The sequence below is a fragment of the Wyeomyia smithii genome, chromosome 3 (genome assembly GCF_029784165.1).
Source record: "Wyeomyia smithii strain HCP4-BCI-WySm-NY-G18 chromosome 3, ASM2978416v1, whole genome shotgun sequence".
Lineage (NCBI taxonomy): Eukaryota > Metazoa > Arthropoda > Insecta > Diptera > Culicidae > Wyeomyia > Wyeomyia smithii.
In genome coordinates this window covers 227062920-227116678 of record NC_073696.1, presented here as the reverse complement: position 1 = coordinate 227116678, position 53759 = coordinate 227062920, and the positions used below count along the sequence as shown (strand labels likewise).

The 53759-nt window shown below is 39.0% G+C and overlaps 2 protein-coding genes across 4 annotated transcripts; both read right to left on the bottom strand.

Moving 5' to 3' along the window:
* Nucleotides 1–21142: 21142 nt before the first annotated feature.
* On the bottom strand, nt 21143–23219 carry LOC129730276 (uncharacterized). Its single transcript, XM_055689476.1, has 3 exons — nt 22881–23219; nt 22651–22809; nt 21143–22594 (listed from the first exon to the last, which is right to left on the bottom strand). The coding sequence occupies exons 1-3, from the start codon at nt 22993–22995 to the stop codon at nt 22185–22187; spliced, it is 684 nt and encodes a 227-aa protein (XP_055545451.1). The 5' UTR covers nt 22996–23219; the 3' UTR covers nt 21143–22184.
* Nucleotides 23220–23714: 495 nt separating this feature from the next.
* LOC129730805 (MFS-type transporter SLC18B1-like) lies at nt 23715–53360 on the bottom strand. Of its 3 annotated transcripts, XM_055690384.1 has the most exons (9): nt 52599–53359; nt 52386–52535; nt 35405–35722; nt 35010–35340; nt 34780–34945; nt 34623–34718; nt 25248–25568; nt 24739–24867; nt 23715–24679 (listed from the first exon to the last, which is right to left on the bottom strand). In XM_055690384.1, the coding sequence occupies exons 2-9, from the start codon at nt 52494–52496 to the stop codon at nt 24595–24597; spliced, it is 1557 nt and encodes a 518-aa protein (XP_055546359.1). In that variant the 5' UTR covers nt 52497–52535; nt 52599–53359; the 3' UTR covers nt 23715–24594. The 3 variants fall into 3 exon arrangements, with proteins under 3 accessions (XP_055546359.1, XP_055546360.1, XP_055546361.1); XM_055690385.1 differs by lacking the exons at nt 23715–24679; nt 24739–24867 and adding an exon at nt 24905–25151 and having other exon boundaries at nt 25223–25568; nt 52386–53360; XM_055690386.1 differs by lacking the exons at nt 23715–24679; nt 24739–24867 and adding an exon at nt 24905–25151 and having other exon boundaries at nt 52386–53360.
* Between the last annotated feature and the right edge of the window lie 399 nt (nt 53361–53759).

Sequence of the window (53759 nt, the reverse complement as noted above, 5' to 3'; positions counted from 1 at the left end):
TATTTTATAGTGAACATCTACAGCAGATGTTTTGGAATAACCCCTTTCTTAGTTAGTCTCACCCACTTAACTGAAATGCTTTTTAAGGCTATCGTAGGAGTCAAACACGTTTTTCACCCCAGGTTTTCTGATTAACCGCTCCAAATTTGTACAGTTAATAAAACCAGAAAAAAATGGTTCAGATCTGAGAAGCTTGGTGATCTTTTATTTTTTTTTCAGAAAATCCATCAAATTGTTCCTACATCGGCCTTAAACCAAGTTCATAAAATGCGCTGGTGCACCATCTGAATGGAACACATAGTAATCATCTCCGAAAAGTTTCGACGCCTTTGTCGATGAAAACCAGTGGAAGCTCACCTCGCTTGCAAACTCCTTATCTTATCTTTTGATATTGAGAGTAACATATTTTAAATTAGGGGCAGTCCGTATTCCATGTGGGAATAAAATTGTCATTTTGGACCCTCCGTCCCTATTCGTGGATAGCAGGAGAAACTCGAGAAAAACACAAAAAAAAAACGTCTAGAAAATTGATCGCAAACTAGTATCTAAGAACTAAAGAGAGCAACTTTTAACCAGAAAAAATACCAAACTCAAGAAAAAACTATATCATATTTAATTTAGAATGCATAAAAACTCTGTAAGGTAGCGAACGGCTTCGGCAGTGGTTTTCTTCGTCAGGTTTCTGCATGAGATTGCTGCAGAAAACCACTACGGAAGCCGTTCGCTATCCTAGCTTGAAACATCTGAAAACACTTTGAAAGACTTGAAAGAATAAAAAAGAATGAATTCCGAATTCAGCTCAAAATGGTTACGAAACGTTTCGTTTAGACAATTGCTTTATTAATGTTTAGTGTAGTAGTCTAGTGACCATTTGGACAATATACGTCTGTTGGTTGGAAGCAAATAAATACATAAAAAAATAAATAAAACGTCTCTGGAGGCTAGAAAAAGCCAACAATAGAAAGTCCAAATTAGACAGAAAAGGCGAAATAATAAATAAATGATCAAAACTTGCACAGGAAGGGCTAAAAACTACTTCTTAGGTACAAAAAAAAAACAGAAGAAAATAAAAATTCGTCCAAAAATATATACGAAATTTATTATTATTATTAGTTTATTAGGTGCTCAGCACAGTTACTTAGGCTATTTGCACCGAGAATTATTATTTTTTACAAAGATGCATCACAGTAATCATAAAAAAAATTTGTTATTACAATCTTTTCTAATCCTATGTTACAGTCTTAAATTTCAGAGAAAATATTGATTTCCTTTAGGTATTTGAACAATTTTTTAAATTCGGGTAATGACTTATTTCCGATACTAGGGGAAAGTAGGTAAAGTCGGACACCCTAAGGTTTAATCTAAATAATTACTTAGGTATTGCTATTTGGATCGCAGTAGTCATACAAATTGTAACTTAAGGTCATTTGTTTCCATAATCATTTTTGGTATTAGTGAACTTCCTCCAAGTTTTATGTATGTTTGGGTCTTCAAAAATGAGACTACAAATTGCTGTTTTTTGACATGGTTGGGAAAGACGGACACTTGTGGTGGGTAAGATGGACACTACGAAGGTAAAGGTGGACACTCACAAAAAAGATGTAGTACGTTAAATATTCTTTTGATTTATGTGTTAAGTGATGGCCATACATTACTCTACGTTATTAGAGTCCATCTATACATCACGTGAACAGTTTGAGAGGATGGGTTTCGATGAAGGCGAAAATTCTCCGCCTATATGGCCTGTTCTAACTGCTAAGTGACTAATATCTGCTGGTTTCTCTCGCGGGTGTACTTTGTGAACATCTGTAGTGCACAACAGATGCTACATGTGAAAATTCTTGGAAAACCCGTGTGTCCATCTCTCCCTACCTTAGTGTGTCCGTCTTGCCCGACCTGGTTGTAAATTTTTCAAACGATGTAGCTCTTCATCGGAACATCGAAATCTGCTGGATTTTCACTAGAAAACCGAAGAAAGACTAATTAATAGCTTTACTGTTGTGAACAAATGAAAACACGTAATTTTCACGAGTTTGTCACTATTTTCCGTGGAATAAAAATTACATCAAATAGCGCGTTCACGAAGATATTCTTTGTTTTACTTACAAATTTGACAGTTTGCTTGCTGAAAACGGATAATGCTAGTTTGTGAAATATTAAAAGTGTCCATCTTACCCGCAGTGTCCGTCTTTACCAACTTTCCCCTATGGATATATATGTTATATTTGCTTCTGAGACTATCGTATTTGGTACAATGTGACAGTAAATGTACAACAGTGAGCTGTGTGTTACAGGTATCGCATTGTGGGGGGTTTTCTTTTTTGATGGATGATATTGATGGGTATTGTGTGAAGAAAAAAAAAAAATATTGATGGGTAATTCTGGTGTGCCCGATTCTAAGTCTTGTCAACACTATTGACTCTCTTCTTGACAACTGGCCTGGTAGTTTCCATTCAGAAACGCAGTTTTTAATTGCCCTGAGTTTGTTGTCTGTTTGATTTGTCCACCATTCTAGCCACTTTTGTTCACCAGCCTGGTTTATAACGCTGAAGTAGTCATATTTAGTAATTGGGAGGAAATCATTTAAAGAAAGTTGGTTCTGGCTTGCAGTTTTAGCTAAGGCATCGGCCTTCTCGTTGCCTAATATTCCCGAATGGCTCGGAATCTAGAAAAACACTACTTCACTGGAAGAATTGTTGATGGATTCGTAGATTTCTTGGATAAAAGGGTTGGTTTCAAAGGGATTTTGAAGACATTTTAAGGTGCTTAACGAATCTGTGAGGATTAAATATTTCCCAAACAAGTTAGAGTTGGTGGCTATATTAACAGCATTACGCATTGCCATGAGTTCGGCTGTAAAAACAGATGTGCTTGACGGTAACCATTGAGAGATTTTCCAATTTTCACTTAAAGTAGCGCAACCGACTCTGTCTTCAGTTTTAGATCCATCCGTAGAAATTTGTATGTAGTCATGATAATTTGATAACTTGGCAAAAAACTCTTTTCGATAGTTGAGTGAATGTGTATGCGTTTTTTAAGGTGAGTTAACGATAAGTCCACTCGGATCGGGCGCAATAACCAGGGTGGGGTATTGGGCACATTTTCCCTGTGTATTTCTTTAAGTGTTAAATTATATTTTTCAAAGCAATCAATACTCTTTCTTGAAAAGTGAGAAAGATTTTTTGCTTGAGGCTCTTTATACAATGGGTGTTTAGGGTTTGGACTGAACTTTAATCATGTATTTCATTGTGAAAAGGTCGCGTCGGTATTCTAATGGAGGCATTCCTGTCTCAACGGAAATGCTAGAAACTGGACTTGTGCGAAAAGCGCCATTACTTAGTCGAAACCCTGTATTATCTATTATGTCAAGAGATTTTAAGCATGCTTTTGACCCAGAACGGTAGATAGTACAACCGTAATCGATTCTTGAGAGGACCATCGTTTTGTAAATTGTAAGTAGAGTATTTCGATCTGCTCCCCAATTTGTGCTGGATAGAGTTTTCACAATTTTTAGAGATGATTTTGCTTTTGTTTTCAAGTGTTTCCAGTCCAGATTCCAGTTGAGACGACTATCGAAAATCATTCCCAGAAATTTATGAGTTTTAACCACTTCGATTTGTTCTCCGTTAAGATAGAGATTTGGGTCAGATGAGCATCTAACTTTCCTGCAAAAATGTACTACTTTCGTTTTGGGCGTTGAAAATTTAAATCCAGTTAGCAAACTCCACTTTTCAAGGTTTCTAAGAAGGTTTTGTAGTTTTTCTCTAATTATTTCAAGCGATTTTCCTTTGGCAAAAGCCATAAGGTCGTCTGCTAGATTGCACCCGTATACTGTGTTTGGAAAAACATTCTTTAAACCGTTGATTGCGACCGAGAATAAAGTTGTACTAATCACAGATCCTTGGGGAATTCCATTTTCCTGAGTAAAACTTGATGACAAAATGTTTCCTATACTGACCCTGAAGGTGCGATCCTGCAAAAAGTTTTCTATAAAATAAAGCATGTTGCCTTTAATGCCATAAGATCTTAGTGCATTGATAATGCATCTTCTCCATGTAGTTTCGTAAGCTTTTTCCAAATCGAAAAATATGCAAACCAGATGTTCTTCTTTCTTGAATGCTTCTTGGATCGAAGACTCTAGATATGAGAGATTATCTAAAGTGCTTCTACCTTTTTTGAATCCTGATTGGTTCGGGTCTAATATATTGTTTGATTCCAAATACCAACAGAGCCTTCGATTCACCATTTTTTCAAACAGCTTACACGAGCAGCATGTCAGTTGTATTGGTCTGTAATTTGTAGGAAGTAGAGGGTTTTTGTTTGTTTTGGGAATAGGAATGGTAATAGATTCGCGCCATCCAGTTGGGAACGATCGATCTGCCCATAACTTATTGTACGCTTCTAGTAGGAAAAACTTGCCGTCAATCGGTAATTGTTTCAGCATATCGTAGTGGATAGCGTCTGGGCCAGCTGATGATCCTCTGCAACTGCTAAGAGCGATTTGAAGCTCGAGCATTGAGAATGGCTTGTTTATTTCGCTAGTTCGTGGTTCGTCTTTGTCGAAAACTATGGACTCGGAAAGGTTCTTGTAATTAAGAAAGGTTTCTGTATAAGTTTCGGAAGAGGAAGAGGATGCAAAGGATTGACCAATAGTTTCAGCAATCTCATGAGGCTCTGTTATTAACCGGGATTCGAGTTTTAGAGACGGTAAATTTGGTTTCATTTTCCCAATAATTCTTTGGATTTTTTGCCATACTGTTCTAGGGCATGTTGATAAATTTACTGTTGGAACGAATGCCTGCCAATCGGCTCGACGTTTAGAGCGAATAATTCTCCTAGCTTTTGCTTTTGCGATTTTGTATTCTTTTTCATTTTCGGTAGTTAGTTCGCGTTTGAATTTTCTAAGTGACTTGCATCTTTTTTGATCTTTTTTATCAGACCAGAAGACTTGGGAATCGATTGTTTTGCGGCGTAAAGCACTACTGTGTTAAACTTTTCCATCATGGATGGAGCATCACTATACTGAGTGTCCTCGAGGTTGATGGAGACATAATGTTGGAACTTCGGCCAGTCGGCACAATCTGTCTTCCAACGGGGGCGTCGTGTCACATTAACATTACGAGTAAACGGTAACAGTATGATCGGAAAGTGATCACTCGAACAGAGATCGTCGTGTACTTTCCATTCGAAAAGTGGATATCAATTCGGGGAAGCAAAAGTGAGATCGATAGCAGAGAATGAGCTGTTTGCTAACGAAAAATGTGTAAACGTGCCGTCGTTGAGTATGTTCAGGTTTCGTTTATTAATTAAACTATCCATCATTTTACCTCTCATGCAGTCTGGGGTAGAGCCCCATGTTGAATGACGGGCGTTACAATCTGATGTTACCATGAATGGTGATGGAAGCTGTTCAAGAAGGTTATCTAGTTCGTTTTTACTGAATGTTTGGTTTGGTGGAAGATACAGGCTACAAATTGTGAATTCGATTGGAAAAAATGCAGTAACTGCTACTGCTTGCAGGTTAGAATTTAGTTCAATTTCGTTGGCGTGGAAATCGGAACGAACACACAATGCGACACCACCCGATGCTTGGGAGTGATCTAAATCGTTACAATAGGAGATGTTAAAATTTTTCAAAGATGGCGTCTTTAGGTTACTTAAATGTGATTCTTGAATACTTATAATGTATGGGTTCAATTCGTCAATCAATATTTTGAGCTCTTCGAGATGCTTGTAAAATCCGTTGAAGTTCCATTGGATAATGCAAGGATCCACTTTAAACTGTAAAATTTTTGTAATCAAGAATCTAGGTAACAATCTGTCGATCCTTTACAAATTAGATTGCCTAAACATTGAAGCTTTCAAAGCTTCCGATATCACATTTGAATCATTTGATTCAGCTGCCCTAGCAGAATTTGATATGTTATTACAATTTTTAATACTTATCTTAGGTGGAAACTCGGTTGCATTCGTACGTATGTGAAAAGTTCATCTCGTCCTCTTTGTCAATAATATCGGCCCATGGTGGCGATCGGTTATCGCCTAGCGTAGTGTGACTAATCTGTTGGCTGTTCTCGATTGCTTGCTCTTGGTTTCGTTGAGGCTCGTTTGCTCGTTGTCTCTGCTTCTCCTGATGATTGTTATTGTGACTCTCTCGTTGAACTTGTTGGTTAACAGTTGACTGGCTATGCTCTCCTTGCTGGCTGTTGTGCGAAGGTTCTCCTTGCTGGCTGTTGTGCGAAGGTTCTCGGTCTCATTGTGCTTCGTTTTCGCGTTGTCTAATTTTCTCGTGATAGTGGTTATCGTTACTCTCTCGTGGGATTTGCTGGTAGGCCTCTGATTGACTGTGCTCTGCTCGCTGATGCTGCTGATTTACAACAGTTGTTGGCTTAAATTGATGAACGTCATCCGTTGAAGTTGCGGTTCCGTTTTCTTTTCCTCTTAAGGCTGCTGCGTATCCTGTCAATGCTGGAAGTGTCGGGCGTCGGGGACTCGTAGTCGTCGTTTCTGCTTCGCTTCCTTGAGTGAAACTCGTTCCTCTACACGAATTCGCTGGATCTCGAATTCGTCCATATAAACGGGACATTGCTTCGATAGCGCCGAATGATCACCTCTACAATTCACACACGTTAATTTAGTTTGGCATGGGAGATTATCGTGGAATAAACCAGCACACTTTGCACATATCTGGTTACCTCTACACCTATCTTTCTTGTGCCCGAAGCTTAGACAATTCATACAACGGATTGGATTTGGTATAAAGTGTCGGACTTTACATTTGTAAAAGCCAGCATCAACTGTGTCTGGCAAGTATGTCAAGTTGAAAGACAGTATGAACGATTCGCCATCGACAAATTTTCCTTCTCTATTCCTCATTTGCATTCGTTTGACCTCAGCCACGTGGAACTCACGCATCTCGTTCAGAATGGCGTCGTCAGACATTTTCTTTAGATCTGGACAATAGATAGTACCTTTGCAAATGTTCAATGTGGGGTGATCAATGACCTTGATTCCGATATTCGCTCCTAAACTTGTTTGCTTTAACATTTTATCTGCTTGTAGTTTGTCCGTCGTTTTCAGCAGCAGCGTGCCTTCTTTGTACCGTTCTATTTTGATACTTGATGAAATAGCGTCGATTGATTTTTTTATGAGGAAGGGGTTCAGATCGTCCATTGTTTTTCCTGGATCCGTTCTAGATACGATTAAATTCCAGCCAGCGTTGTTTCGACCGTCGATGCGAAGTTGTTTCATGAACTCAAGCTCTTTTTCCGTTTCCCGAGCTGCAGTACGTTTTTGTGTTTTCGTCTTTGTCCATTCACTTCCGATGTGTCCTAGTTCCGATGTGTCCCAGTAGGCTAAACCGCGTTCCAAATAAACCAGGTGGCGTTCCGCCACCGGGATCAGTCGCCATGTTTGTCTCTGGCACTATGAAACGATTGTAGTGGTGCTTGCTCACAAGTATAGATGAAAAGTCGTGTATGAGAGCTATCAGAATAACGTGTGCTCGATCTGAAGGTTGAAACCGAACTGACGAAATTTATCTGGAAAAAGCGGATAAAGCAAACTAGGTATTAATTCTGATTTAACTAAAAATGGATGAGAATGCTTCTGAAACCCAGAAAAAAAAATGAAAATGATCTTGAGGTTGGTTCAAATTAAGTAAGTAATTCTAAAGCAAAGCTTTTGTGCTACATTCCGATTCGGAACTTGACCTTCTGTTTATTTATACACAGACTTCGCAGCCGACTGTTTTAGTGTACAGGACAATTGCGGGGCTAGCGTTACGATCCTACTGACACTAACAGTCTCTCCCGAGCCGAGACTCGAACCTACAACGACTGGCTTGTTAGGCCAGCATCGTACCTCGAGATCATCTGGGAGATGAAGTAATTCTAACAAGAGGAAAAAACAAAAAAAAAGCTGAAAAAAAAATTTTTTTCAAGTAAAAATTTATTCCAAATTTAACTAAGAGTGGATGAAACTGATTCTAAATTTAGTTCACAGCTTGGTCGAAAGTGCCATAACGAATTACAACAAAGCTTATGATGATAAATGATTTTATACTATCTTAAAAATGTACTAACGAGCTTAAACCAAAAAAAAGACAATATCCTAGGTTATCTGAAATTCTTGAGAGGTTCTCAATATGTCTGGAAAACCTTTCCAGAAAAAGAAAAATTTGAGAAATGTGTTTGAAAAATATTGTGTCCACGTGGACATTATCATTACCCTCTTCCCTCTCCCTTGAACAAGCATTGGCTGTTGCGTAGTATCACCATAGACAAACAGACGTACGACGAAATTTATTTTCGTGGATCAAAATAACGGTCAATTCAAATAAGTTTCAGTTATGTGCTTTTTCCCTTTGAACTCAGTTGACAGTTGTCGCGCGCCATATTGCCAAAACGAGCAGAAAGGCTGAAAGTTTATCTTTTATATGTTCAGTAGGTGTCGCAAAAGTTAGTCGAAACCACAATTTTCTTAGAATTTTGTATGGTGTGGTACGTCTGTTTGTCTGTGGTATAGCCTACTGGGAAACGGGTTGAATGTTCTAACATTCTTTTGACACCGCCTTACCGAAAATAATGTATTAGAATATGAAACATGATGATCATATTGTAAACGAAAAAAAACTTCACCAAATCGAATGTTTTTTCTTATTTATAGCAGGAAATATGGGATCATTAGTGACTTAACCCTCTAGTTCCTAGCCCCGCCTACCGATGCACTCTACTAGTAAAATCACTATAAATCTTTATCAAACATTTTATTTTTACCTAAACTTCAACATTTTATTCTTATCCCTTCAGTATAGCTCAGTAAATGAGACGAGTTTGACCATTTAATTGCCTACTAGAGACAAAAAACCGTGAAAACCAGAACAAAAATAGTAGGAGGGTGGTATTCAAGACACGACCGCATGACGTTGACTACCGTATTCTTATATTCCAATAAAACAAATAGTAGAGGGAACTGCAACGCTTCTTTTACAAAACTTCGAGGCACCAAAAGGTGCCAGTTGCCGATTATTCTTGTTTAGTCCGTCCAGAATTTTAGCCATTTTAGTATTTTGCAGTAGCAATGTACTACTAACAGCTACCAGCATTACGGGTGAAACCGGTGCTATTTTGGTTTTCCTCCTTTCAGCTGCTAACACCTAGCTTCCGTATGTAACCGGTACGGTTTAGTAATGAAACTGATGGGATGAAATGCACGAACGGTACTTTTTATACCAAGGCTTCGTCAGTTAGTTAGAAAGAAGGCTAAGGCTAAGTAGAAAATGGATTGATAAGGAACGCAAATAAACATCGGAAACAGAAGGTGACAACAACAATAAAAACAAAGTCAGATCGATTGTATCCGTTAGTGTCGACTGTGCTTGGGAAGAGAGGTAGTGATTGGCTGCGCGGTATGATTTAAACAATCGATATTAATTACCAATTTTTTAATAGTGTATCTCAAACAATAAATTGTTTTTGTTACATAAATTTAACCGTAAAGAAATTCCTGATCGATTGATGCCAAAACCTCGAAACCCTGATTGAATTACTAGATTTTCAAATTCAGGTGCCTAACTTCGATATAGACATTAGTCAACGTCAAAATTATTTTGCTGTGTACATTGTAATAGAAACCACTACTATTCTTTTATCAATTGGTAAAAACAAATAAATTACTTATAGGTAGATGAAATATTGTTTTAAGTATAAAAGTTGATTTATAATAGAAGTTGAAGAGACTAATAAATATTTACCGAATAACGTAACCCGTCGAAAGGCTGATGGAATTAGGCATTAACGTCAAGTTTGTTTGGCTGGAAAAGAGTGTTTTTAAAGGGACGACGCCTGACATAAGGGGCCATCCACATACCACGTGGACAGATTTTGAACGATTGTGAACCCCCCCCCCCCCTCTCATATGAATTCTAAAAATTTTCTATGGACCGTGGACATTACACATACCCCCTTCCCCCCAAAGCTGTCCACGTGATATGTGGATGGCACCTAAAAAGTATCGCAGACATTTAGACTACTGTATATAATTTTGTTTCATTTCTATTGCTATCGTTGACGTGCTATCGTTGAGTCTAGACATGCATGTAATGTAGGTAGGTACGAGGGAATTACAGCTTTGAAAACTAAAGGTTTCAAAAATATTTGTCCCAAAGGTGAAATCAACTATGCTGAATTGCATCATGTATTTGAAGAAGCTTATTTATATTTGAAGAGCTTCAGGACTGTTCACAAATTTCATATTTGAAAAAAAAAATCGAAATTCAGAATCTGCAGAAACTTACTTTCTTAAAATTGAAGGAAAAATCAACAATCTACAAGTTAATTTGAGAAAAATTCTCGAAAGATTTGCATTAACAATGATGCAAAATGCTAAACAATAATAAAAATATTACTCCTAAACCTCTAATGTGCCTTTTCCTAAGCTATTGCCTATGAGGTGAACCAGCCGCCGGCTGAAAGCCTCAAAAATATAGATAAAAAAAAAGCTATTACTTCACGATGAACATTGTACTAAGAAATAGAATTTCAATAAAAATCATGATTCCGCAACTTTTTTCGCCCATCTGTCCAACCCCGCCTTTTGACGGGCTCCACATTTTCACAAATAAACATCCCAAGTAACACACGTTGGTATTGAATAGTTGACGTTACCTATTCCATGACATCAATATCACCAGAAAAGCGCAAAACATGAAGGCTAGTAGAACAAGTACCGATAACTGCATGAAAGCAAGCCAACTTGATATAATTAAGTGGCAAAATACATCTCGAGTACTAATACGACAATGCGCAAATCTGTTGCTATGACAACCGTTAACCAGCGCATGCGCAAATGTGTTATGTCTGCGCAGTGCAACTAGATCGGCAATTTCTTTTTTCAGTGGCAGTTTTAATTGATTATAAAATGATGACAAGAAATAATATTCAACCATTCAAAAAGAGTTGTTTCTTTCGCTTGAATATTGAAATTGTTTTCGCATAGTTTCAACGTTATCTGAATATAAAATCTAACAAAACTAGAAAACGTTGTTAAATATACAATAACAAAAATCTAAAGTGATATTGGTTACACTGCAAGGGTTTTGTTTATCTTTTGATGGCGCGTCAAAACCGCTCCGAATGAATATAGAAATCGTTCATATAATTTCAATAATAATTTGATCAAGTAATTTTAAGTTGGGTGTTAAATGCTACGACTACTGTACTAAGGAAAAGCATTTTACAGGTACGTAGTGTTGTTATTAGATTGTGTAATGTCTTACGAAAAGACCAAGTGATAGTGATTGTCATTCTTGAACTCATGTTATTAAAAACATCTCCAGAACCAGAAAAAACGAGCTTGTTTTCGAAATGCGGTTGTATTACTGATGAAAAACAACTTCAAACACAATATAATAACACAAGTTTTCAATTGCGCTTGTAGTACACTTATATGACTACTTTTGTTGTTACTTATTTTCTAACATGTTTTGTGTGTTACTTGGGATACTATTCAAGGACTCTTTGAATTGAATGATTTTTCTCATGAATCTTACCACAAAATGAGCATTTTAGAGTTTTTCAATAGGATTAAAAACTTGGGCACTAGAGAGTTAAATGTTTTTTTTTTTTACGTAGACCTATATTTTACGGCAACATATATTGGGGTACATATTGAAAAACCGAAAACATCGAGAGCGTCACGAAAATTATCCACTTTCAAATGTTTCAAACTTAATCAGTTTCCAACCGATTTCCTTTAAAATCCAAATTCCAAATGCAGAAGATTGTAGTTTGTACAAACTATTGTACTATTGAAAATTGTCAAGCCTTGTTGAAACGCCGATGTCGACCTCTGATTGGCAGCTTAATTCATGCTCAAGAAAAAAGAGCAAAGTTTGGATTTTTTTAAGCGTGTAGCACCGTTTCTATTGCTTAAAAGTAGTAATTATCTGAAAGTTCAGTTGTTCAACAACAACAAAACACGTTTCTTAAGAAATACCAATTGCTGGCGTTAATGGCCGTTTCTCCGAAACGCTTTTTTTGCAGAGGTTAGCATGTTTACGATAGCGACGCCGCAGATCAACTGAAATAAAAAAACTCATATTATTTCATTAGTTCAGAAGTGTGCGGGGCATCTAAACCATCGTTTTCCTATGTTTTGCAGTGCAAAGGTTTTTCCCGAAAAAAAAAAAACATTTTTTCAGCGCTGAAAATTGCATTAAATTTTTTTTCTCGGCAAAGTTAAGCTTCGTGTATCAAAAATCGATCGTTCAACGACCGGGGAATTTAATAACGAACATTTAAAAAAAAGATGAAGAAAATCGGTTCAGTAGTTTCTCCCCTGGACTTTCATGTAAAGCCGTACATGCTGGCCATGCCGAGTGAACACAAAATGAGCACTATTCGTGCCGTGTGAGTTTTTTTTTTTTTGAAGAACGTCCCGAGCTCTCCATACAGTACAAAGGTGGTGTGCTTTTTTTTTAAGGGGGGATTTGTTAGTAGCTTAAGTATTTATGATAAATATTAGTAAATAATGAGTATGTGTGTCCAATCACAAATGGTGACTTCTCAACACTGTTAGAAATTTGTAATTTTAATTGTTAGGATTTGTTTGCTTTCGCAATTAGGACTTATCATTCGTAGGGATTTAAACCTACTTGTCAGAAAAGGGGAAGTAAACTTACAACTAACTTAATTGCTAACTTATTGGCTATAAAGAGAGCTTATCGTAGCAATTGAGGATTGCAACGATTTTTGTCGAAAATTGTTAATAATTTTATTTGACATAGCTTCTAATGGTTCAACACCAGTAAGTCTATGTAATTCGAGTGTACCAAACCAAGGAGGACGCTTCAAAATCATTTTCAGAATTTTATTCTGAATCCTTTGGAGCGTTTTCTTCCTTGTTGAACAGCAACTTGACCAGATCGGTACAGCATAAAGCATTGCTGGTCTAAAAATTTGTTTGTAAATCAAAAGTTTGTTCTTTAAACAAAGTTTAGAATTCCTGTTAATGAGAGGATATAAACATCTCGTATATTTGATGCACTTGGCTTGTATACTCTCAATGTGCTCTTTGGAAATAAGTTTTTTATCATAAATTAGTCCCAAGTACTTAACCTTGTCAGACCAACTTAAAATAACCCCATTCATCTTGACAACGTGATTATTGTTTGGCTTGAGGATAGAAGCCCTAGGCTTATGCGGAAAAATTATCATTTGAGTTTTAGAAGCATTGGGAGAGATTTTCCACTTTTGCAAGTAGGAAGAAAAAATATCTAAACTTTTCTGCAATCAACTGCATATGACACGAAGACTTTTTCCTTTTACGGAAATGCTTGTGTCATCGCAGAACAATGACTTTGTGCATCCTGGAGGCAAATCAGGAAGATCTGAAGTGAATATGTTGTACAGGACTGGACCCAAGACTGAACCTTGATGTACACCTGCTCTGACAGGAAATCTATCAGATTTTGTATTCTGATAGACAACCTGCAGAGTTCGATCAGTAAGATAATTTTTTAAAATTTTGATTAGGAAAATTGGAAAATTAAAAGTTTGCAATTTCGCAATCAAACCTTTATGTCAAACACTGTCGAATGCTTTTTCTATGTCTAAAAGAGCAGCTCCAGTGGAATAACCTTCAGATTTGTTAGCTCGTATCATATTAGTAACTCTGAGCAATTGATGAGTTGTGGAATGCCCATGGCGAAATCCAAACTGTTCATTTGCAAAAATTGAATTTTCGTTGATGTGTGACATCATTCTGTTAAGAATAATTCTCTCAAACAGTTTACTTATTGAAGAAAGCAAACTGATTGGTCGATAACTTGAAACTTCAGCTGGGTTCTTATCCGGTTTTAAAATGGGAGTAATTTTTGCATTTTTCCATAATTTGGGAAAATATGTAATTTTGAAGCAGCAAATGAAAATTTTCACTAAAAATTCCATTGTGCTCTCAGGGAGATGTTTGATTAGTATATTAAAGATTCCATCGTCACCAGGTGCTTTCATATTTTTGAAATTTTTAATAATTGATTTAATCTCATTCAAGTTAGTTTCAATTATTGCTGCAGATAAAAAATTCTGGGAAGAAATTAAATCAAATTGACGTGTGACTTCATTTTCAATTGGACTCACAAAATTCAAATTTGAGTTATGAACACTCTCAAACTGCTGAGCAAGTCTTTGAGCCTTTTGTTCATTGGATACAAGAAAACGTTCACCATCTTTTAAAACTGGAAAAGGCTTTGAAGGTTTCTTAAGAATCTTTGACAGCTTCCAAAATGGTTTTGAATATGGTTTCAATTTTTCAACTTTAGTCTCAAAATTTTGATTTCTCAGAAGAGTAAATCTATGTTTAATCTCTTTCTGTAAATCTTTATAAATAGTTTTAAAAACAGGGTCACGAGAACGTTGATATTGACGTCTGCGGACATTTTTCAAACGAATTAGAAGTTGAAGATTTTCGTCAATTATTGATGAATCAAATTTCACTTGAGCCTTTGGAACAGAATAATTCCTGGCATCAACAATTGCACATTTTAATGCTTCCAAAGCGGAATCAATATTCACTTCGTTTTGCAAATCAAGCTCATTATTGAAATTTCTCTCAATATGAGTTTTGTATCTTTCCCAATTAGCCTTGTTATAATTAAAAACAGAGCTCATAGGGTTTAAAACTGATTCATGTGATAAAGAAAAAGTTATTGGAAGATGGTCAGAATCAAAGTCAGCATGTGTGATCAAATCACTACATACATGACTTTGATCTGTCAGCACCAAATCAATTGTTGAAAGGTTTCTTACAGAAGAAAAGCATGTAGGACTATTCGGAGACAAAATAGAATAGTATCCTGAAGAACAATCATTGAATAAAATTTTGCCATTGGAATTACTTTGAGAATTATTCCATGAACGATGTTTAGCGTTAAAATTGCCGATTATGAAAAATTTCGAACGATTTCTGGTGAGTTTTTGTAAATCACTTTTAAAATAATTTTTGAGCTCGCGTGTGCATTGAAATGGTAAATATGCTGCGGCAATAAATAAAATCCCAAGTTCAGTTTGAACTTCAATTCCCAAAGTTTCAATAACTTTCTTCTCAAGATGGGGAAGAGCACGATGTTTGATTCGGCGATGAATAACAATTGCAACTCCACCGCCGGAACCCTGAATCCTATCATATCTATGAACCACGTAATTGGGATCATATTTTAATTTTATGTTAGGTTTCAAAAATGTTTCAGTAATAATTGCAATATGCACATTATTTACTGTTAAAAAATTAATAAGCTCATTCTCATTGGCCTTCAATGAGCGAGCGTTCCAATTTAATATTTTAATTGTTTTATTTAAAATCATTGCTAAATTTTAAATTAGACACAATTTTAATAGTAAAATTTGTGCCTATTTGAATGGATTCAAACATTGATTTTACCTGCAACATGGCGTTCATAAGATCGAACATTGCCTGTTGCAAAAAAGAAAGTTTACCTGCCGTAATAGGCCTCAGGCAGTTGACAATAGAAAAAATATTTTCGGCAGCAATATTAGCTGGTGTACAATTATTTTCCAGCGTGTTTTGCTTACCCATATTAACGGTCATTTTCGAACTACCAACACTAGGCGGTATAATGTTCCAACTACCTGTAACCTGTGCATAAGTTAAACGGGTATGCAAAGGAGTAGGTAAACTATGCGTCACTGGTACGCTTGGAGAATTTTGTTTTGAAGTTGGTTTTGATTGAGAAATTGAATTTTGTTTACCTTGCCTTAACAATTGCTAAACGGACTGGGCATTGATAAAAATTTGACATATGGTTGCCGTTACAATTCGCACAGCGAAAATTTTTACTCTCTTTCACAGGGCATGTGTCCTTTTTGTGAGAAGAGTCTCCACAATTAAGACATTTTTGGTCCATGTTACAGAATTTGGAACCATGGCCATAACGTTGGCAAGTACGGCATTGGGTGATATGCTTTTCACCTCCGCCATACTTCCTATAAATATCCCACTTTACACGCACATTATACAAAGCATGTGCTTTTTCAAAAAAATTTAAGTTGTTAACCTCATTGCGGTTAAAATGAATTAAATAATTAACAAGGGAAATTCCAGTTCTCTGACTGTTTTCGCCTCGTGATTTTTGTTCCATTAGAATTACTTGGGTAGGGGCTATGCCAGATAATTCTGTTAAAGTAAGTTTGATCTCATCAACGGTTTGATCGTTGGTGAGACCTTTCAAGACAACCTTGAACGGCTTGGTGTTCTTGGTGTCATATGTAAAAAATTTGTACATCTTGTCAGTTAAATACTGAACAAGACGATCACGACCCTTTACTGAGTCGGCTAATAAGCGGCATTCACCTCTACGGCCAATTTGATAGGTAACTTTAACGTCAGAAACAAACGTTGAAAGTTCCTTTTTGAATATATTAAATTCAGAAGAAATAGTTACCACAATAGGTGGAACTTTCTCCTTTTTTAAAGATTTTATATTTTGTATAGTTTCATTATTGGTAACTTCCATTTCACCAGCTTCTTGCTCAGACAAAGGTGGTGTGCTTCTAGCTAATATGCTGTTAAGGTTTTCAATAAACACTGTTTCAATAACAGTTTATTCAGGAAAGAATATCTAGTATTTTCATTGTTTTACACATTTTTAAAGTGTATTCGAGCTTTTTGAAGGCTCATCAGTTAACCGGGAATACACTATTTGCGCCACATGAGTGCCTGCTTCTGCACAAACCAATCAATTTACTAATGGATGGCCACCATAGCAGCAGCGGTATATGGTATAAAGAGGATGGTTTACTGGAAATTGAACCGGCCAGCAGCAGGCGGCGTTTTCGAATATCTCGCTGCCTCCAATAGCAGACGGACCAACAGAGTAAACAGCACCTTCTTCAGTTATTCCTTTTCTCTATTTCTTTTTTTACTCCTTGAAAAGTAGATTTAATAGTTATCCTACAATTACATTAACTTAACTGTGAAAGCTAATAACATTCAATAATATAAAAAAGCGTACAAATATGTATATAATAGTGTTGAAATGTCGCCATTTGTGGCAGAACACACAATATTAATTCTGACAAACAATATCGCACGCTTAGCCTTGGGGGCTAACTAGATTAGTTGAGAGAATTCGTTATCGATATTGTTTTTGGCACATTTTGTATGTGTAAGATAAGTACAACGATACACCGTGCCCAAGTGCTGAGTCGAGAAAATTTCCAGCTCGAAAAGATCCTCGACTCGATCGGGAATCGAACCCGATATCACAACCGTGTGGGAGAGCTAGCCGACCGACATCGCTAACCACAGAGCCACGGGGACCACTATATTAATTCTGAACTCCCCCCTTATTAAAAAGTAGGAGATTGTATCCAAGACACGACCGCATAACTGACGTAGAACTACGCACACTATTAACAAATGCATTGTTGTAGGTGTTTCATTAATGAGTCATAAAGTCTACTAATGCTTGCTTTGTGCTGCCTCAACAGTGGGGTAATAAAGACACTGAAAACACGAGCTGTAAAAGCTGTTCCACATTCTGTAAATTAGACGGCTGCTACAGATTTGAATTGCTTCTATCCAGCACAGATTGCTCGCTTGAGTTGTCAAAAAATTATTAACCTTCAAATATTTGTTTATTTACCTTGAGAATAGCATTTTGCTGCTCAAAATTGGATTTGCTGAAGGCAACCTTTATGCTGCCTCAGTAGTGGGGCAATAAGGGCAGTCTGATGACACACGCTGAGAAGCGAGAAGAACCGCGCTGCTCCTGAGATATGGTGACCAACCACCGGGCATGTTATTTGTTCAGTTTTATTGATTTTTGTACACAGCGAATAAACACCGATGGTGCTCTCACACACGCAACTGTTTTAACCCGTATCGTGTTGCGGTTTGTAACCATCAAGCGATTTCGTTGTAACCATCAAGATACACGGACAACATGCAATGTGGAAGCTATTCCACATTTAGTAAATTATACGGCCGCGACAGATTTGAATTGCTAGGATCCAGCACAGAACGCTTGTTTGCGTTGTAAAAATTATTAACTTTCAATGACTTGTTTATTTGCCTTGAAAAAGGCATTTTTATTTCCAAAATTGGATTTCCTGATGGCAATCTTCATGTTGCCCTAACAGTGGGGGAATAATGGCAGTCTGGCGACACACACTGAGAAGAACCGCGCTGCTTCTGAGACGTGGTGACCAACCACAGGGCAAGTGTTTAATTTGAAGCAGGGTTGATATTTGTTAACACTCTTGAGTGAAAGTGAAAAAAAGCATCCATAAACGTTATTTTTTTACAATCCTTTCAGAGTTCTCCCTTCCTGCTTTTTGCATGGAAGTGAACTGTCAAAACACCTCATTATATTTCATGCGATGAAAGCAAGACAACAAAATCAGTTTATCAGTTAACGAAGATTGTCAAGGCATCGGTCAGTGTCAGTGAAAAAGTGTTTCGGTGAGGTTCATTTTGGTTAAGTGGACTGTTTGTTTTTCTTTTTCGCTTTGAAGTGAAGATCATTTGGTTGGATTTGTCGTCAAATTTTATTCCGTAACCGTGAACGATGAGCGCGATCTATTTCATCTGAGTATAACAGCACGTCACTAGGACGAAAATCTAGTGTATCTGAAAGAGTGCTGCGATCATTGGAAGTGAAAATTGAAAATGATTGGCTGTAATTTTCGAAGAATTTTGCTGGGGAAAATGACTTTTATCAGCACTGATTTGAAGGCAGCCACAGGCGCGACCCGCTGCTATGATCTGTTACTGCTGAGTGCCGATATCTGCTGCTACTGCTGTCAACGTTGTGGACGGTCCATCTAGTTCACCTTCCGACTAATGAATGTAGCTAGTTTTCCCAGAAACACTCTTTTATAGCAGTTTCACCATTTCCTAATGTTCTTTAGACGAATTATTCCACAATTCGAATTTGATTTTTGTATCCAGCGAATAAACACCGATGGTGCTTTCACACACGCAACGGTTTTAACCCGTATCTTATTGCGGTTTGTAACATCAAGCGATTTCGTTTGCTCACTGTTGCGTGTTGCATCATGTTGCAACTTGGCAGCTGGGAGACGACGATATTCTGTTATTGCTGATTGATTGAATCGACTTTATATTAGCTCTGCATAGTCGAACTAACTGTCTTTGTGAATGCGGTCTAACAGGGCAGTTTGTTGCTTAAAATCGGTTATGCTGATCGCAGCCTCTGCTGCCCCAACAGTGGTGAGGGTTAGGTAAATAAAGTGATTTTTTTACCGCGACAGAATTTGATTGCTAGAATCCAGCACAGCATGATTGTGTTATTGTCAAAAATTATTAACCTTCAATTACTTGATTGAGAAAGGCATTTCGCTGTTCAAACTCTGTAAATGCTGTTTCCGCATTCAGTAAATAAGACGGCCGCGACAGATTGTGATTTCTTGGATTCAGCACAGAATGTGCTGTTGCCAAGATAAAGCAAAACTATTTTGCGGGCAGAAGGCCTAAGCCCTTAACTGGCAAATCGGAACGTTTGGTGCTACCTCGCTGCTGCTGTGTACTGTGATTTGTGTACTGGCGCAACCCGCTACTGCAGCTAACTAGTTATACTATTCTGTCGGTTGAAAACAAACCGATTTATAAGCATTTAAAAAGGGACATATTTCGTCCCCTTTTCGTAAATAGTTTTCCTATTTACATCCCTATGTGGTAGGCTCAAGAAAAACGTGGTTCTACGTCAAAAAGCACCTTCTTCAATGCTAGATTTTGGATTTCCTTCCTGTGCGGAAAGCACTGTTGATTGTGAGTCATTTTAGAATCCAATTCTATATTAAGCATTAGGTTACCCAAAAACCGCCAAATCCCAGAAGGTTGATTTTCGGCCAAAAATTTTTGTTTCGAGATATCATGTTGTCTGCATATTAAAGTCATTTGGCGTTGCCAAAAAAAAAAAATTTGATTTTCCTGATTTCATATACTCCTCCCTTAGGGCATCTTCAGCGGTGGTCCAAATCGTTGTTTTGTTCTATTTTTTTTGGAACAAACTCAAATTCACTGCTGCACCGGTGGTGTAAATTTTGTATTATACCAAATCTAAATTGGAAAAATTTGAAACTGGTATACGTTTTGGTCTATTTTTGTCACTTTTTGGAACAAGAAATAGATCGTTCTAAAACCCTTTGTACACTACCAATCGGTGAGTAAAATGTCATATTTTAATTGAATACCTCATTTTTAGCTATCTCCATATAGGCGTTTTGCGAGTGTTGGGAGATAAACAAAACAAAGATTTTTCATGATAATTCACAATTCGTTTTTGTGGCTTTTCTGAAGAAGAAAATGAACAGGTTTTGTCGTTTTTGGCTTCAAGGAAACCGACCAGCAAAAGGGGGAGTTGGAGACCATAACCGTAGTTTTAACTACTTGCTTTGCAACCATCAGCCACCAGGATGACAAATATGTTGGCTATTCGTTATTCGCCTTAATTGTAGTGGGACTAGAGAAGACCTCAAGAGGTCAGAAAAATGTTACTCGAAGACACTGCACTGAAAACGTTCAAAATGCAGGCTTGTTTCAATATTCTCAAAACCAAACCCAAGTTTGAAGAGCTGCAAGATTTTGAGAGATTGATGAGACGAAAACGGAAGATGAACATTTACGCGATCAAATATTTTGCGCTATCCTCCGAAGCCCTACTTGTAGCAGAAATTTTTCGATCATACCAATCCACCCTGAGAAATGTCACTGACGCTTGGGTCAAACCGTCAAACATATAAAGTCTTGAGGATATAAAGTGTCTTGCCAAAGTAATCGTTTAATGTGCGTAAAAATTATCGAATTTCCGTTTGTTAAATATTTTCAATTCAAGTCTCATGAACTGATAACATGGGGTATTGAATTGTTGGCAGTGTGACAGATGTCAGCGGTTTAAATCAACAAAATATACAACACCGGTGCGGAGAACGAAAAGTTGGTCTATATTAGCTGGTTCTATTCAGGTTTCGCTGGTGTAAATCTAGTATAAAGTTGTTTCAAAAAAAGACCACCGCTGAAGATGCCCTTAGGAGATTTTCGATGGTCAAAAAATCATAATTTTAAGCGCTTTGAGGAACCCCTAAATCAAATTCAATGAAAGTGAAGTTTTGTTCAGGTCGTTTATTTGGGCCAATAAACAAAATGTACAGTTTGGATCTTTGAATTTGATAATGATTTTGTTTCCATACATTTATATACATATATTGTAAATGTGGAACAAATTGTGCCAAAAGCTGACTATCCGTCCGAATTCACTAACTGTGAAAACACTTTAAGCAGTCTTGGGGAAACTATCTAAAACTACAGAATTATCATAATCATTTAATGGTATCTTTAATACTGATAACAAATATTTTTCTATATTTGGTACCAATTTTGTTTCTAAACTCAATAATCACACGAGAGAATATTTTATAGAATAATAAAAAATAATTTTTTACATCTTTCACGAACGATTCACAGTTTACTTCACTACTTGAAACAAGCTCGTATTATAATTCTTATTGTTAGCTATGAATGCATCATTAAACATTTAGAGTACTAAAAATATTCGAGAATTTTAGACTTCACGTTATGCGGGCATTTTCACAGAACTAATTTTTTACTTGTAAATCTTTGTCATCCGTATGTTATTGAAAAGAATAAGTTGGTTTTTTTTCCTGAAAAACTATGCTATTTTTTTACTTTGTAGATACGCACTCTCATAAAATATATTCAACAGAAACTCAGACCTTGCAAAGTCGGTGTTTCAAAATTATTTATAAAGTACCCGTTTTACTGGTATAGCTCAGTATTTCCACACAAAATATTACAAATCCTTGGCCTTTTGTAAAGAATAAACTTTGTTTATGGCAGACAAATGCTTGAAAATCCGCAGCATTATCATAATATTACTCTTAACATGCCTTTCTGGATTCACAATACCTGCTACTTTTATCTACTTCGCCAAATTACCAACCAGTATTCTATCCGGATGTTCAGGAGTTTATCAGTTCACGTTCAACCAACCTTGGTTGAAATAGTCGCGGTACGCGAGTACAGGGGCTGTCCCAGTAATCGCATCTGCCACAGTACTGATAAGATGATCTCAGTCTAAGTCTCTCCAGTTCAAAACCAAACCGCATTTCTTTCCATCCTCTTGGTCAACTGTCATCACTCGGTAGAATGTGTTTGTCCAGTAGAATAGCACCGAGCCAATTTTCCAAACCATCCTCCTCACTGTCGGACGATTGTCGAAAACGATTGTTCGTGTGCCGAACGTTCGCCACGTAGTGCCAACTGACGATACCAGAAGCTATGGAAAAGTTTGAGATGCATAAAAACGGTCCTGGCCAAACAAAACACGTCCTTTGTGGCTGCTTGCCTTTCAACAATTCGAGCACCGGAACAGGGGTCACTTTTTCGCGGTCATTTTTCAACACTTTTTTTACTTTCACTGCAAATGTGTAATTTAATTCCTCGGCCTCCCCAAGATCTTGTTCTCTAATTTTATCTGGTAAGTAGCATTCCAAATTGAACACGTACGTGCCTGGTGTTAAACTTATCGCTGCCTCTAGAAATCACATAATTCTTATTAATCCAATTCAATCCATCTCTACTCGTACTCACCATTTTCATTGAGAAGGTAAAAATCCGTTTCATACTTGCTAATACCGGTGGTTTGTTTTCTGGTGTTCCCAGTATCAGAATCCTGATCATCGATGTAGTGACTGTAGTCGAAGGATTCGATATACTCCGCGTTCGGACAGGAAACGTTCAACGCCAAACCTGCGGTACGAAATTATTTCACAACATTATAGCAGTACGTGCCCACACACTAACTGGCAGCAATTACTCACCACGAATTAACGCCGTTCGCCGGCATTTGAGTTCGATGGAAAGCAGCAGCTTCTCGCCGCAATAGAATTCTTCCGCCCAGTTGTGGGGAAAACGGATGTCACAGGTAAATCCCATTGTCCAATTTGTTTTCGCTTTCCTGTTATAACGCGCGTATAGGTACAACCTTTCACTGCCGAATGCGTGGTGACTAAATTCTATTTCTGTGTGCTAAAGGGGGCTTATATTTACAGGTGCTCGGAGAGAGCACAGAGCATTACAGAGTGTTTGCGATAAGCGCACAGCGTGAGAGAATACTTCCGTTTATGAAAGCTTATTGCATGCAAGTTGGCAGGCAAGTTTTGTCTATTTCATGCCTGTTTAAAGCTGAATGATTTAAATAAAACGTAAGCTTTTAAAACAATCTTCCAGTTCAAAAAACCGCTATTAAATTTTTTTACCATATTCCCGCAGAAAGAGAGATATAATTGAAATTGATTGAAAACATTGGAACACTAATAATCTGTAAAGTTTTGAAATTATTTTTTTCTAACTAACCCCATAAAAAAATGAGTTTCTGGTTTTTTATCCTAGACTTCGTTTCAAAAGTTGCGTTACAACCTCAAGTTTTTTGTTTTAAACAAAAAAAAACTAAAATAAAAGTTCAACTCTTTTTTCGTATGTTAAATTTGGTGTTAATTTTCAAATTTTTTTATTGAAAACAATTTTTTTTATTTGTGTTGTCCATCGGACGGCCAATGTTGGTCCATCTCGCCAAACAAAAAATTTTTTTCGTTGTATACATTATTTATGAGGTAATATTAGCTCTCTTCCACTCATTCTTATATAGTTTTTCTATAAAACCAGCGGTTTCTGAGTTACAATTAAATTTGAATTAAATTCACGCCAAATATATATGCCCATTTAAAAATTACTCTCGAGTCTAAAAAATTTCTTCATCTGTGAAAAATACTCAGTTTGCTAAGTCAAATACGTGTGCAAAGCTTCGTTCCAATGAAAAATGGTCGAATAATATTTTCATATATCCAGGTCATTTGGTGCGCTAAAGATCTTTACTTATTCAGCACAAAAAAATCTACAGCTGATCCGCTGGCTGCCCTTAAGGTCTCGAAGATTTCGTTGAATGAAACATGAAACGAGTTACTTTCATTATAAATAACGAACTTTATTATGCCTTTTTGCTATCAGCCCATTGTGTGGCGCGTTATCTGTTCCTGTTTTTTGTTTGCTGCACCGAGAATGCTATCATATCGGGGTGCTTTGCTGTATTTTTTTCGTTTTTCTTGACTTAATCTCGTAATTACAAATATGGCGGGCGCTTGCCTGTCATGAGGACTGCTTCGCGTACACTAAATAGAGAACACTCGTATTTGTTTCGTTCAATTATTCTCGTATGCGGTGATGAAAATGGTGGAATCGTTTGTGGGAGCAGCGAGGGTGTAGGTAGCTTTACGGTTTCGACAACGAAGTAATCTAAGATGATGCTGCGTTCTGTGCCCGAAAAAGATCGCACGTATTTTCGACAGCGGTCACGTGTTCACTAACTGCTCGGTATTCCAATAAATTGGGGCAGTGTTTACGTTGGACCGGAAACTTTTGTTTCTTTGTTTTTAATATTTTCCTCAAGAATCCGTTGCAAAAATTACACGAACTCTTAGAGCAATTAGTTTACATATATGTACATCTATAGTTGAGCGAACAACGGGGGTGGGTTTCCTACGCCATTGTATCCTGATATGCAGGTCGGGCATCGAAACTGCCATAACGAGGGCCATAGTGAGCTGCGTTATTGGATTCAAGTCTGAAACGAACGATTATTATTGCTTTTGAACAGCAACAACACTTGATGGTAATACTTACTCTGTAACAGAACGCGCCCACCGACCTTGTTTGCTACTGTAACTGTTGCTGAGGATCAAACTGTTGGCAGACATTCGCCATGACTCGATGCTGATCGAATGCTGACTACCCAGGAAACCTGCTTTAGATCTGGAAACGAGAGACACAGACAATTAGTACAGTTCCTGCAGCTGAATGGGGTCACCGTAACAATTTTACTTGTTACTTGTTTTAAGAAGATGTACAAAAGCATCTGACATTTATTGTAAACAATATGATAACAAAATAACAATGTACTCAGTAGGATGATAACACATATCATTTGAATATTAAGATGAGTTGTTAGTGCCGGCTACACTTGAGGTGCTATGATTCTTACTAACTATAAATGATATCACTTTCTACATTGAACTATAACTAGGCGTGTGAAGTTTCTGAAAAAGAGATTAAAATGAACTTAAGCATGCGATGAACCTTTCGCTGAATGATTGAGGAAAATATGTACCGCCCAACGACCAACGAATACGCACCCTCGGGCATTGATGTCCAGGCTGCTGCTGCGGCTCGCCATAGCATTGTCCGGTGGCTGGCCGTCCTGGATTTTGATGAGCGATTCCACCGAGAGATTCTTGTACGGCCGTGGCGTACGATCGCACATGATGAACAGCAGAATGATGCTGCCCACGATCAGCTGAAGTCCAACGATGAACACGGTCGAACCACGGAATCCTATGGCGTCGAATAGCAGTCCGCTTACCGACGGGCCGACAAAGGCCCCAAAGGCGAACGTCGATGTCCATAGGCCAGAAATGAGACCGTACGTTTCTATGCTGTCTGGTAGGCCGTTGGCACTGCGGGAGATAAGTTTTCATAAAATAATGAATAACCAAGATTTACATTTTAGGGTCATTTATGTAATTTGAAATACACAGTGTTATCAACTTTAAAACTGATCAAATAATAAAAAGTAGGCGTAAAATCCATGGCATCTCAGTGGTTATTATATCTAGTCAGTTTCAATTTCAGATATTTTTTGAAATACTTTCAAAGACAAATGACAGAATAACCAGATCGATCTCTAATTTGGTTTTATTTTGCACTCGCTTTTTATATAAAAGATTTAGTTGGTTCACGGTTTGAAGAATTATTTCACAAACTTTTAAACACGATTGCATTTATAATGAATTATTATAAATTTCAATTAAAGAATTTAAATCCAAAAAACATTAAACAAGGAATTATTTGTTTGCGACATTTATTCAAGAATGAGTAGTCGACAATTTGGTCAAGTTTCTGTTGATGAGAAAATAATGTTTGACGTAGGAATAGGTATGACGTTCGAGCATCAATGTTTTGATCGATTGTTGGTATGTTCCGCAAACTTATGACATGATGATTGACATGTCTAATCATCAGTAGACTGGCGAAAAGTTGAGATGAAATGCAGCAAAAGTTGAGAATAATTTAACCACCTCGTTTACTTTAACTCGATGTTGGCCGCCTGCTGACTCACTGTATAAAGTTTTGCAATGTTTTTTATCCATGTTGTTCCTTCCTTTTTCAAAGAATCTGTTCTCATAATCTCCGTGGCGTTAGTAACGTAACAGCATTTAATGTGCTGCACACTTAGGTTTTTTCGTTTGGGATTTTCGAATTGATGCGGTGTTTGAAAATGACCAAATACCATTCAATACGAATGTTTCCGGAACCAGAATGACGCCCAGAGGTCAGAAATTGATTTCAAAGGCCATTTTGAAGTCCAAGATGGCGACTTTCGGTTTCTAGGAAACAGCCGAAAATGGCCGAATACTACTCAATATGGATGTTTCCGTAGTCGAGATGATGCATAGAAGCCAATTATTAACCCTGGACACCATTTTGAATTCAAAGATGACAACTTTCAGTTTCTGGAGAACGACCAAAATAACTGAATACCATCCAATATGGGTATTTCCGGAATCAGATTTAATCAGAATTTCAAAATAGAGGTGATGTAAAAAAGCAAAGCAAAACCTTGGTGCTACATTCCGATTCGGAACTTGACCTTCTGTTTATTTATACACAGACTTCGCAGCCGACTGTTTCAATGTACAGGACAATTGCGGGGCTAGCGCTACGATCCTACTGACATAAACAGTATCTCCCGAGTCGAGACTCGAACCTACGACGACTGGCTTGTTAGGCCAGCATCGTACCTCGAGACCATCTGGAAGATAGAGGTTATGTATAGAAGCCAAAAGTCGAGGATGTTGTCATTCCGATAAAACCAATCTATTCGAATGATTTGTCTTATGACTTTGATTATATTCTATGGCCGATTTGTCGTGCATTTGCAGACTATAAACAAATCGCAAGGAATCAATGAATTTGGAATGTTTAAAATTATTCAATTAAACACAAATTCAGTAGCAATTTAGAATAAACATGAATAGGAGAAATTAACCTAAAATTCTCTCGACTACTCAGACATTGCTTAAATTTTTTCTGGATTGTACACCCCGCGACTGTTGAAACCATTTTAACCAGTTAATTGAATTACTTGAATAGTTTCGTTAGAGTGGTTTCGTTTATTATACCTAACATTGCGAGTAATGCATATCAGATGCGCTATACAAGTTTCAAGTTATCGACCAATCAGTTTGCTTTCTTCAATAAGTAAACTGTTTGAGAGAATTATTCTTAACAGAATGATGTCACACATCAACGAAAATTCAATTTTTGCAAATGAACAGTTTGGATTTCGCCATGGGCATTCCACAATTCATCAATTGCTCAGAGTTACTAATATGATACGAGCTAACAAATCTGAAGGTTATTCCACTGGAGCTGCTCTTTTAGACATAGTAAAAGCATTCGACAGTGTTTGGCATAAAGGTTTGATTGCGAAATTGCAAACTTTCAATTTTTTTATTTTCCTAATCAAAATTTTAAAAAATTATCTTACTGATCGAACTCTGCAGGTTGTCTATCAGAATTCAAAATCTGATAGATTTCCTGTCAGAGCAGGTGTACCTCAAGGTTCAGTCTTGGGCCCAGTCCTGTACAACATATTCACTTCAGATCTTCCTGATTTGCCTCCAGGATGCACAAAGTCATTGTTCTGCGATGACACAAGCATTTCCGCAAAAGGAAAAAGTCTTCGTGTCATATGCAGTCGATTGCAGAAAAGTTTAGATATTTTTTCTTCCTACTTGCAAAAGTGGAAAATCTCTCCCAATGCTTCTAAAACTCAAATGATAATTTTTCCGCATAAGCCTAGGGCTTCTTTCCTCAAGCCAAACAATAATCACGTTGTCAAGATGAATGGGGTTATTTTAAGTTGGTCTGAGGTAAGGTTAGTAGTAGTAAGGTTAGTAAGGTTAAGTACTTGGGACTAATTTATGATAAAAAACTTATTTTCAAAGAGCACATTGAGAGTATACAAGCCAAGTGCATCAAATATACGAGATGTTTATATCCTCTCATTAACAGGAATTTAAACTTTGTTTAAAGAACAAACTTTTGATTTACAAACAAATTTTTAGACCAGCAATGCTTTATGCTGTACCGATCTGGTCAAGTTCAACAAGGAAGAAAACGCTCCGAAGGATTCAGAATAAAATTCTGAAAATGATGTTGAAGCGTCCTCCTTGGTTTGGTACACTCGAATTATATAGACTTACTGGTGTTGAACCATTAGAAGCTATGTCAAATAAAATTATTAACAATTTTCGACAAAAATCGTTGCAATCCTCAATTGCTACGATAAGCTCTCTTTATAGCCAATAAGTTAGCAATTAAGTTAGTTGTAAGTTTACTTCCCCTTTTCTGACAAGTAGGTTTAAATCCCAACGAATGATAAGTCCTAATTGCGAAAGCAAACAAATCCTAACAATTAAAATTACAAATTTCTAACAGTGTTGAGAAGTCGCCATTTGTGATTGGACACACATACTCATTATTTACTAATATTTATCATAAATACTTAAGCTACTAACAAATCCCCCCTTTTTTTAAAAAAAAAAAGATGCGCTATACACAGCCCTGCTTGCGACATTAGGTACATACAATTCAAAAAAAAAAACTATTGTCGTTAGTCAAGATATTCGGTTTCCAACTCGGGCAACAATGAAATTTATTAAAGAAACGTACATAAAAACGTTGCACGTATGCGGGTGGTACTGTACGGTTATCATATGAAAAGACACTCTCGCTATACCAGTACCGGAGAGAACAAACAATTCTCTCGACGAAAGAGCTGCGAGAGCTCGCACATTCTTTTTGCTTTTTGGTTTTGTATGAGAATAAGGGAGACCGAAAAAAATCTTCACTACGAGCAGGTGTGAATGGTATAAGTGTAATAAAATTTTGAGTGTAAAATGCGTTCTCTCCACCGCTAGATGTCGATACTTAAAATAAAGAGATTTTGTCTCTTTTTTGGTTCTTCAGTTAAACAGATATGGTACTAGTTGGCATAAAATAGATCTCAGTGTGGTTCAAGGCATAATGCCATATCCCTACATCCACGTGGTACCGAATGGAATACGAGCAACCAAGGGAAGATCGGTGAACCGGTAGGAACTTGGTCGTATGCTGACAAGGAAGGGGTAGTTGTTCTTTTTGGAGAGCAGCTGGTCTGAGCGTCTGTTCCTCAGGATAGGGGCGGCTCAAACAGCGACTGATCCGTAGGGGACGGTTGAGCTATGAAATGCGGAGTCTCACCAGCTACACCCAAGACGACAGCCCCGTCGCGAGACTAGACATCGCAGTCCTAGTAAAGCAGCAGGCTAAAATAAATATACTATCAAGAATTTAAAACAAACCGGAACAATCGACAATGACCTAGCCCACGAAATAAGGACGACGATTAGAAGCTCGGTACATGTAACAGTAGATCGTTGAACGCCGCGGGTGCTGACCGGATTCTGCTGGATCAGCCAGAAACCCACCATTTCGACAATGTTACGCTTCAGGAGCTTTGCCGGAAAGGGGAGAAGGTCCTCAATGTGCACTGCTTTCACGAAAGACGACCTGATATAGAGAAAGTAACGTTCTACGCATAGATGGAGAAACTGTACGCTAGCTGTTCGCGAAGAGTCATCAAGATCGTTATCAGGGACATGAATGCTCAGATAGGTAGGGAAGAGAGGAATATATAAGCCGGTGATCGACTCGCACAACCTACGAACGAACGACAACGGCCAGCAATGCGTCAACTTTGCAGCTTTCCGCAGACTGGGCATCCGAACTGCCTTCCTTCCCCAAAAAGACATTCACAAAACCACCTGGAGATCACCTGACCAACGCAGCGTGCACGATGGAAAAGACTTGCAGGTGATGAGACGTCTGGGGAACTGGCGGAACACAGCCCAAAACCGAGCAGCATGGCAACAACTTCTTGATACAGCACGGGCCACTACGACTCTCGTCTGATTGGTAAGGTTGGTAAGAGAGCTAGGTTTGAGAATCTAGTTCTCAGCCAATAAATGATGATATCTCAATTTGTGTTGATTTTGATGCTCTGATAAGAAGTATGGAATGTATTTAAATTGAATACAATCATTCTTTGGGATATTCTAGGAGGGGCTTAAGACTTTCCAAAGGGGCGGGGGGAGGGGGGGGGGGTTGAATATCTCCCAGCTAGCTGGCATCTTTATTCTATTTGCTTTGCTCCGTTAGGAGCTAACATCACTGCGGATCCGCAATTTGCGGGCCCCATTGACAGATGCTATGTTATGCGTATGAAAAGTGGCGGTGATATGCTATCTCGTTTATACACACGCTGAGATGTTAGTCCTCGAAACATGGCGGGATGCCAGCTAGCTGATATCTCCATATTATATACTTTCGGCTAAGCGATCTTGCAATTTTGGAACAACTTTTTCAATTTTGTCCAACGTTTCGACATTGGTTTGTATCTTCCACAGGGTAACTATATCTTTCAGTAAGTTAGATATTTTTACACACTGTCACTTACAAACTCTAGAATGGTGAGTTTTCTTTTTGGGGATTGCTGCCTAGGCTATTGATGCTTTAGTTGTAACTGTTTGAGCTATTTTCAGAGGGATAAGGGTTATTGTTGATTATACGAGTCAAACAACAGGCATAGTGTTTAGACCAGCAATGTCTGTTCTTATGAAAAACGTCTATGTCACTGTTAAAAAAATAGGCCGTTGTATCTGAGACGGCTCAAACCATCTCCGTATCTGTTTACATTCCATTGATTCTACTCCGGTCTACAATGGTGGTTGTGTCTAAATGAAACCTGTGTCAAGACACTATACAGTGTTGTATTAGTGCTGTTTTTTCTCTCATTTCTTCTATTGTTGTTGTTATATGAATGCTACCGAATATTTCATCTGAACGTTTCATATTGGATTTGTGATGCACTTGTATTAAGTTTGTTGTTTGTTGTTCCTTTTTGATAAAGAGGTCATTTGAGATATCAGTACACTCATGACTGCTGTTTTGAAAGTGTCTGTCCAAAAATGTCCAGCCAGTAGCAACCGTACAACATGCCCTGCCCAGCATCAGCAGAATTGAGATCATCTACACGGTGACAAAAAAGTCCGGTCACACTCTTTGGGGTCGCCTGTAGCCTACACGTTGCATCTCTCTGGTGCCATTTATGGGTCAAACTGAAGGGTTTAACTTTGCTGTCCAAAGTGGCAGAGTTTCGTTTCTGTGCAGTTTGTTTACATTGAGTTGTGAGCCATGGCAGAGTTAAAAGCAGCTGTTATCGCTTAATATGTGAAAGGGTACAAACCCGGACACATATTCAAACATCTAATACCGCTCGGAATCAACTGGAAATTCGTGTACCGTGTACCATAAATCGACACCTAGAGACCGGAGGCACCGAGGACAAGGTACGATCTGGACGACCAAGGTCTGTGAGAACTCCAAGGCTGAAAAAGATTATACGAGACCGGATTCGCCGGAATCCCGCCTAATCTGCACGGAAGCTGGCCAGGAACCTTAAAATGAACCGAGAATTAATCCGCCTGCTTCTGCGCAAGGATTTAAAACTTACACCGTACAAAAAAAAACAGGTGGTTCATGGGGTTACCAAAGCTACAAAGGACAAGAGGTACCAACGGTCGCGGAAGTTGCTCGGTTGACGCGCAAATGACGAGATCATTTTTTCGGACGAGAAGCTGTTCGTTTTGAAGCAAACAGTCAATCGCCAAAATGATCGAGTTTGGAGTGTGAGCCTCCAGCAAGCTCCTGCGGACAAGCTGAACGTTTCCCGGTTCCAAAATAAGACGTCAGTGATGGTTTGGGGAGACATTTGCAAGAGAGGTAAACTGCCTGTTATTTTTATCAATAAAAAGGTCAAAATGAACGCAGCGTACTACCTGGACACGGTTTTGAATAAAAATGTTCTGCCTCAAGCTGAACTATTATTTGAAGACGATTACTACTGCTTCCAGCAAGATGGCGCCCCATCCCACACCGCAAAGGTTGTTCAGGCGTGGTGTGAGGAAAACTTGACCGATTTCATTTCGAAGAATGAATGGCCTCCGTCGTCTCCGGATCTGAATCCACTGGATTATTTCGTGTGGGGATACATGATGTCGAAGCTGAATGGCTATAAAATAACAAATTTGGAGCAATTCAAGCGAGCTCTGGGTTCTGGGCAATCTGGGACGAGATGCCGATGAAGCACGTGCGCGCCGCTTGCGACGACTTTCCGAGACGTCTGAAGCTGGTTCGATCAGAGAAAGGTGGTGTAATTCCGAGATATCGTCTGTGAAGTATCTTTATGAGTTACTGAATAAAGCTATGAAAGCCAGATTCAGATTTTCTTCTTATTCTTTGAAATATTGAGATTTTCCTGTGTGACCGGACTTTTTTGTCACCCTGTAAGTGTTCTGTCGTATCGGGGCAAACATTTTCGGCTTTTTCAGGTTATTTTTGATGGAAATTCTACTGACGTCGATACATTGGTAGTGTTGGCAAAAAATGATTTTCAGCATTCAATTCGACATCCTATCAAATCCCCAAATTACTGCAAATCCGTAGTACCGTGGAATGGGGTGAAATTGATCAGTGGGGTGAAATTGATCACCTGAAAATTCGTGATAAAAAATACTAATCAAAAGATATTGCTCTTACAACACTAGGCAATGTTAACGTGTCCTTAAACGCCACTTTTGCATGATTCACATACTAGTCAAAGTTAACCCTTGCGTGCCCGGTGCAATTTTTCATATTTTTAAGCTCAAAAAATGTAATTTTCAACAATGATCATTCCATACCATCAAAGAAATACTGATGAATTCGCAGGAAACCACAAAGACTTTAAATCCAGAGCTACTTTCTAAGCTTTCGAACAAACCGAATTGAAATCGGTCTAACGACGATCAAATAAGAACAAATTTAGCAATAAACAAATTTTAACCTGAAATATCGTTATTTTCGTTTCCGAACTAGCTGTAAATGATATTTTTCAGTACAGAGATCATCGTTTGTCTTTAGCATATCGAAAAAAAAGCACATTGCCAAAATAATGTATGAATTTCAATGGTGATCAATTTCACCCCAATTTACCTCATAGTACCTTATGGAATAGCCAAAGAAGTTTACTGGAGCACATACCAGTACTTGTTTTAAAATTATACTATTTCGGGAAAAATGTACATGAAGCTAGTTAATTGAAAATTGTTATAAAAATTGACCAATTTCACCCCGTTCCATGGTTCTGTTGGAAGTGTTACTCAGTCGGTGGCTTTCTATTGAATTAGTTCCACATCATCAATCTCCTAACAAATATCTTCAAGCCACGGTAAATAAAGGCATGGTTAGCCTATATTTACCGTGGCTTTAGGATATTTGTTATGTAACTGTTAGACCTATTCCAGCTTAGTTTGGTTCAAATGTTGCTCCCAAACGCAAACGCAATCTAAATGGAAGTGATAAGTGACTGCAATCTACGAAATATACCGTGACCAAGCTACGCTTACTGTTTTTCTTCGTTCCTTGTCCTTTTTTACCTTATCTTTTGTCCAGGGAAGGATGAATACCTTATTTTAATATTTAATTGAAATTATTTTCAATTCAATACCATGAAATATCCACCATAACCATATTTTTTACTATTTTCAAATACTGTTGTGTTTGTGTTGGAATCTAAAATGGACTTATTGAAAAAAAAAAAAAAAAACTTATGAAGGTTACATGTTCATGCATTTTTAAGTCTTTAATGACAATATTTCTCATTGAGAACGAATCAATTGTTCTCAATTTTTCTTGATGTTGAACTCCAGAATCCGGCCACAGATGCCATTTTTGAAATGCAGAATGCCTACTTTCAGTGTCTCGCACGCAGCCTAAAAGTGGCCAAATACCAAATAATGGATTTAAATTATTTGGCATTTGGCATTCGGTTACTGGAAAACAACCTAAAATGATAAAATATCATCCAATGTAAGATATTCTGGAATCGGGATGATGTTCAGAAACCGGAAATAAACATCAGATGCAATTTTGAAATACAAAATAGTGACTGCGGTTTCTGGAAAAGAGCCCAAAATTATCAAATCATATCCTATATTAGTATTTTCGAAATCCGGATGATGCTTAGATACCAGACACTGACTCAAGACACTATTTTGAAATTTCGGTTTTTGTGTTGGATATCGGGTATCAAACAATGTTCAATATAGGTATTTCCGGAACATGAAGAGGTCGAATAACGACTTTCGGCTTCTGAAAAATAATCTAAAACTGTCAAATACAATCCAATATGGGTATTTCTGCTCAGTGCGTTTTAAGAATATTTTTGTTGTTGTTTGAATAATTTCGAGCAACGTCGGGAGCGATCAACTAGTAATTGATGTCTTAGTAGTAGGTATAACACATAACACAAGATACGCATCTGAAACAATTCGTTAAATTTAAACACTTTTCAAAGCAGTACTTACATTGCCGTCCTCAGGGAGTCAGTGAATCCTGACACCAGCACAGACGCTATTCCTAGTCCATGCAGTACAAGTCCAGAAATAACGAGCGTCAGCGACCTGTGAACAAAAGACCATTCAAGTAATTATTAGACGATATAATATACATTTCTATACTGACGTTTCCGAAGGAATGAACGAAGCTGGCCCTATTGTCATAAAGGCCCCTACCACCAGGAAACATCCCGCTGCGGAACATATTTTAGGATTCAGGAACTTATCAACCATCCATCCGAAGGCTGGTGCCGTCAGGGCATAAATGCCTCCGTTAATTACAAACACAACTCCTGATGAAGTGAAAAACATTGCATGATATGCTTTAACAGTTTCACAGTTAGCAACATCACATACCCAATAGGATAGGACTTAAATCAAATTGTCGTAAGTGAGGTTCCAGCGTTGCGCTGAGGAACCCAATCGATGCACTAGTGGCGCATATCGCTAACGAGCTGACCAACACACCGGGGATTTTGAGTACACTCCACATGGAAGCGTTCTTTCCACTGTCCTGGTAGGGTTCGTTCGTGTGTTTGGGAAGAATGCACAGCGTAAGAATCGCTGTAACGAACAGGGCCGAACCGAGGACTACAAACGGTAAGTAGTAGCCACCCACAGAGTACAGGGCACCTCCTACCATTGGACCGACTATCAGTCCTAGTCCGAAGCATGTCTCCAGTGACGCCTAATAAAAGAGTTATCAATTAATTAAATTCATTCTAACGATCGTGTCCTGCAAATCTACTTACGAAGGTCGTTGCCACATTGTTCGGGAACTCCTTGGCGATGATGGCGAAGGAAGCCGTAAGGAAGGCCGCATTGCCCAGGGCTTCCACGATACGGATCACGAAAGCTAGTGTGATGAACGGGATGTGACTCGGAATTCGGTCCAAAAGACCGAACAGAATGGCTGACGTGCCGGTGGTGAAAATTCCACTGTTGAATAATACTTTCGGTCCAATCCGGTTGATATACTGGCCGTAAATTGGGGAGATGATGAACACAACTAACTCGAAAACGCCAAATACGAGCCCGTATTCGGTGGCTGTGGCACCCTTTTTCTCTGCCTGCAAGAGTAAAAAAAAAATCCTCTGTTTAAAAGAGTGTTTGAATATTTACTGCAACTGTACTGCATTTTGCAGTACAGTTTCATCGATATAGAGTTAAATAACGATTTGATTTGAACGACATCATCCGTGACAAATAACAGGCAGCGTTGCTCACCGTACTTTCAACTTTCAGCGGAATAATTTGCATCCAATGCATGCTATCAATCGCATCACCGTGCGCGTGTAAGCGTCAGAAGCGCCAGGATCATGTTTCAAAACTTTGCGTTGGGACTGAGCCTTACAGCGTTCCCGCCATCGACAACAACAACGGCGTCGGTTAGCTCAAGGTTAGTAGCAATTGTTGGTTTGCTTTGGATTCTATATTTCTCAATCAAATTGCTTTGATTTTATGTTACCAGCTAAACTTTTTCGTTCAGGATCCGCTATCTTGTATCCTTGTAATAGATTTTTGTCCTAGCAACCGTGCTCAAGGTGGTGCCGGGTTTTCTCAATGAACCTACCATAAAACGTGACCGTTGTGCAAGGGTTTACGAGCAGTACAAACAGAAACAATTTTTGAAAATATTCAATAAGATTAGAACTTTACTTCAGTGTCAAGTGTGACTTCTGGAATACAACCGTTTTTTTTTTCATGGGTTGTAAGCAATGATGATGCGTTCCTAGACGCCGCACAAGGTCAGTCTGATTTGATAGGCACTGCGTTATTTTAGTGAGATAAGGCTAGACTGGGGTTTTCGATTAGTGTCAACACTGACGACGCCGGAACTTTATGACGATTGGGTTCGTGAATTGTCTACATCACTAATTAATTTTGATTGGTTCCGGCACATTGTTAACCTTCGAACGGTCACTGCTTCCGAAATTGACCACATTTAAATTGATTTTAGATCGGAATGTAATTTTAATTTTTAATTAGAAAAACTTTGATAACCAAAAACTAAGAAAACTTTTAAAACCAAAAAATGTTCTAATTTTTGGTCATTGTGCAATTCCAGAAAATAAAACAGGCAACAAATTTAACCGACCATTTTTTAATAGGTTGAAACTTTGCAAAGACGTTTTTTATGGGCAAAAGATGCCATTTTGTGCTACTGGTTTTATTTTTTGAAACACATGACATTTTTGAGAAGCTATTTAAAAATACTATGTTGGGAAGGTATTGATGATTACAAATATTTTAAAGCCAAAACGATTTGTTTGATCGGTGTGAAGTAGTGTATGCAGAACTGTGGGTTAGTCGCTTTCACGTTGGCTTATGGTAAAACTACTGCAGTCTCTGAATAAATTATCTTCACTAGAGACACCATAATTCACAGGAATGGTTAAACAGTTATAATCTTTAATTTTTCCAGTTTTAGTTTTTTGTTGCTACTGGCTACATGACATAAAGCATTATCTCGCTGAATAATAACATTTTAATCCATAACATGAAAAAAATCAAAGCTCTCTTCGGCAATTCGCAGTACTTCCCGGAGTTCTCCAGCGTCACTTATACCCGCCCAAACCATTACGGTACAGGTGTTTTTTGTTTTTTTTTTTTTGTCTTGCCAACGGTCTTCTGAACCATTAGGACTGTCGACTTGTTTTTATCACTGACAATCACTTTAGACTATTTCTCAGAAGCTTGAATTTGAGCTTGACCGATCGCACATTTCATAGTTGCTCCTCCGTGATGCATCTGAGCTTGTGATGTTGCACAAAGAACCATCGTAATGGCAAATTTGGGATCAAATCACTAACTTCATTGTATAACAATTCTATAGTCTCCGTTTTATAAAGATCGATACTGGTGCTCGCCGGTTACGTCCTTATGGTCGGGTAGGGAAAGAAAAAAGGAAAGTGTTATAATCGTTGTTGGCAGAGACCGAGTTTACCTCTGCACTCTTAACAACTATAAAAGAAAAGAAGGTACTTTCGTCACCGTGGTTAATGACGCAACTGACGACAGCACACATGCAACTCCATACGGGCTGTTAGTTTTCATCTCTTTATGTCTGTTGGTTATTCCAAGCTGTCGTAAATGACAGCCTATAATCTACCGATATCCTTCAGCACGAATCCGAGCGGGATGTCAGGTGATTATGATACACGACAGTAAGGCCGATGAAAGAATGAAAGAATGAAAGAAAGAAAAATATCAACAATGGAAACGGTTTTCTTTGTATTCAATATGCCAACGGCCTGTGAAAAAGGAGAAACGAAAAAATGCGAGTCGATCAGCAGACTGTCACACTGTGCAAACTAGGCTGTCATGTCCGAAAGAACAAAATACATGCGCAAGAATCAGCTGTCGTACGCAACACAAGACAGTTTCTTTGCCTTGTGTAAGCTGTAGCTGTATGTGAGCTCTCATGAACAGCTCATGAGGCTGTTAGAGTGAAAAGAGAGAAAAGTCGTCAGTATAGTGTCGCTCTCCAGTCATTCTCTCAAGCTTTGTCATCACTATTTGTTATCATGAACTTAAACAAACAGCATCATTTCTTCAAAAAAATTGCACTTGATAGCATAGCATAGCATAGCATATTTGATCGCCCGTGTGTTGCCCGCGATTGACCAGAATCAGCTGAAATTGCACAAAGAACCGTCAAAATGGTGCCTAGGAGTAGCAAGCCATTCTCAGTGTACAACTCCTGGTGATCTTTTTTTTTTCACTGATCAATAACGTAGCTGGCCACGCCCAATGCAGATCAATAGAGGAAGGGATATCGGGAGTGTTAGTTTAATACTTGTTGCTACTAGAGACCGAGGAATCCTCTGCATCGTCCACAAGTTTCAAAGGAAGGAATAAGTGTTAGTGGAAAGGAATTGATCTGGATCCATCGAGGTTAATGGTGCGATCTTTTCTACACAAGTTCGCGCACGATATGGTTACCTTTCGGTCTCTGGGCAACCGGCCACCAGGAGACGATATAAATAGAACCGCGCCATGAACGCTGTATCGGCATACAGGAGAATCGAAGTTTCGTTAACAGTCTGTATCATAGCAAACTTCGCGTTTCATCCCGTGAACTTTTTTATTTTACCTAGAAACGAATGGATTTTGTAAAACGCAAAACCGCACGCCGAACGCTAACAACGCAAACTACTGGTACCAGTGGAAAATATCATACCGCGTTGATTTGTGACATGATGGAAAAATGGATAATGCGCTCAAATAACCGATAGAACAAGTAAGGAGAAAAAAAACCCTTCGCGAGCAAAGTCTCTGACCAGAAAGCTACCACGAGGCACACCCGAGCATAGTACGATGTAATGGTCATTGATGCGTAGTCATTGAACTTCGAAACCGTCGTATTAAGATAGTCACACTGAGAGCAGTCAAAATACCGCGTGCGAAACTGAACTGCCCTCTTCGAAAGCAAACAAGAGCGTGCCGACCACTGGTATGACGGAAAAGCCAAAACACACGCTTTGTTTAAAAAAATAATAATAATAATGATAATAATAATAAAAAAATAGATTACAAGGGAACTGGCGAAATTCCATGCAACCAAAGCTCAAAACATCAAACATCAAATATAAAACCCGAAAAAAATGGTCGCAGCCGTCCGAACAGGATTAATCATGGTGAATGAAGCGATCTTTCTGATGAAATCTATCTCTCGTCGTGAATTTCCTATTGAGTAGACAAAACTGGCAAAGTTCCATGCATTCAAAGCCATAAGAATTAAGAAAATGCAGATACACATGTTCGCCAAAACAATATGCATAAATGTAGGTATTAAAACCAAACAGAATTCTAAGTTTATTTGAAAAATGCCAAACCAATCACAATCAAAGTAAGTTTGGAAATTATTGCTTGGAAAACATATACAGAAATATCTATTCAAAAGCTAGGAAAATCATAAAATGAAATCAAGTTTCACCCGTGGAATCAAAACTGGCGCAAATAAAATTCGTTTGGTCATCGCCGTTCGAATCGATCGACAAAAAAGGCGTGTGGTGTTATATAATTGCAGAGAGAAAGAGAAACAAAAGCAGAAGAAATAAAACACTCACAACAGCCCAGCACGCACTGTGCCGAGGTCATAAAGGAAACGATGCGGCACGAACATCGTCTTTCCTCACTCGAAGGAATTATCTTGAACTTGAAACTGACGCGCTTCCGAACACATCCCGAACTGTTTCGGCGCTACTGCGTCGCATCACCCTCGGCCCAAGCCTCGAGGGCAAGAAACCCGATCGAAAGCAAAGTGAACAAAGCTGCTCACCCTCGACTTATTCATTCTGCCATTCAATTAGAAAAAAATACAAGCAAAATATCCTCATTACTAGTCTAGTATATATCTTTTGCTGTGTCTCTTCTCTGATCCCTGGTGTTAGTGCGTGAAACGTCGCATGGGTGACGCTCTTCTTGCACACAACCTTATTGCTACCTAAGTTCACTTTACGCACACTAACACAAACTCATGGCAAGCGCTTGCGGGAAACGCGCTCCGCCACCGAAAAGAGGATTTTAGCATTGGCAACACTTTCACCTGCTCAACGAAACTGCCTTATTTCGTAGAACCTTTTTCTCCAACCTTATTAAAACTTATTAAACTTTTTAAAATTGTGACCGCACCACAGGAACACTAAGGGAAATGCGGTTATGGCACTTTTCACTATTTTGCTGGGCGCTGTACAGCAATCAAGGACTTAATTAATCGGCGCGGAGCATTCGGAAAAACGAACCGCACTAGTCGAGCGCTCGCATCAAAAACTCTCAAAAAACACTTTTAAATTTAATAAATAAACTCACTTTGCGATAACATCTATAACTAAATTAAACCATTTTTCTTCGGATCTCAAAAAAAAATTGCACTTGATAGAATAAAAAATGCGAAAAATTAAAAATAAGCTGATGCATTCGTTTGGGCGCACCTCAAGTCAACATAGTAAAAGTGACATTAAATTCCGACAAATCGTACCAGTAGTAATTGTAACAGGCCATTTATCGTCAGGAAAAAATTAACCTCGATGGCCCTGACAGTTACAGTCACTACTGGCACGATTTGGCGGAATTTAATGTTACTCGATCTAAACGAAATTTTGGTGGAGGAACGGTTATGGTATGGGGAAGATTTTCTTATGACGAAAAGCTTTCTATCAGCTGGATCACCACCAAAATGAATTCCAGCAATTACTGTGAGCTTCTGGAAGACGTTTTGGCTCCATACTTGGAGGATTATATGGATGAACCTGTTGTATGTCAGAAAGACAACGCTACTATTCATTTTTCCCGATAAACCAAGGCATGGTTTTCTAAAAAAGTCATCACCGTACTTGATTGACCAGCATGTAGTCCGGATTGAATAGACGCCAATTCTACACAGTAAACGACCTTAAATCATGCATACGTTCATGCTGGCAACAAATCTCTCTAAATACTCTTCATAATCTTGTCAATTCAATGCCTAGAAGAGTAATTGAAGTTATTAAGAATAAGGGAGGATCTACAAAGTATTAGCCAACTGATTGACTCAGAAAATTTGAGCTTTTACTATGTTGACTTGAGGTACGCCTAAGCGAATGCATCAGCTTATTTTTGATTTTTCGCATTTGTTTGCTGTTTGTTTCAGTTTACGATAATAAATAAAAATGAGTGATGACATTCAAAATCCAATAAGTTTTGAAATAAGAACCTATAAAAAACACGGTGCGTCTAAACGAACGCATGTTACTGCATAACATTTTCATTAAAGAATAGACTTGCATGTAGGCATGTTTTTAAGTTCTTTCTTCGCTTTTTTGACGATGGATTAACGTCTATCTCGAAGTTAGGCGCCTGAATTTCAAAATCTAGTAATTCAACCAGGGTAAAGTTGACAGGTTTTGAGCGCTTATATGTATATCAGTCATTTCTTTTCAGAATATCGAGGTTTTGGCATCCACCGATCAGAATTTTTTTACGATTAAATTTATGTAACAGAAACAACGTATTATTTGAGATTCTCTATTGAAAAATTGGTAAATAACATCGATTGTCTAAATCATACCGAGCAACCAATCGCAACCTGTCTTCCCAGGCACAGCCGACACTTACGGATACAACCTAACTGACTTTGTAAACGATTTGTTGGTGTTGTTGTTGTTGTTTTACTTTCCTGGCCATTTTCTATTCTTTTAAACTCCTCCCTATTTTCAAATAACTGTTTTGCGGGTTTAAATTGATGCTTTTCGGTGAAACTAAAGTTTCACCGAAAAGCATCAATTTAAACCCGCAAAATAAAACAAACGGTGATGAAAACAAGATTCAAATTTCAAATAACTGACGAAACCTTGATATAAAAGGTACCATTCGAACATTTCACCTGATCATTTTCATTCCAAAACTGTACCGGTATTATACGCACGCTAGGGTGCCAATAAAAATGGTCGTTTTGAGATACCGTATACAAAATGTTCACTAACCCGAAAAAACACCCTATGCAAAATTTCAGCTCAATCGGCCCTAAAACGGGGTGGTGCAAAGCGATTGAATTTTGGCCTTTAAAATTCCAAAAATAACCCCAACGGAGTGGGGTGCATGGAATTTCGGTTTTCAAGATTTTTTTTGGTCCCACAGATGGCTCCAAAATGCATGAAACGTCCAGATCTAGTATCATCTGAAGAAACAATTCTCGATTTTGGTGATTTTTCGAATTTTTCAAGGTCAAACTTCGATCGCTTTGCGCCACCCCGTTTTTAGTCCAGTCAAGCTAAAATTTTGCATAGGGTGTTTTTTCGGGTGGATGAACATTTTGTGAATGTTTTTTTCTTTTAATTTTGAGGTTACTTTTTTCCCATATAAGTGATTGGCACCCTAACGCACGCCATAGAATTGAATTTCTCACTCGTGCGTTTGCTGGCAAAGAAAACTGGTGGTGGCAAACTCTGGTAGGCACTTTGTACTATAAATTTCCCTATTCACGGCCAGTCCGCAGCGAAAGAAGAACGTTTTTGACATGTCTTTCTCGCTGATTGTCAGCCATAGCAGTACTTTTAAGGAGAACTTGGAGTGTGAAACGAACTTCACCACGGAGCTCATTTCCATCGTTGGGGAAGGAAAATATGAAGTGCCCTGCCAGTCGTTGTCATCCATGGTGAGACAGGTTTTATCGCCCATTACCACCGCCACGTCGCCGTTCGCCGGGAAAATCGACTTGCCTATATTATTTAGTATGTCCATGTTCGCCAGGTACTTTTCCACTGTTTGGCCGGTTGCACCGACCTCGCGGCCAAGCGCAAGCAGCGATGCAGTCTCTTTTCCGTCGGCCTCCCTCTTCAGCATCATTTGGAGCTTTCTGTCACTCAGGGTCGTCGGCCGTCCGGAACCGGGGCTTCGATGCTCTGATTGTTGTCTAATAGTACCAAGATATTGTTGATACCGGAACGGGCGTTTCCAGCGCCCAAAAAGTGTCGCACGATGTCCATTTTTGATGGCATTTTGCAAGCAAGGTTTTCATCAACGAAGGCATCAAAGTCAAAGCTGGTTATTATAAAACGGAAGTTTTGGAAAACATTGTTGTCCCGAGCCTTAGAAAACTTTTAAAAAATGACCACCTACACGATGTCGAAGCTTGCTGATTACAAAATCTGCAACTAACAACAGTTTAAAGTAATTATCCAGAAAATCTGAAATAAAATACCTATGGAATTTGAGCGTGCTCCCTACGATAGCTTCGAAAAGCGCTTGAAGTTCGTGAAGCTAACTAAGGGAGGGATTATTCCAAAACTTATGCAGTAGATGTTCACTATGAAAAGTACTTTCGAAATAAAAGTGAAATATTTACATATCATTATTGGAATTGTATCCAAATTTATTAAACATGGTGCAGACTCTTGATTCTTTTTTTTTTTAATTCATACATTATTCTTGGCTTAGTTTTCTTCAGATGTATCATCTTCTTCCAGCACTCTGATTCCCATGACTTTTATAAAATTTTCAAACGTATGATTACAAAAAATGAGAAAGTAATTGGATGGATAAAAGAAAACTTAAACTATTCAGTTATTGCTCAATATTTTGAAGTATAACATTGGTCAACACAGGTGTGATCCTAATGTTCAAATTAAAAAAAATGAAAGATTATAGCTTTTAAACCATTCCTGTGATGTTGGTGCCCTTAGACAAAAGAGTTTTCTCATGAACATAACCTTGAAGCGACGAAACCGGCGAGCAATTACTATGCTACACTTGGACGTAAGTAGACATACATTTCTACACAGGCTGGAGTCACCAAGTTTCATAGGAAAAAAGGTACATCTTACCGATTCGATGGTGGAGGTATGTGGATGATATTTTTTGTATTTTGAAAAGGGCGGATCTTGAAACATTTTTCATATCCCTTAATAATAACCATAAAAAATATAAACTTCACAACTGAAAAGGAACTTGATTCCGCGTCGAACACTCGACAGAAACGGACGTGCAAAGTGGTCGTTCTATTACAATCCGGTCCGTGTGTACGAATAGCCAAACAAAAGAGTGTATTATTCGCGCTAAAGGCCAACTAGATTGTGAGTTGTGTCGATACGTTCTGTACCCGGCTCACAACTTTGGCTGTATTGGTGCAAAATACCAGCTGCAGTTTTGATCTGTGCACCGTGAATAGATCTTTTTAATCCAAGCCCATCAGTTGACAGTCGAGTCCGTGTCGCTGTGCTGAGTGATCTCACACCCGGCTCACTGCTGGTGGCTGTATTGGTGCTGCTGTACTGGTGCTGCTGGCTGCTTTGGGTGCAGCTTCGAACGATCGGACAACCACTGCTGGAAGGAAGAAGTAAAGAGGTACGTGTTCTTGTCGGCGCTAGTGCGCTAGTGCGCTACATTTAGCGCAATGGATATAGATCCCTCGCCTCCCGTGCCACCATCCCCGAACACCCCTGACCCTGACCCTTCTGTTACCCCCTCCCCTGTTCATTCTCCAGTCCCCCCTCGCCCCAGGCTTTACCCGGAAGGATCTCAACAGGGCAGCTATACTGTTTATTTTCGTCCAAAGGCAGGAGTGAATTCAAAGCGTTTAAACATACTGCAAATTGCTAAAGACCTGACGAAGGGGTACAAGGCCGTGACCGAAATTTCCAAGGTCCGACCTAACAAGCTCCGTGTCGTGATCAGTGATCTGGCACAGGCCAATGCTATCGCTTGCTCTGAGCTCTTCACACGCGAGTATCGCGTCTACATACCCGCACGAGACATGGAGATCGACGGTGTCATAACCGATTCGAGTCTGTCTGTCGAGTGTATCCTAAAAAGCGCAACCGGTTGCTTCAAAAATACCGAAACACAGGCGAAGATTTTGGATTGTAAGCAATTGCGGTCCATGTCTCTCGTCGGCGGTAAAAAAGTTTACACTCCGTCAGACTCGTTTCGCGTTACGTTTGCCGGATCTGCACTGCCTAGCCACGTCTCGATCGACCGGGTTCGTCTGCCTGTGCGATTGTATGTACCCCGTGTTATGAATTGCACCAATTGCAAGCAGTTAGGCCACACAGCCGCCTACTGCTGCAATAAGGCACGATGTAGCAAGTGTGGGGAGACTCATGCGGAAGATTCTTGCAGTGTTAATGCTGAAAAATGTATTCACTGTGGGGAAAACCAGCATGAGCTCTCCACATGCCCGGTGTACATGCAGCGCAGGGATAAAATCAAGCGGTCACTTAAGGAGCGTTCAAAGCGTTCTTACGCTGAGATGCTGAAGAAGACCGTGACCACTTCTACCATAACATCGAACCCCTTTGATCTGTTGCCCTCTGATGAAACCGATTCTGACGATTCATCAGCGGGAACATCTTATGCCAATCCTGGGGAGTCTAGGAAGAGGAAAAATGTTTCTTCTCCTAAACTTCCCCGTAAAGGTCCTAAGATTTCCCAAAGTGTAATGAAAAGTACGAACAAACCAAACAGTGCTGCGGAAAAACCGAAGCAAACTCCTCCTGGGCTTGCAAATTTAAAGTCCCAGAAGGAGTTCCCAGCACTGCCAGGAACATCTAAAACCCCAGTTGTTCCTTTTGCACATCCAGTTGATGAAACAAACTCTGGATCAGTGAAATTTTCTGACATAGTGGACTGAATTTTTAAAAATTTCAATGTACCCGATCCAATTAAAATTTTTCTTACAGCATTCCTCCCAACAGTTAGATCATTTTTGAAGCAGTTGACTGCCCAATGGCCCCTCCTTGCAGCGATTGTATCCTTCGATGCCTAATTCAACTGCGTATATGAAGGATTCTATCTCTGTCTTACAGTGGAATTGTAGAAGTATTTTACCAAAAATTGATTCGTTTAAAGTTTTGATAAATAAAAACAAATGCGATGCATTTTCCCTTTGTGAAACTTGGCTTACTTCAAATATTGATCTCAACTTCCATGATTTTAATATTATTCGCCTTGATCGAGACACCCCATATGGAGGAGTACTTTTAGGGATTAAAAAGTGCTATTCTTTCTATCGTATTAACCTCCCCTCGATTCCAGGCATCGAAGTTGTCGCATGTCAAATGACAATACAAGGTAAAGAGCTTTGTATTGCCTCAATATATATTCCTCCCAGAGCACAGGTTGGGCAACGGCTGCTCTTTGATTTAATAGAACTTCTTCCCTCGCCACGTTTGATTTTGGGAGACTTCAACTCTCATGGTGTGGCTTGGGGTTCCCCTTACAATGATAACCGCTCCTCTTTAATCTATAACCTTTGCGATGACTTCGACATGACTATTTTAAACAACGGTGAAATGACACGTATCCCGAAACCTCCAGCGCGCCCAAGCGCTTTGGATCTATCCTTATGTTCGACGTCGCTACGGTTGGATTGCACATGGAAGGTAATCCTCGATCCTCACGGTAGCGACCATCTGCCTATTCTTATTTCAATTACAAACGGGTCAACTCGCATGCGACCAATTGACATTCCGTATGACCTCACACGGAATGTCGATTAGAAGTTATACGAGGAAATGATTTCAAAAGTGGTCGAGTCGATTCAACATCATCCACCACTTGAAGAATACAACCTCCTCGCGGGCTTGATTCTCGACGCCGCGTTGCAAGCCCAAACGAAGAAATATCCCGGCGTAACGATCAAAGAACGGCCTCCCACTCCGTGGTGGGACCAAGAGTGCTCCGATGTCTACACGCAAAGATCCGACGCGTATCTGACCTTCCGGGATACAGACGATGCCGACGACTTTAAACGTTATTCGGAGCTTGATACCAAGTTTAAAAGCTTGACTAAGGCAAAGAAACGCGGATATTGGCGTCGGTTCGTAAACGAGACGTCGAGGGAGACATCAATGAGCACTCTTTGGAACACAGCCCGAAGAATGCGGAATCGCGTAACGGTCAACGAAAGCGAGGAGTCTTCAAGTAGGTGGATATTTGATTTTGCCAGGAAAGTATGTCCGGAATCTGTTCCAAAAACATTGTTCGCGATGCGTCTCCGGGCCACGACGCGATTGAATCACCTTTTACGATGGCAGAATTTTCAGTTGCCCTCCTGTCCTGTAACAATAACGCGCCTGGGTTAGATAGAATCAAATTCAACTTGTTGAAGAATCTACCCGGCAATGCCAAGAGGCGCTTGTTGAACTTGTTCAATAAGTTCCTGGAGCAAAATATTGTACCGCAGGATTGGAGGCAAGTGAAGGTGATCGCCATCCAAAAACCAGGGAGACCAGCTTCTGATCACAACTCTTATAGGCCGATTGCAATGCTATTCTGTATCCGGAAATTGATGGAAAAAATGATACTCCGTCGTTTAGACCATTGGGTCGAATCAAATGGTCTACTATCAGATACTCAATTTGGCTTCCGCCGTGCCAAAGGGACGAATGATTGTCTTGCGTTGCTTTCAACAGATATTCAGCTGGCGTATGCTCGCAAAGAACAAATGGCGTCTGCGTTCTTGGACATTAAGGGGGCTTTTGATTCCGTTTCTATTGACATTCTTTCGGGTAAACTTCACCGACAAGGATTTTCTCCAATTTTGAACAATTTTTTGCACAATTTGTTGTCCGAAAAGCACATGCATTTTACGCACGGCGATTTGGCAACTTTTCGCATTAGCTACATGGGTCTTCCCCAGGGCTCATGTTTAAGCCCCCTTCTTTACAACTTTTATGTAAATGACACCGACGAATGTCTGGCAAACTCATGCACGATAAGACAACTTGCAGACGACAGTGTAATCTCTGTTACAGGAGCCAAAGCTGCCGATTTGCAAGGACCATTGCAAGATACCTTGGACAATTTGTCTGCTTGGGCTTTACAGCTAGGTATCGAATTCTCTCCGGAGAAGACTGAGATAGTAGTTTTTTCTAGGAAGCATGAACCTGCTCAGCTTCAAACACAATTAATGGGTAAAACGATTTCTCAGGTTTTGGTACACAAATATCTTGGTGTCTGGTTCGACTCTAAAAGCACCTGGGGTTGTCACGTGAGGTATCTAATGAAAAAATGTCAACAAAGAGTGAATTTTCTTCGTACAATAACCGGACAATGGTGGGGAGCCCACCCAGGAGACCTTATAAGGCTTTACCAAACAACGATATTGTCTGTTATTGAATACGGGTGTTTCTGCTTCCGCTCCGCAGCAAACACACATTTGATCAAACTGGAGCGAATACAATATCGTTGTTTGCGTATCGCCTTAGGTTGCATGCAGTCGACCCATACGATGAGTTTGGAGGTCTTAGCTGGAGTACTACCATTGAAAAACCGCTTCTGGAGCCTGTCTTCTCGTATTCTTATCAAATCTGAGGTCTTGAACCGTCCCGTGATTGAAAATTTTGAAAGGTTAATCGAACTTAATTATCAAACCCGTTTTATGACATTGTATTTCAATCACATGTCCCAAAATATTATCCCTTCTTCGAATATTCTAAATCGTGTCGACTTATCAAATACTTCTGATTCTACTGTGTTTTTCGATACATCCATGATAGAAGAAACTCGTGGAATCCCGGATCATTTACGCGTGCAGCAGATCCCCAAAATTTTTTCCAATAAATATCGAAACATCAACTGCGACAATATGTACTACACTGACGGATCACTTCTTGATGGGTCCACTGGCTTCGGTATCTTCAATAACAATTTAACCGTCTCCCATAAGCTCGACAATCCTGCTTCTGTTTACGTCGCAGAATTAGCTGCAATTCAGTACACCCTAGGGATTATCGAAAAAATGCCCACGGACCATTATTTCATCTTTACGGACAGTCTCAGTTCCATTGAGGCTCTCCGATCGATGAAAGATGTTAAGCACTCTCCGTATTTCCTGGGGAAAATACGGGAACATCTGAGTGCTTTATCCGAAAAATCTACTCAGATTACCTTAGCGTGGGTCCCTTCTCACTGCTCGATACCGGGTAATGAGAAAGCGGACTTTTTGGCTAAGGTGGGCGCAACAAACGGTGATATTTATGAAAGACCAATTGCCTTTAATGAATTTTTCGCATTTGTACGTCAGAATACGATCATCAGTTGGCAAAATTCTTGGACCAAGGGGGAACTGGGAAGGTGGTTACATTCCATAATCCCCAAGGTATCGACAAACCCGTGGTTCAAGGGGTTGGATGTAGGTCGGGATTTCATTTGCGTGATGTCCCGGCTTATGTCCAATCACTATAGATTTGACGCGCATCTCCGTCGTGTTGGGCTCGGGGAGAGTGGTATCTGTGCCTGTGGTGAAGGTTATCACGACATAGAGCACGTTGTTTGGTCATGCCCTGTACACCGTGACGCCAGGTCTAGATTAGTAGCTTCCCTGCAGGCCGAAGGTAGGCAGCCGGCTGTTCCTGTTCGTAATGTCTTGGCGAGCCGTGACCTATCCTACATGTCCCTTATATACGTTTTCCTGAAATCCATCCACGCCCCAGTTTAGTCCTATCCCCTTCCGCCTACATCCAACCAAACGACAAGAACACGTTAAGACCCCGGATCCGGAAACAGCAACTAGACCCGCACGATACTCTCAGGCCCCGAGGGAGACAACCCAATATGCCAGTCCGTAATATCTTGGCCCAGCAGCGGAACATATTCAATATGCTGCTTACCTATGGCGATGGAAAACCATCAAACAACTATTCAGTGCTTTTCATGCAAAACATTCTAGCTTAAGTTAGATTTAGTTTCAGCTCGTAGTCGGCAGCGAGGATAAAAAATTTGCTTTTAGTTATTAAGATACTTTAGAAAGTAAGCTACCAGATATAATTGGCGCCGTTAAACATTGAATTGTATTTGTGCCGTGTCAAATAAACTATAGATGAGGAAAAAAAAAGAAAAGGAACTAAACAACAGGGAGTCTGTTCTTGGACGTCGTTGTAGTTAGAAAGTCTACGAACTTGGAATTTGAAATTTATCGGAAACCCACGAATACAAAACGGGTAATACCTTACACTTCAAACCATCCCTTCCAGCATAAAATGGCATCCTTCCATCATATGATCCACCGCATGGAAACTTTACCTCTAAGTAAAGTAGCCAAGCAAAAGGAACTGGAATATATTTTCGAAATTGCCAAACTTAATGGCTACAATGAAAGTATCATTCAAGCCATTGTTGATAAAAAGAAGCGTGCTCAATTTCGAAAATCTTTTACAACACTCTCCCCAATAACAGAAGATCTGAAAAGAGTAGCCGTTGAATATGACGTTAATTTGTCTTCACTAGTAGAAATACCCAACTCAAAACAAAATTGGGGTCTACCAAAGACCCAATTGATACCCTGAACAAAGCTGGAATTTATAAAATTGCATGCAGTCACTGTGACATGGTTTACATTGGACAAACTAAACGTAACCTAGGGATACGTTTCAAAGAACATTTCGCAGAAGTGACAAAAGCAAGTAAAGTTTCAAAAAATGCCCCACCACACCTTTTCAAATCAAAAGTGGCTGAACATATTTTTAACGAGGAACATCCACTAACTTCGGATAACATTCACCTCCTCCGCCCCGTTAATAATTTATAGAAATTAGACGTAGCTGAAAGTTTAGAAATTTATGAACAACACTCATGCACGCTTCTCAACATAGACGCAGGTAATCACCCCTCATGGCTATTCAATCTGCTTCCTAAAAACCCCAGACATGGTACGGTAAACAATCGACCGCATAATTCCCTACCTAACTCCAATTAAGAGTGCTAAATTTTCATTTTTACCTACTACAAATAAAAAACAGGATTTACGCTTTGCTTTTTACCAGTCCACATAAGCACTGAGGAAGACTGTATGTCACAGTCGAAATATATATTTGCGCGGACTGAATTTCAATATTTATTTCCAAAAAATTTTTCTAGTATAACGGAAACCGATAACTATTTCTTTGATTTCTTAAATCACTCTGCTAAGACGCTCGGTATAGATTTTCTAAATTTGTCTAGGGCAATTATTTTGAGCTTTGGGACAGCATTTATTTTCGCTCTACTCGACCAGTGTAGTCCAAATGTTCCATTGACAATTGTTGTGCATTATCTGTTCGATTCTGTATCAGGTTTCGAAAACTCGTGTTGATTTTTGGCAACGTATGATGCTACACTCTGGAAGTATCATCACAGTCACAGTACTAAAAGTATTCACATCGTTTTTCACCATATTTGTCCATATTTCAAGCAAAGCATAGATATCGAGTCAAAAAGCTTTTTTGTTTTCCGATTTAAATAAGGAAAAATGTGTTGGTCCGATAAGCGCCATGCGCCATGGATGAGAACAAATGACATTCCAAACCAGCGAATGATTTCATCTAGTTTGGATAACAGAGAAACACCAAAAAAAAACTTTGCTTGTACCACTAGTACAGTGCCTCCACAGTTATGGGTCAGCTACAATTATGGGTCACTTTTACGCAAATACGTCTATTCTCACGAAATTGAACAATATTTATTAGCAGTGGTATTTATTGTAACTCACTTGTAACCTCATTTATACGACTAAAATAATTTAAAGTTGAAAATGTCACTAAAAACTATAATTCTGCTCGGTGCAATAAGTGAAGTGACCCATAATTGTAGTAATGTTACATTTTACGGCGCACAATTGTGGGTCAGTCCATATTTTGGCTAATTTTATTACTTTTACATGATAATGCATCAAGACTGTATAAAACAACTTATTATCAAGCTTTTACAACAATAAAATAACTAGCGTTATGTACTTTGACGATTTTATAGACTAAATGATTTTGAATGCCAAAAGTGACCCATAATCGTGTCTTTGGCTATGTAAGTGATATTTTTCTTTCCAACCGATTTACACGCATCAACTGCTGCAGTGAAACTTATTGTTGATTGAAAGTACGCATCAGAACACAGAGATAGATAGTAAAACATTCGTAGTTGATAATTTTTACAATTTTATAACAATTTTTGAACATTCAGACACGTTGACTGACCAATAATTGTAGAGGGACTGTATCAATTAAAAAAAAAATTGAAAAACATAAATCGGTAGGTAGTATTTTTTTAAGAAATAAATAGTAAAGCTGAATTGTTGCATCAAAATGTTTCATGATTTCTTTTATACGATATAGCTCCGGTTTTGCACATCATATAGGTTCGATGTTTGCTCGATTGGAAAAAATCAGTTAATTAGAAAGGCACAATGCAGTTTATACTGCAACAGGGATCCTACCAATTTCCACAATTGTATTACATTCAGCAGTGCTTAACTTAGCCATAATCAACTTAAGAGCTTACCTCGTTGGGGAAAAATGGAGCCTGCAGGCTGACGCAAATAGCATTACAAAAGTCCGCCAGTCCCATGATCATCAGCGTGAGCCATTGCCGTTTGGTAAAGTCTAGTGCCATGTTAGTTTGCTAATGTTTCCGACCCGAGTCTCGAATGAACTAGAGAGAGAGAGAATCTAGGGGCTAGGACGAATTACGGTTGATAAGATTGTACGCGGTTACGGTTCGAGGACAAACACGGCTACGGCGGCGACAACAGGACGTGATGCGGTGACTAGAACGGCTCCGACCAGAAGACACAATTTCACGCACCACTTCCAGTTTTTGCAATACACACGGTTACGAGAGATCACGTTGAGTGCGTTGCTGATACGACACTTTGATCCGCACAGAAGACGAGGGGCACTACTTTTGTTTTATTTGCTACTTTGTACTTGGGATGCAGCGTTGAGGGTGTTGTTTGTCTGCCAAGAATTAATGAGGTTATTTTTCCCGGAGAGTTCTTTTCGAAACAATCTTTTCAGTTGACACTTAATCGATCACTTTTTTCTAACTTTATAACTAAGCAAATCCGGATTCATCGAACTTTTGCCATGTACATATCACTCACAGCCCAGTGGAATGTAAACGGACAGCGCAACCGTCTTCTATCTCATCGTCGGTTCGCAGGTACCGATAAACGTATGACCTTCGAGCGCTGGGTCGATGATTTTATTCTGCACATGTTGGAAAATTACTAAAAACACCGCTCTGGACGTGAAGCGAAAATTTGGTCCGCAAATTTAGCCAGGACTTTTGTGTCCCTGTAATACCGCTCTAAACACTAACGGTTATTGTTGAAAAAGACAAACAGTTGCACGATGGTTAGACTTCTATTTCCAGTAGACTACAACCACGTCGCCAATAAAGGCCGGGATCCTCACTTTAATCCGTTCCGTACCGATGCTCGAGTAGCACTGTTTTCATGCTTTCCTCCGATCGGCTCAAGTAGAACTCAATTCCAAAGTGTTATTCTTATCGATCGGATTACTCGACTCGAAGTACCCATCCCGTTTCAGCGCAGTGCTGCGGGCTGCTTTCTAGTCGTTGCGAGTGTGTAACTACGACACGCAGTTACTCCGACACATGGGAAGAACGATTTGGTCCATAGTAAAAATGTGCACCATCACATCACTTGCAGCCGTACGGAGGAGAGTGACAACAAGACACGACACGACTAATGGCATGCTGTGTTTAACGTTTCGTCTACAGCGTTATCAGTTCGGAACTTTAGACGGAGGATTAATAAATGACGTCTACCTATCGTTTGCCTAGCGGAAGTGATTTGCATTCTACTGGATCCAGAAGGAAAAGTGAATAACGCTCTATGGGATGGTTGTTAGC

Bases quoted from the DNA above. Each gene is read 5' to 3' on its own strand.
- LOC129730276 (XM_055689476.1), bottom strand. From the start codon at position 22,995: ATGGGATTTACCTGTGACATCCGTTTTCCCCACAACTGGGCGGAAGAA. The intron at 22,810-22,880 runs GTGAGTAATTGC...TTCGTACCGCAG, and splicing joins GCGAACGGCGTTAATTCGTG to GTTTGGCGTTGAACGTTTCC. The intron at 22,595-22,650 runs GTGAGTACGAGT...TGTGATTTCTAG, and splicing joins TTACCTTCTCAATGAAAATG to AGGCAGCGATAAGTTTAACA.
- LOC129730805 (XM_055690384.1), bottom strand. From the start codon at position 52,496: ATGGCACTAGACTTTACCAAACGGCAATGGCTCACGCTGATGATCATG. The intron at 34,946-35,009 runs GTATGTGATGTT...TCACTTCATCAG, and splicing joins TTTAAGTCCTATCCTATTGG to GAGTTGTGTTTGTAATTAAC. The intron at 24,868-25,247 runs GTGCGTATTCGT...TCTCGTTTCCAG, and splicing joins CTGGACATCAATGCCCGAGG to ATCTAAAGCAGGTTTCCTGG.